This window comes from Procambarus clarkii, chromosome 64, assembly GCF_040958095.1.
Source record: "Procambarus clarkii isolate CNS0578487 chromosome 64, FALCON_Pclarkii_2.0, whole genome shotgun sequence".
Lineage (NCBI taxonomy): Eukaryota > Metazoa > Arthropoda > Malacostraca > Decapoda > Cambaridae > Procambarus > Procambarus clarkii.
This window is the reverse complement of record NC_091213.1, coordinates 16390926-16463014: the sequence shown is the minus strand read 5'-3', so window position 1 is coordinate 16463014 and position 72089 is coordinate 16390926. Positions and strand designations below refer to the sequence as shown.

Here is a 72089-nt window from a genome sequence, read left to right as displayed (position 1 = left end):
TGTGACCCGCAGAGGCTCAAGGAAGTAATAGAACAACAAATGGAAACTATCTCTAGACCCACAACGACTCACATCTTCACAGACGGATCAGTTGATCAAGAAAAAAGGTTCTGCTGGGGCAGCAGTTTACACTACCAACCATGAAGCTTACTGGAGCATGAATAGTGGGTGCTCAACACTGCAAACAAAATTATATGCCCTGAAGGAGGCAATAAACTATACAATTGAGAATAATTTACATGATGTCATCATTCATACAGACTCTAAATCTTCGCTCCAGGCATTGTTATCCAGTCAGCACAGAGATAATATAGAACTCCTCACAGAAATTCAACATATAGGAAAAGATGCCCATAAGCGAGGGCTGTCAATCACCCTAAATTGGATACCAAGTCACATTGGCATAGATGGTAATGAAAAGGCAGACTCACTAGCAAAAACTGCCACTGCTCTACCTGTTGTACAGGTTCAAATACCTCCAAGTTTCTCACAGATAAAGGAGCAAATCAAGAAGAAAATATTCTCAGCTATCAAAAGTCGCCACAGAGCCAAAGTAGCGGAAGGAAGATCCACTGCGATATGGTACGAACAAGCCACTGGTTACTCCTCTTTCAAGCCTGGCAAAAAGATATCCAGAGATATTGCAGTAGCCATACACAGACTCAGACTTGGTTACAAGTGCTGCTGGTAAGTAATGAACCCAATAGTTAAAGAGTGTCACATCTGTGAAACTGAAGCAGAGGCGCCACTATTACACTACTTACTGGAATGTGAAGCTACTGAAGCCCTGCGCATCAAACTCAACATTAATCCAACGACAGCAGCTGCATTAGATGCACATTCCACCGCGACTACAATGATTAGAAAATCATAGAAAGAGATTGTTGAGGAATGGGACTCATTAGTGAGCATTCTGCATCTACATCCTCCACCAAGATAATGTTAATAAAACAAGATTAAAACCAGTGTACTAAAACAGAAGCGATAAATAAGCAGGGAAAAAGAAGTCCTCTCCTCCATTTTTAACTTAGACCCAAATATCACAGGAAAAAGGTTATCATGTATAACCAAACTCAATTACGGGCTCACCATAGCCCGTGCTACATGGACACTTCGCCCTGAGTAGCTAAATCTTTAACAACAACAACAACTCAAAGATGCAGGGCTAACCATAGCCCGTGCTACTTGCCCCGCTCCTGTGCCAGGTAAGTTACGGGCTCGCCATAGCCCGTGCTGCTTGGAACTTGTTCCGAGTAGCTGAATCTATAACAACAACAACTCAAAGATGACGGGAGACATCTCCCGTCCAAGGTTCAAGCGTTCCTTGAGGCTGTTCGGAAGATCGACCCCACCATAATACCTCACGATAATATGCTGGGAACGATAGAGTCAAAAGAGAACCAGATTGTTACTGTTGTTGACCAAACAAATATTTTACTCGAAAATACTCGCCTTGGTTTATTTTGGGCTCTAACAATGGTCTCATTTATGTCGACGAAGTTGATAAGGTTGACGGGTCGCTGGGAGAGCGTTCTCTGTACCATAATTGATCTTGTCAGTCACAAGCGATAAGGATACTGCATGGATTTCTGCACATTAGTTCCTGAAGTATTTAAACCGTTTATTCTAAGGATATTCACTGATGATCAACTGTGTCCCAACTCGTTCCTTCGTCTGGAAATGATTCGCATTATTGCCATGTGGCCAAAGGAGTACCTGGAGGATGCCAATTCTCGCATGAAGGATGTTAACGGGCTGGGTTGTATTATAGATTGTTTGTTGGTTGGTGTTGTTGTCGTCGTTGATTCTTCTTTACGGACAACCCAACCCACAACTCGGTAGAATGCTTATACCTCTCTAGGAGATCACACTAGGCGCTTCTGGCCCTTGGAGAGGGGCTCAACGTCACACATTTAGGGGATGCGGCTCTAACACTTAGCCTCGTTGTCACGTGCACACACCCACTCGAGCTGCTGTGACTCCCCACTCTCTCTCCTTATGAGATATGATCTCCTCAATCCCATTTTGACTTATTAGTATTACCTTCTACCCTGTCCACAGCAGTGGTTCTTGGTTCTTTCTCTCTCTCTCTCCTTCTGTACTATTTCATGGGAAGCCTCACTAGGACAAGGTCAAATACCAGCAAATTTGAATACATTTACTGGACAGAGCACATACACAATACATACACACATATAATAATAATGAGTCCTATACTCTATACTATTACAATGCACTCCAACACAACCAGAACTCTATCATCAGCTTATCAAGTGGTATCCTATCTTCTGATTCCCCACCTGATACTATCTACCTCTTCAAGTAGATCAAGTCTTATACTACACTGTTGCATTATCAACATTATATATATATATATATATATATATATATATATATATATATATATATATATATATATATATATATATATATATATATATATATATATAACTGAAAACTCACACCCCAGAAGTGACTCGAACCCATACTCCCACAACTGGTATGTACAGGGACGCCTTAATCCGCTTGACCATCACGACCGGACATAAGGAAGTGATAGCCGAGGCTATTTGAACCACTTCCCCGCCGGCACTCGGATGGTAATCTTGGGCATAGCATTTTATCAAATCACCTCATTCTTTGGGGCACACGTGAGGAACACAAATGCAAACAAGCCTGAATGGTCCCCAGGACTATATACAACTGAAAACTCACACCCCAGAAGTGACTCGAACCCATACTCCCACAACTGGTATGTACAGGGACGCCTTAATCCGCTTGACCATCACGACCGGACATAAGGAAGTGATAGCCGAGGCTATTTGAACCACTTCCCCGCCGGCACTCGGATGGTAATCTTGGGCATAGCATTTTATCAAATCACCTCATTCTTTGGGGCACACGTGAGGAACACAAATGCAAACAAGCCTGAATGGTCCCCAGGACTATATACAACTGAAAACTCACACCCCAGAAGTGACTCGAACCCATACTCCCACAACTGGTATGTACAGGGACGCCTTAATCCGCTTGACCATCACGACCGGACATAAGGAAGTGATAGCCGAGGCTATTTGAACCACTTCCCCGCCGGCACTCGGATGGTAATCTTGGGCATAGCATTTTATCAAATCACCTCATTCTTTGGGGCACACGTGAGGAACACAAATGCAAACAAGCCTGAATGGTCCCCAGGACTATATACAACTGAAAACTCACACCCCAGAAGTGACTCGAACCCATACTCCCACAACTGGTATGTACAGGGACGCCTTAATCCGCTTGACCATCACGACCGGACATAAGGAAGTGATAGCCGAGGCTATTTGAACCACTTCCCCGCCGGCACTCGGATGGTAATCTTGGGCATAGCATTTTATCAAATCACCTCATTCTTTGGGGCACACGTGAGGAACACAAATGCAAACAAGCCTGAATGGTCCCCAGGACTATATACAACTGAAAACTCACACCCCAGAAGTGACTCGAACCCATACTCCCACAACTGGTATGTACAGGGACGCCTTAATCCGCTTGACCATCACGACCGGACATAAGGAAGTGATAGCCGAGGCTATTTGAACCACTTCCCCGCCGGCACTCGGATGGTAATCTTGGGCATAGCATTTTATCAAATCACCTCATTCTTTGGGGCACACGTGAGGAACACAAATGCAAACAAGCCTGAATGGTCCCCAGGACTATATACAACTGAAAACTCACACCCCAGAAGTGACTCGAACCCATACTCCCACAACTGGTATGTACAGGGACGCCTTAATCCGCTTGACCATCACGACCGGACATAAGGAAGTGATAGCCGAGGCTATTTGAACCACTTCCCCGCCGGCACTCGGATGGTAATCTTGGGCATAGCATTTTATCAAATCACCTCATTCTTTGGGGCACACGTGAGGAACACAAATGCAAACAAGCCTGAATGGTCCCCAGGACTATATACAACTGAAAACTCACACCCCAGAAGTGACTCGAACCCATACTCCCACAACTGGTATGTACAGGGACGCCTTAATCCGCTTGACCATCACGACCGGACATAAGGAAGTGATAGCCGAGGCTATTTGAACCACTTCCCCGCCGGCACTCGGATGGTAATCTTGGGCATAGCATTTTATCAAATCACCTCATTCTTTGGGGCACACGTGAGGAACACAAATGCAAACAAGCCTGAATGGTCCCCAGGACTATATACAACTGAAAACTCACACCCCAGAAGTGACTCGAACCCATACTCCCACAACTGGTATGTACAGGGACGCCTTAATCCGCTTGACCATCACGACCGGACATAAGGAAGTGATAGCCGAGGCTATTTGAACCACTTCCCCGCCGGCACTCGGATGGTAATCTTGGGCATAGCATTTTATCAAATCACCTCATTCTTTGGGGCACACGTGAGGAACACAAATGCAAACAAGCCTGAATGGTCCCCAGGACTATATACAACTGAAAACTCACACCCCAGAAGTGACTCGAACCCATACTCCCACAACTGGTATGTACAGGGACGCCTTAATCCGCTTGACCATCACGACCGGACATAAGGAAGTGATAGCCGAGGCTATTTGAACCACTTCCCCGCCGGCACTCGGATGGTAATCTTGGGCATAGCATTTTATCAAATCACCTCATTCTTTGGGGCACACGTGAGGAACACAAATGCAAACAAGCCTGAATGGTCCCCAGGACTATATACAACTGAAAACTCACACCCCAGAAGTGACTCGAACCCATACTCCCACAACTGGTATGTACAGGGACGCCTTAATCCGCTTGACCATCACGACCGGACATAAGGAAGTGATAGCCGAGGCTATTTGAACCACTTCCCCGCCGGCACTCGGATGGTAATCTTGGGCATAGCATTTTATCAAATCACCTCATTCTTTGGGGCACACGTGAGGAACACAAATGCAAACAAGCCTGAATGGTCCCCAGGACTATATACAACTGAAAACTCACACCCCAGAAGTGACTCGAACCCATACTCCCACAACTGGTATGTACAGGGACGCCTTAATCCGCTTGACCATCACGACCGGACATAAGGAAGTGATAGCCGAGGCTATTTGAACCACTTCCCCGCCGGCACTCGGATGGTAATCTTGGGCATAGCATTTTATCAAATCACCTCATTCTTTGGGGCACACGTGAGGAACACAAATGCAAACAAGCCTGAATGGTCCCCAGGACTATATACAACTGAAAACTCACACCCCAGAAGTGACTCGAACCCATACTCCCACAACTGGTATGTACAGGGACGCCTTAATCCGCTTGACCATCACGACCGGACATAAGGAAGTGATAGCCGAGGCTATTTGAACCACTTCCCCGCCGGCACTCGGATGGTAATCTTGGGCATAGCATTTTATCAAATCACCTCATTCTTTGGGGCACACGTGAGGAACACAAATGCAAACAAGCCTGAATGGTCCCCAGGACTATATACAACTGAAAACTCACACCCCAGAAGTGACTCGAACCCATACTCCCACAACTGGTATGTACAGGGACGCCTTAATCCGCTTGACCATCACGACCGGACATAAGGAAGTGATAGCCGAGGCTATTTGAACCACTTCCCCGCCGGCACTCGGATGGTAATCTTGGGCATAGCATTTTATCAAATCACCTCATTCTTTGGGGCACACGTGAGGAACACAAATGCAAACAAGCCTGAATGGTCCCCAGGACTATATACAACTGAAAACTGGAGATGCCAGTTGTAGGAGATGCCTCGTATGGGCCAATAAGCCTTCTGCAGCCCCTATGTTTATCCCTTATGTATCCCCCCATGTTTTCACCTTCATTGTATTATCACCTGACCTAATGCGGGTATAAAATCAACTAGTATTGTAAGATCTGTTCACTTGAGAATGAACCATGGAGGTTCGAAACGTCGTGCAAATTATACAAATAAGTGTAATACACTCTATAGTAAATCACTTCTTTTCTTCACCTTAAAAGTACGAAAATGAGTTTTGGAGAACTCCTATTTCAATTAAGCCCTGATGCTAAGAAAATAGTTAGAGGGATAGAAGCCCTAAACCAGAAAATAATAAATACAGAATATGCGGTCATATTCAATGAAACATATATATATATATATATATATATATATATATATATATATATATATATATATATATATATATATATATATATATATATATATATATACAAAACGTGTACAAAGAAAATCAGCATGTGAATGCAATAACACGTATCAGTATAAATGTTCCTTGATACACAACAATGATCAATCGATCACTCTATCAGTCCTAGAACACATACATCCGTGGGTAATCCAGCCTACGACTGTAACTCTAAACTTCAGTATAAAACACTCCTTGACATAAGAATGCAAACAACCACTCACCTCTCACTGCGTCTTGCACGCTAATGACAACCAAACACTATCAACTCCCTACAAGTAATCTACCAGAACTTCCCTTCCACCTCTGGAAGTTCACTACCCTGATATCTTCAGGTTCTTCCGGGCTTCACTACCAGGATCCTCTGCAGCTCCTCCAGGCTGCTATCATGAAGTTTCCTTGAGCAACTACGGTGCTTCACCCTTCTGCTAGGGTCCTCCACAGCTCTCTTGGCTGCTACACCATGAAGTTCCCTCGAGCAACTATGGTGCTTCACCACCTCTACAGAAGCACGTGACACTCCTCTTCACTGCTTCTCCTCACAGCTCGAGGTCCTCTGTTCCACTACCTTGGAGTCTCATCAACTACTCCTTCTGTGCTGGCTTCGAAGTTCTCAGCAACTTCTTCCCCAAAGACAAACCACAGATTGTCTCGTCGAGGGCGCTCCTCCCTCTGACGGAGCTTGGTCAGAGCGCTGCCACGGCCCACGATAATGCCTCTGGGCGGTTTAATACTCTCCTCGTCGACCAGGACTTGAGACCACACATCCCCAGCTCGATTCCACAGCTGGTACGTCTGCACACTTCTCTTCTCTTCGAGATATATCACTAGGGGTTCCCTTCTGACGGGAGCTCAACGGAGCACGGCTTTCCCCCTGCGATGTCTGGCCTCAAGTGAGGTCAAAGCCCTCCAGAAGCGAGCCTCACGCCTCCAGCAAAATGTCCACATCTCCTAGCCAGTCATTTATCTGTTTTCTTCTTCACTGCCCTTAATCTCAAATTGTTATTTAAATCCTACCAACTATTTTACGTATGTGTTATCGCCTCTATATTTCCTATACCTTCTAGTTAGGTCAGGCCTGCTGAATAACTCTCAAGGGGGAGACTCGTTTCTCCTGTAGGCTGAGATCATAATAGTTGCCACAGGTTCATACTTGGAGTTGCATCACCTAATGACACTAAGTTGAGTTTAACTGTCTCTGTTGCCAAGTTGTTGCGCATCCTTGAGAAAAATGGCAAGCTAGACGCTGTTGCAGCTTCAGCGACGCGCGAAGTGAGGTGTCTGGAGACTGGATCAGAAGTAGTGTTTTTGAACCGTATTGTTCAGTTCCTGGGACAAAAGGCAGAGGCATCGCGGGAGATATATCTTCTTAATGATCACCAAATTTCTCGAACTATAACGTCGTTTTGTAATATCTGTTATATGTTTAAGGCGCTGGTGGCTGACCTTATACTCTTCGGCGTATCAGGTTCCTGGTCTTGCAGAATCCGCTGCATCTTCCCTAGTTACTGTCACCGATTCATTAGTTCGTCGTGAGACAGGTTAGTTTTACCCTACTGTTAAAATGTGTCGTAAAAATTGTTTGCCATATATCATTACTCCTGTCAGATTCAAGTTATTTATGGCTGTACACCTGTTCAGTCCAGTCAGAGATGTGAAGATTTGTATGAATATCCACCAATTAAGATTCTAATCTTTTCGTTAATGTTGGTAAGGCATATATATATATTAGTCAGGGATGGTCGTAGAAACATCAATGGCGACGATATTTACCGCGCGTTTCAGTATCCCTCAACGTCTGTGGTAGAAAGTAAACTAAAAAAGAAAACGTCCTCTTTTAAAGTGATATTAACACATAAAAGTTTCAGGTGTCGCCCACCTCCGTAATGAATACAGACATCAATTTAAAGGTGAGGGAGCGATTAATAACATACAATAATACAATATAATTAAACGTATTGACATGGATGAAAAAAATACAAGCTTTTCGAAAAGTTTAGGAAGTTACCGCACCAAGCTATAACAGTTCAGAGGCGGACCCAGGAGAAATAGCCTAAGCTACTCTATCCCTTTGAGATGTATTTTCTTGTCTCAATAAACATACTTGAACTTGAACAGGTGAACAAAGAGAGCCAGTCGGCACTCACCCCCAGCAGGCCAGCGGGACAGTCTCGCCTGGCTGTCTGGCAGGTGGCCCAGGGGAAGCCTTTCACCCTGAAGTCGGCCACGTCCTTCGTCACCTTCCCGCTCGTCGTGGTGAGGATCACGTCCACGAAGCACCTGGAGAAGGGGAGGTTATCTTGAGATGATTTCGGGGCTTTTAGTGTCCCCGCGGCCCGGTCCTCGACCAGGCCTCCACCCCCAGGACGCAGCCAGTGACAGCTGACTAACACCCAGGTACCTATTTACTGCTAGGTAACAGGGGCATAGGGCGAAAGAAACTCTGCCCATTGTTTCTCGCCGGCGCCTGGGATCGAACCCAGGACCACAGGATCACAAGTCCAGCGTGCTGTCCGCTCGGCCGACCGGTTCCCGGTTAGACCGGGGAGCGGGAAAGTGCTCGACAAATTAGCAGGTAGGCTTCAGTTTATATTCTTGCCCTCATGTTCCTTCTTAGCTGTTGTTGTTGTTTTAGATTCAGCTACTCAGAACTAAAAGTTCCAAGTAGCACGGGCTATGGTGAGCCCGTAGTGAACTTATCTGGCACAGGAGCGGGGTGTCCTTCTTAGCAGTTCTTATCTAACACTAGCAGGAAAGAGCATCGGCTCGTTGGATGAACCTTTACAGCTGTTGGTCATTTAATTATGATTCCTGTGGTTGGGGACAGGAAGCCTGTACTTAGGGTTATCGAGAACCCCTAAGCCAACTACTGACCATCACCAGGATGCAATACAACTATTGCCAAACTCCCGCCTATGCCTGCTTAACTGTTAGATAAACTTGTTTTATTTATTTATTTATTTATACAAGAGTTCTTACAATCTTGTAAAGACACTAGTACGCATAGCGTTTAATAGCGGCACGAGGTGAAAGGAAACATGCCCAACTGTTTCTGTCCTGTTCGGGGACTGAATCCCGGTCCCTCTGCTGCAGCCGAGGACGTAGACCACTGCGCAATAACTCCCATCCCCGTTGTTGTTTAAGATTCAGCTACTGGGAACAAAAAGTTGCAAGTAGCACGGGCTATGGTGAGCCCGAAGTGGACTTACCTGGCACAGGAGCGGGGCTGTAACTGTCATCAAGGGCCTGACAGCTGAGTGGACAACGCTTCGGATTCGTAGTCTTGAGGTTCCGGGTTCGATCTCCGGTAGAGGCGGAAACATATGGGCAGAGTTTCTTTCACCCTGATGTGCCTGTTCACCTAGCAGTAAATAGGTACCTGGGAGTTATAGAGAGCTGCTACGGGCGGCTTCCTGGGGGTGTGTAACAAAAGGGAGGCCTGGTCGAGGACCTCAGCCCAGAAATCATCTCAAGATCTCAAGACAGATCCCCATCGTTCCCTTCGTATTTGCTGTTATAACTGTGGATACCCCCCCCCCACCCCTGTAATTTATCCTCGTGATTCATTAACTAATTCATCTCTTATTCACATCTTCGCATCTAGCTTCCATGTTTGTTTTATTGCTGCTCAACCTAAACATTTTAACTGTCTTCCTATATTGAAATACTAGTCAATATTTAATATATCTGAATCATAACACCTTTGGTTACACACGTAAATCACATTATCGTGATATATCAATGAGAAAATCAGCAAGAGCAGTGATGAGGATCGAACCTATGTGCTGGGTATTCCCAGATTCACACTCTAAACGACTACGCCACGACATGGTCAAAATAATTACAACCTGGGGAACTACTGCACCTCGAGGATTCCTGAAGCTTCCACGCAATCCCCCCCCCCCTCCTTGCACTCTGGTTCTGTCGTCCTAGAGACAATATATATATATATATATATATATATATATATATATATATATATATATATATATATATATATATATATATATATATATATATATATATATATATATATATATATATATATATATATATATATATATATATATATATATATATATATATATATATATTAGTATATTAGTATATTTTGGTAGCAGTCTTTCCTGTAGACATATATTATTAAATATGACCGAAAAAGTAAGATTAATAATTCTAACACGAATTTTCTCAGTGTTTCTTATATTTTTCTTCACTGTTGATGGTAACTGAAAAATCAATTCTCCAAAATTCATTTTTATTTCTAGTCTGACGCGACACTTGAGCGCGTTTCGTAAAACTTATTACATTTTCAAAGACTTTAGTTTACACAGACACAACTATATATATATATATATATATATATATATATATATATATATATATATATATATATATATATATATATATATATATATATATATATATATATATATATATATATATATATATATATATATATATATGTCGTACCTAGTAGCCAGAACGCACTTATCGGCCTACTATGCAAGGCCCAATTTGCCTAATAAGCCAAGTTTTCCTGAAATAATATATTTTCTCTAATTTTTTTCTTATGAATTGATAAAGGTACCCATTTCAATATGTATGAGGTCATTTTTTTTTATTGGAGTTAAAATTAACGTAGATATATGACCGAACCTAACCAACCCTACCTAACCTAACCTAACCTATCTCTATAGGTTAGGTTAGGTTAGGTAGCCGAAAAAGTTAGGTTAGGTTAGGTTAGGTAGGTTAGGTAGTCTGAAAACAATTAATTCATGAAAACTTGGCTTATTAGGCAAATCGGGCCTTGCATAGTAGGCTGAGAAGTGCGTTCTGGCTACTAGGTACGACATATATATATATATATATATATATATATATATATATATATATATATATATATATATATATATATATATATATATGTCGTACCTAGTAGCCAGAACGCACTTCTCAGCCTACTATTCAAGGCCCGATTTGCCTAATAAGCCAAGTTTTCATGAATTAATGTTTTTTCGTCTACCTAACCTACCTAACCTAACCTAACCTAGCTTTTTTTGGCTACCTAACCTAACCTTACCTATAAATATAGGTTAGGTTAGGTTAGGTAGGGTTGGTTAGGTTCGGTCATATATCTACGTTAATTTTAACTCCAATAAAAAAAAATTGACCTCATACATAGAGAAAAGGGTTGCTTTATCATTTCATAAGAAAAAAATTATAGTAAATATATTATTTCAGGAAAACTTGGCTTATTAGGCAAATCGGGCCTTGAATAGTAGGCTGAGAAGTGCGTTCTGGCTACTAGGTACGACATATATATATATATATATATATATATATATATATATATATATATATATATATATATGTCGTACCTAGTAGCCAGAACGCACTTCTCAGCCTACTATGCAAGGCCCGATTTGCCTAATAAGCCAAGTTTTCCTGAATTAACATATTTTCTCTAATTTTTTTCTTATGAAATGATAAAGCTACCCATTTCATTATGTATGAGGTCAATTGTTTTTTATTGGAGTTAAAATTAACGTAGATATATGACCGAACCTAACCAACCCTACCTAACCTAACCTAACCTATCTTTACAGGTTAGGTTAGGTTAGGTAGCCGAAAAAGTTAGGTTAGGTAGGTTAGGTAGTCGAAAAACAATTAATTCATGAAAACTTGGCTTATTAGGCAAATTGGGCCTTGCATAGTAGGCTGAGAAGTGCGTTCTGGCTACTAGGTACGATATATATATATATATATATATATATATATATATATATATATATATATATATATATATATTATTAAATATGACCGAAAAAGTAAGATTAACAATTCTAACACGAATTTTCTCAATATTTCTTATGTTTCTTTTCACTGTTGATGATAATTGAAAAATCAATTCTCCAAAATTCATTTTTATATCTAGTCTGACGCGACACTTGAACGCGTTTCGTAATAACTTATTACATTTTCAAAGACTTTTAGTTGACACACACACATTATATTGTCACGTGGGGGGTGGGCCGGGGCTCTGCTAGCACTCAGCTGCTAGGGGCTCAAAAAGCCGAATATTCAGCCCCTCCGACTCCCTGGATTCACCGGAGTCTCCTTGGTCACACAGGAGAGGACCAACAATGCCCACCTCCGCAGGTCTTTGCTTCCACCACAAAAGGGGGGTGCCACTGATTCACCCTGGAAGCCCTTCAGTCAAACACGGGGAAACTGCTGTTAACAGTTCCGGCCTAGACCCGTGGAGGAGTGAAGGAAGACTCAGGCTTACCAGATAACAATAACCTCCCAGAGTCTTGCCTGCCAGACAAAAAGGTTGCAGGAACTCCTTTCCCGCCTGTCTTCTCTATCTTCTTCTTAACAAGGTCGCCAGCTGGGTTATTACATCTGCACCCCAGCAATGCAGTTCAGTGGGTGTATTATATATTGTTTGTAGCCAGAAGATTGCTACTCCAATAGATCTGTTACTAGACTGTTGGCCCAGGGTACTCTCCCAGGAAGGTCTGTGTGGCTTTGCCTCTCTATAGCCACTACGTTAATAGTTGCCACCATTCAGGCACTGATACTGATCGGATGGCTAAGGGTACACTTTTATGTAAGTCTGTGCTGTCTTTACCCTCTCCAGGCAATAAGAACTTCTATAGAGAACGTTGTGTTCCCTAGGTGGTACTATGATAACCTTCGTGTATGCTCATAGAGAAATGTTATAAATGGAGGCACACTTAAACACAATGATAAAATGTGTGAATTTACTGACGCAAATTACATGAACACACATACAGTCACAAGTAATACATGAATATGGAAATAAGGATAATAAGTCTGGAGATCGTCAGCCTCTTCTTCCATGACCTCCATCACTCCTTCAACTGGGCAGAAAGACAGGAGTCCCACACTCTCTCACAGGAGGGCCTCTTCACCACGTCGGCGCCTCTTCTTCACTGTCCTGCCAACCCATACACACTGTCCCCCCTGACAGTCCTGGACACAAGCTACCTTGCAGCCTATTCTACCACTAAAGTATTAATGTCCTATTGCCACATACATAAGTAAATATTGTGGCCTAACTAGCCTATTCACACAAGGGGTAATGGGAGGGAAAATGATCTACCTTACATTCCTGGCTCACGACGCCTGTCCCTCGATGGTGTGAGGTTCCCACACTTCCTGAGTCGATCCTCGACGATCCAAGAACGTTCCACAGGTCCTCAGGTGTCGTGGAGCCTTCGCGTCGTCGCCGTTCCAATCCCTGAGATTCAGCTACCTCAATCCTGGTTCATCGATAGGCGCTGAGCTAATCACTATTTTCCACACTCGCCCCTTCCACAAGGCGTTGCTCCTTGTCCTAGGCACGGTGTCGTCCTTACAAAACCCTCAGTGGATGTGACCCGGTCACAGCTAGGCTTGCCCGCCACACCTTTTCAGACCCTCAACGTCCAGCGTCGCCGCCCAGCGTCGTCGCCGAATATTTTCCAAGTTTGGCACTCTTTCGCTCAATAAACTTGGTTCTTTTTTTGCTTCCCAGAAGCGTGGGGTCTCCAATACAGCAGATGGGCTGCAATAGCCAGCACTAATCCACTAAGAAAGGCTTGTAGAGCCTCTAATCCTTGAGAGCAGACCGAGGTGCGTCCTGTCGCTTCCAAGGTCGGGTCAACTCTGACGTTGGCGCCGCCCGGGGCACTCGGTGACGTCACGGCGGGCCCTGATTGGTCGCCCGCGACCTAAGTCGGCCAATCCGCGATCGGCTAGTGTCCCTTCCAAAAGGTCCTATCTGCATTAGGGGATACTCTTTCATTTTATATCAGGGCGCCAATTTCCCCTTATTTACAACTTATAATGTAACTTCCTTCCTTTAACTGGCAGCCGGTCTGGTCGCCACATATGTCAATAGACTCCCTGAACCTCAGAGAATCAGGAGGGAGAGTTGATATGACTCTTTACGCCGGCAAACGAAAGAAATAGGAGAGGGCACCGTAACAATATATATATATATATATATATATATATATATATATATATATATATATATATATATATATATATATATATATATATATATATATATATATATTATTTTTTATTTTATTTTATTTTTTTTTTAAAGTTTGCGAGGGTACCACCTCTGGTGCCAATGTGGGGACCCATAGCCTCGGAGAAGAAAATAAAAAGTATTCAGAGGAAACCTTGTGGTTTCTCACTGAACACTAATATTATCTTCTCCTACCACCCCCCATTCTTTTGTATGTACACATATATATTTACTTTATTTGAACTTTGTTACAAAAAAGGAGTTACATATGGGTTACGAAGATGGTTATCATAGGTTGTCGAGTTCCTCCAGCTCCTCAGATGGCGGGCAGGAACCCTGGATGCAGTGCGCATTTCCCCTCTGTATCGCCACACTGAAATTGAAATTGAAATTGAAATAAGTTTATTGAGGTAAAATACACACAAAGGGATGAGGTAGCTCAAGCTATTCTGGGTAACAGACTCGATCGTCTTAATAGGAGAAGAAGAACGAGAGCAAACAACATGATCTCTGGGAGAGTGATGGACATCAGCCCGCACACACAGGCGGCGTGGAGAGCCAAAAGGCGGAGGAGAATGATGGGAAGGAGGATCAGAGGGAGAGGTGAAAGAAGACACAGGAGACATGACAGACTGGGTAGGAAGGGGGGAGACTTCAGATGTAGAATCAGGAGGGGTCCCTTCAAAACAGAGCGTAAATGAACAGTGGAAGAGGTGGTGGGCGTGTCCGGGACTAAGATCTGGAAACGGTTGTGAGACTGAGTAAGGTGGGAAGGACGAGGAGAGGTAGAATGCAATACGCGAGCGTAGGATACGCCAGCAAAAGGAGGTGCGAACTTGGCGTCTCGCTTCAGGAACAGGCAAGTTGAGGACGGCTTCCTCAGATTTGTAGTGTATACACGAGCGGAAGAAGAAAGGGTGGGCCTCACCGCAATTGAGGCAACGAGCCTGGGGAGAAGTGCACTCGGATTTAGTGTGATCATCGGCCCCACACATGGGGCATAGATACACAGTACTTGAGCATTTAAGGACACCATGCCCGAACTTTCAGCACTTATTGCAAAGTCCAGGAGAGGGAATGTACTCCTGAACGGAGCATCTGGCACCAGCAAGAATTATAGAGGGCGGAAGGGTCCTACTATCAAAGGTAATTTTCACAACTCGAAGGGGCTGACGGCGACGACCACGAGGGGGTCGAGTGAACGTGTCTACTTGGAGAACAGGATGGCCTTGGGCTTCGAGGATATGTTTAATATCCTCATGGCAGTCTTTTAGGTCCCTAACACCAGTTGCAACATGGTGTGGGAGGAGAACAGTGCCAACACTGGCATTTAACTAAGCGTTTTTGGAGACCCAAACAGGGGTCTCCCCAATGCAGGACAATGCAGCGAAGTGAGTAGTTTAAGGTTATGTTGAGTTTAACTGCTCCAGTTAAGGTCCAGTTTAAGGTTATGTTGAGTTTAACTGCTCCAGTTAAGGTCCAGTTTAAGGTTATGTTGAGTCCTTTGCTTATAGCGACTGCTCCAAGATCCAAAATGATCGTAATTATTTCCACGTTATCTTTCCACTGTGTTTGTCCAAATATTTGAAGTGCAGCTTTTGAGTCTGTGTGTATGATTGCATTTTGAGTGTTTTGTGCAATCACATATGCGAATGCATGTTTTATGGCAAACAGCTCAGGTTAGATTGATGATACTAGTCCTCCCAGTCTCCAATAAGCCTGTACGCTGGCCGTGCAAAGAGCAGCGCCAGCACTCTCATATTCTGTGTCCACCGATCCGTCTGTGAAGATGTGGGTGGCTCCTGCTACTGCAATGCTAAACAATTGCTTTTCTATTATGCGCCTTAGGATTGTTGGAGCATAGGCAGCCTTTTTCATTGGGAGACTTTCTATTACTATTTTGAAAGTAGGCTCTTCCCACGGTGTGGAAGTAGTGTAATTTGAGGATGGTTGATCACCCTCTCTATCAAGAATCATGCTTTTTAAATGTAGTCTGTTTAGGACATTTCCTGCTCTTGCAACCCAAGAGTTTCCATTGTTTTGGCCTAGTCCAAACTGCCGTACTGGGATTGGATCAGGAGAAATAATTATCTTACTGATAATTGTAGCTGTTCTTTGTGATATTCTTTTTTGAAGAGAGGGCAAACCCGTTTCCAGTCTTAGAGTTTCAAGCCTGGTCCACATGGGGGCTCCCAGTGCAGCTCTCATAGCATTGTTTTTGGACAACTTCAAGTTTTTTCCACTGTTGGTGTGATAGACTTGTGAGTGCAGGTGCGGCATAGTCGATCACTGATCTGACTGCCTGTACATAGTATGTGCGAAGGACTTGCAGATTGGCTCCTCCAGAGAGGGAGGTTAGCGACCTGAGGATTGCCGTCCGGGCCGCAGTTCGCTCTCTCAAGTAAGTGACCTCAGCATTAAAATTCATGTGTGTGTCCAGGATTATTCCTAGATACTGATAGGTGTCCACCCAATCAATTGGTTGACCCTGTACTGTGAGTTGGATGTTGGGCTTCGCTATTTTTATGGGCATAGCTTTTGTCTTTGAGGGGTTGAGTTTGATACCAATCTGTTTTGCCTCTTTACTGATGCAGTCTAAGCATTTGGATGCAAGGCGCGCCGCATTCCTTCCTTTTATGATGATGACAAAGTTGTCCGCGTAGTTTAGAAGCCTGCAGTGATGTGGGAGTTTCAACCTCATTATTCTTTCCATTAAACAGTTGAAGAGAAGGGGGCTGAGAATACCTCCTTGCGGTGTATCTTTTCATGTCTTGTATTCATAGACTGTGCCATGAAGTTTTACTCTTGTTTCTCTGTTTATGAGATAGTGTTTGGTCCAGGAGAGCAGGTTGCCTCAGACCTGTTTGAAAATGAGGCAGCAGAGAATAGCTGGGGCTCTAGCCAGTTCAAAGGCTTTCTCGAGTCCCGGAATATCAGCATTCCTGGTCTGTCATTCAAGTGGGCTAACAGAGTTGTAATATATTCCACTGTGCCAACTGTCGGAAAATCCGACACCATTTAATAATAATATCAGACAGACAGATAATAATTGCTGCTGTATTGTATAAACAAGTTAACCCATAGAAAACGTAACTTGTAGTGGAATTACCGTCTATAGAAAACGGAATATCATTACCACATACTATTATAAATTCACCAGCTATTCTGCTGGGACTTATTCTTAAATACATTAGTCTTTGGACTTTACCATCATAAAAACATCTCATATAAATTAACTTAATTATCAGAATTAAAGTAGAGTAAATGTGACCCTTCTATCACTTACTGTCATCTGGACAATGTAGGCCAGTAGCGTCAGTGAGGAAGGAGGGGCAGCATTGCTTGTACTAGACCAGAGGCTCACGGGAGCAATTCGGCTCCTGTTAATTTTACTTGGACGAAGTGTTATGGAAACCAAAGGTGTACCATCATCAACACGCTGTCAACAAATTCAAGTTAAGTGTTCTACCGAAACCCATTTATCTATCATTAGTGGCCATTAATGTCATTGGATAGGGTGACCCTGTTAGAGCATAAGATCGCCTCATACTAAAGGTAATTAAGCCAGGTCTTCATTGTTCCATGTACAGTGTTTTCTCTGATATAGCTGTCATATATAGGATTCTGGCTTTACAGCTAGCGCCCTTTTGACAGGTCAAGACGAGGAAGCATGCTTTGTGCATCAGTTACCAGGGTGTTGGAGGCTACCTCACACGAGGAAAATGTGGTGTCTACATCCTGGTTATACCTGGTGGACTAAGGCCTGCTGTACAAATAAGATAAGGAACCTTTTCAATGTATGTAGTCTAATACTGTAGTTTGATTGGCTGCATATATATAAATTCAATTAATATAAACCCCCCTAATGTGTAGAGGATCGATTTGTGAGATTATGAGATTATTGCAGAAATACAGTCCACTTAACATTATACAAATTGCTATCGAAGCATATAAATTAACGTAAATATAAATTCTATATAAATTCATATAAATTAAATAAATATAAATCTCACAGGTCGGTTCCCACACCAACCCCTCTTCTATAGGCATACATATCATGGTGCAGTTTAGGCATTTCCCACTCCAGTCTGTTGAGTGCCATTCTGTCAGCCATCTTGGCTGCACAGCTTTGGAGAGAGATGGGCCTGGGATTAGCTGGATTTTTGGGTTTTGGGATCGGCACTATATCTGCTCTATTCAAAGCTGTAGGTCTAGTTTGAGAAGTCCAGGCTGAATGAATTAACCTTAGGTATGTAGCGTCTCCCTCTGGGCCGAGGTTTCTAATATTTTTATAGGTTATTTTGTCGTCTCCAGGGGATGGGATCGCCTTGGAGTTTTTCTTAGCCCGATTGAGCTCATCCAGTGTGAAAGGGGCATTAGTGTCAGAGACTTCTTCACATGCTGTAAGGATTCTGTGCCACCTTTCTTCCTCTAATCCTGTCTGCACTGCTAATACATCTGGTGGAGTCTGGTGGAAGCTGATTGCTGGCTGCTCTTTCTGCAAACGTGGTTGCCAGTACTTCGGCTTCCTGTTGAGGATCCTTGGGGTGTGGAGCTTTAGATGTTTTGTTTCCTTTGGCCCGGTGGATTTGCTGCCACATCTCTCCAAGATAGGTGTGTTCATTCAGATGTGAACACCATTCCAGCCACTTTTGTTCTTTTATTTGTCTGGTCTCTCGATGCACATGTTCCATGACCTCACAAAGTAAGGTCCTGCTGTGGTCACTTGGCTGCTTTTTGTATAGCTTTCTTGTTCTGTTGAGTCTATGGTTGAGTTCTTTGATACGTTCGCAATAGTACCAATGATCTTTATGGTGTCTGGTGGACTGTTTTTTTCAGTGGTATTGAGTGGTTGGCTGCACTTTGAATCGCTTTGACAAAATCTTGTTCTGCCTGATTAATGTCTTCGGGAACATCATAGTTTCTATGCCACTCTGAAATGAGGTTTTGAAATTAGTCCCAGTTTGCTTAAACAAAATTCCAGGCTTCAGATGGAGGCGGAGGTGGGGTGGGTAGATCTAACTTAAGATCAATTTGGACCCCATAGTGGTCGCTTGTGAGTGTGGGCTCAACTGACCATGTTGCTGCATCTCTTAGGGAGGCTGAAACGATGGTAAGGTCTAACCTACCTCCTTGGATGTGGGTGGGTTCATTCTTGTTTAGGATTTGGATTTCTGGTAGCTGGTCTAGTAGATGTGCAATGTGAATGCCGGCCTCATTTGTTGTGTTCGAGCCCAGTGCCAATCGATTAGGGGCATTAAAATCTCCACATATGATTGCGTTTGATGTAGTCGTGTGTCCAAATAACACAGAGAGATCCATTTCAGCATGTGGAGACCTGTACACATTAAACACTTCAAGTTTGTCATGTCTTAACTCAATGGATACTCCCATTAGCTCTGTCCCTGCTCCACAATCGGGTGGCTTGGTTATGGACTTGGAGATCAGGTCACATTTTACATAGATTACACATCCCCTGGATTGCCTGTTGATCCATGGAAGGAAGAAGCCTCGACAGCCTGAGATTTTAGGTTCTAATCCGGCTCGAAGCAGGCTCTCCTGCAGTATCAGGATGTCTATGCCTTTGGTTGTTGCTATGCACTGTAAGTGTTGCAATTTTGTGCGCAGCCCTTGCTCATTCCATTGCAGGATCTTTAGACCTCTAGGTTCTTGGAATTTGCTGATAATACCGTGGTATCCATGGAGTCTGAGGAACACGCTATAGAAGTTGCAATTGGTGTAGAAGATCTTAGTGGACCTGAAATTGATTCATCAAGGTCGCTTTCAGACGAGCTGGACTGTTTTTTAGGGGAGTGTCTCCTGCCCTGCGTTCTTGAAGGTGAGGATATTATATTTTCAAAGTTCTTGAGCTTGTGCTCAATTGTCTTCCGAGTCGCTGTGGTTTGCTTGATACCGTGTATTGACAACAGACTTTCAACAAATTCCGTGACCAAAGTTTTGAACATTGGGCAGAGATCGTCCAGTTGTGCAGGAGCACTATTTACTGTTGTGCAGGTTTGAGGCCAGGCTACTTTTTGACCCTTCACAGTGGACACTTTGACACTGGAATTGTTACTCATACCCTTATTGCCCTCAGTGGGCTTACTGGATGCAATGGGCAGGCGACTGCTTTGAACATGTTTCTTGTGGCCCCCAGCTATCCCTTTGTCTTAGACGGAGGCCTTCTCACCCTTTACCATGGCCGATGGTGAAGGGCCGTGTGCCCCCTCTACCTGAATAGGTAGACCCCACGCGGTTTTAGTGGGCAGAGGAGCTAGTATAAGTTTTGGTGGGGGATTCGGCTCCGTTGTAGACGTGGGGTTCGTTTGAATTTTTTTGAGCCTTTCAGGGCATTTTAAGTTCCAGGCGTGATGTGCCTTGGAGCAATTTGGGCACTTTGCTTGGACAGGGTGGTTTGCTTTGTGTTTGTCAATGCATATTTTTATGTCGTGGGGCTGGCTGCAGACTCCACACCTCACTGGGCGTTGGCAGCCATCTTTTGTGATGCCCAAATCTCTGACATCTGAAGCATCTTAGTGGCTCTGGGGTGTAAGGCCTGTGTTGGAACACGCCCCAGATTCCAAGGACAAGTTTCTCCGGGATCCGTCCTCTTACTGTGAGAAGGACTTGTCGGGTTTCCTGCTTTGTGGTTTTTACCCAGCATCTCTCTACTGACACCACATAGTTCAGCTTTTCGAGATGGTCAAGGGCCATATGCAAGGGATAGTGGAGGACAATGATTTTTCTTATTTTATCCGCTGGCTTCAGTTCCTCACATTTTGTGTAATTTTTCAGAATCGTTGCGGCTAACTCGTCTTTGAGCCTCAGAATATATTCTCCTCTGAGATTTGGTTTTGCTCTGATCTGGAGCTGGGGTACTCTTTTTTGTTCCCCCGGCTTGGGGAACTGGACAAGTTCACCCAGTGGGAGTTCTTCTACTCCCAAAGCCCGGCCCGAGGCCAGGCTTGACTTGTGAGAACCTCTGTTATTCAAAATATATGTATGATTAGATTAAGGTTTGAGCAGCAATATTTGCCGATGATACATAAATCGGGAGGGAGATAAACTATCACAATCACTTCAAGATGATCTAAATAGGGTTTTGAAATGGTCAAAAGAATGGCAGACGCAGTTTAATGTTGACAAATGTAAAGTTTTAGTAATGATAGTTACAAGATATGAGTAAGATGCTGTTGAGATTGCGAAGTCCGTGAGTAGCCATATAAGTTAGGGAAAATTTAAAATAAGAACATAAGAACAAAGGTAACTGCAGAAGGCCTATTTACCCATACGAGGCAGCTCCTATTTATAACCACCCAATCCCACTCATATGCATGTCCAACCCACGTTTGAAACAATCGAGGGACCCTACCTCCACCACATTATGGAGATACGGAGTTAAGTTTAATGCAAATGTAAAGTTTTGAGGTTAGTTAATGATGATATAGTTACAAGACACGAGCTAGATGGTGTTGAGATTGCGAAGTCGGATTGCGAAAGGGATCTGGGAGTTATGATTAGTAAGAATTTAAAACCAAAAGATCAATGCATGAATGTTCGTAATAAAGCAAATACTACATTGAGATTTATTAATCGAAGCGTTAGTAACAACACACCTGGTGTTGTTCTACAGCTATATCTTGCTCTGGTTAGGCCCCATTTAGATTATGCAATTCAGTTTTGGTCGCCGTACTATAGAATGGATATAAATTCACTTGAACGTGTCCAGCTTAGGTTGACAAAGTTAATTCCGCAAATTAGAAACCTGTCATATGAAGAGAGATTAACAAAGCTTAAATTGAAAGAAAGTATAAATATTGGAAAGGCGAAGAGTTAGGATTGACATGACAGAGGTTTACAAGTGGATGAATGGACATAGCAAAGGGGATATTAATAGGGTATTAAAACTATCAACACAAGACAGAACAAATAAATTGGATAAGTTTAGATTTAGGAAGGACTTGGGTAAATACTGGTTCGGTAACAGGGTTATTGATTTGTGGAACCAATTACCGCGTAACGTGGTGGAGGTGGGGTCCCTTAATTGTTTCTAACGTGGGTTGGATATGTGGAATTGAGTTTTTATATATAGGAGCTGCCTCGAATGGGGCAATAGGCCTCTGCAGATACCTTTGTTCTTATGTTCTTAATAACCCTGTTACGTGAATGAAATATAGAGAACAATTTATAAATTAAATTATTAAAGACGTAAATAGAGAACTATTTACTCAGGTCTTTCGTAAATCTGAACTTATTCAATTTAAACCTATTGTTTCGTTTTCTATTTTGTGTTTATTCATTTAATACCATATCCCTTTTGTTATGCCCTTTCACCCACTTGTATACCTCTATCATGTCACCCCTAATTTATCACCTCACTAAGGTAATATAACCTTTTGTTCCCACACTCAAAGATGTGCATCTCTACCAGTACTCAAAATGTACTACGTTTAAGCAGTTAGGTCACTCATCGACTATGCTGCTCCTGCTCTTACATCCCTCAGTGATAACCAATGGGAGAAACTGGAAGTGTCTCAAAATGATGCTCTGAGAATAATGCTGGGAGCACCTATATGGACGCGTAGAGAGAACCTTAGAATGGAAACAAATTTACCAGCATTAGAAAACAGGATGAAACAAAGGATAGCCATCATAATAGGAAAATTTACTGGAACAACCGCCAGGCTGTCAATCAAAGACAGCATACAGAGATCCTTTCAGAAAAACCTACAGTATAGAACAAGCTCATGGATGGATAATGTGGTCAAGATTTTAGAGAAAATGGACCTGAAATGGACCATTAAAAACAAAGGGGAAGATAGACCATATCAACACTTTCGACAGCCTCCTCCATGGGAAGAATCGAATCTAAAGATAATCATTGAAAGATTACCAGTTAAAAAATCAGCATGTGACCCGCAGAGGCTCAAGGAAGTAATAGAACAACAAATGGAAACTATCTCTAGACCCACAACGACTCACATCTTCACAGACGGATCAGTTGATCAAGAAAAAAGGTTCTGCTGGGGCAGCAGTTTACACTACCAACCATGAAGCTTACTGGAGCATGAATAGTGGGTGCTCAACACTGCAAACAAAATTATATGCCCTGAAGGAGGCAATAAACTATACAATTGAGAATAATTTACATGATGTCATCATTCATACAGACTCTAAATCTTCGCTCCAGGCATTGTTATCCAGTCAGCACAGAGATAATATAGAACTCCTCACAGAAATTCAACATATAGGAAAAGATGCCCATAAGCGAGGGCTGTCAATCACCCTAAATTGGATACCAAGTCACATTGGCATAGATGGTAATGAAAAGGCAGACTCATTAGCAAAAACTGCCACTGCTCTACCTGTTGTACAGGTTCAAATACCTCCAAGTTTCTCACAGATAAAGGAGCAAATCAAGAAGAAAATATTCTCAGCTATCAAAAGTCGCCACAGAGCCAAAGTAGCGGAAGGAAGATCCACTGCGATATGGTACGAACAAGCCACTGGTTACTCCTCTTTCAAGCCTGGCAAAAAGATATCCAGAGATATTGCAGTAGCCATACACAGACTCAGACTTGGTTACAAGTGCTGCTGGGAGGTAATGAACCCAATAGTTAAAGAGTGTCACATCTGTGAAACTGAAGCAGAGGCGCCACTATTACACTACTTACTGGAATGTGAAGCTACTGAACCCCTGCGCATCAAACTCAACATTAATCCAACGACACCAGCTGCATTAGATGCACATTCCACCGCGACTACAATGATTAGAAAATCATAGAAAGAGATTGTTGAGGAATGGGACTCATTAGTGAGCATTCTGCATCTACATCCGTCACCAAGATAATGTTAATAAAACAAGATTAAAACCAGTGCACTAAAACAGAAGCGATAAATAAGCAGGGAAAAAGAAGTCCTCTCCTCCATTTTAAACTTAGACCCAAATATCACAGGAAAAAGGTTATCATGTATAACCAAACTCAATTACGGGCTCACCATAGCCCGTGCTACATGGACACTTCGTCCTGAGTAGCTAAATCTTTAACAACAACAACAACAACAACTCAAAGATGCAGGGCTAACCATAGCCCATGCTACTTGCCCCGCTCCTGTGCCAGGTAAGTTACGGGCTCGCCATAGCCCGTGCTGCTTGGAACTTGTTCCGAGTAGCTGAATCTATAACAACAACAACTCAAAGATGACGGGAGACATCTCCCGTCCAAGGTTCAAGCGTTCCTTGAGGCTGTTCGGAAGATCGACCCCACCATAATACCTCACGACAATATGCTGGGAACGATATAGTCAAAAGAGAACCAGATTGTTACTGTTGTTGACCAAACAAATATTTTACTCGAAAATACTCGCCTTGGTTTATTTTGGGCGCTAACAATGGCCTCATTTATGTCGACGAAGTTGATAAGGTTGACGGGTCGCTGGGAGAGCGTTCTCTGTACCATAATTGATCTTGTCAGTCACAAGCGATAAGGATACTGCATGGATTTCTGCACATTAGTTCCTGAAGTATTTAAACCGTTTATTCTAAGGATATTCACTGATAATCAACTGTGTCCCAACCCGTTCCTTCGTTTGGAAATGATTCGCATTATTGCCATGTGTCCAAAGGAGTACCTGGAGGATGCAAATTCTCGCATGAAGGATGTAAACGGGCTGGGTTGTATTATAGATTGTTTGTTGGTTGGTGTTGTTGTCGTCGTTGATCCTTCTTTACGGACAACCCAACCCACAACTCGGTAGAATGCTTATACCTCTCTAGGAGATCACACTAGGCGCTTCTGGCCCTTGGAGAGGGGCTCAACGTCACACATTTAGGGGATGCGGCTCCAACACTTAGCCTCGTTGTCACGTGCACACACCCACTCGAGCTGCTGTGACTCCCCCTCTCTCCTTAGGTGATATGATCTCCTCAATCCCCTTTTGACTTATTAGTATTACCTTCTACCCTGTCCACAGCAGTGGTTCTTGGTTCTTTCTCTCTCTCTCTCCTTCTGTACTATTTCATGGGAAGCCTCACTAGGACAAGGTCAAATACCAGCAAATTTGAATACATTTACTGGACAGAGCACATACACAATACATACACACATATAATAATAATGAGTCCTATACTCTATACTATTACAATGCACTCCAACACAACCAGAACTCTATCATCAGCTTATCAAGTGGTATCCTATCTTCTGATTCCCCACCTGATACTATCTACCTCTTCAAGTAGATCAAGTCTTATACTACACTGTTGCATTATCAACATTATATATATATATATATATATATATATATATATATATATATATATATATATATATATATATATATATATATATATATATATATATATATATATATATATATATATATATATATATATATATATATATATATATATATATATTTGTACACGTACAAAACGTGTACAAAGAAAATCAGCATGTGAATGCAATAACACGTATCAGTATAAATGTTCCTTGATACACAACAATGATCAATCGATCACCCTATCAGTCCTAGAACACATACATCCGTGGGTAATCCAGCCTACGACTGTAACTCTAAACTTCAGTATAAAACACTCCTTGACATAAGAATGCAAACAACCACTCACCTCTCACTGCGTCTTGCACGCTAATGACAACCAAACACTATCAACTCCCTACAAGTAATCTACCAGAACTTCCCTTCCACCTCTGGAAGTTCACTACCCTGATATCTTCAGGTTCTTCCGGGCTTCACTACCAGGATCCTCTGCAGCTCCTCCAGGCTGCTATCATGAAGTTTCCTTGAGCAACTACGGTGCTTCACCCTTCTGCTAGGGTCCTCCACAGCTCTCTTGGCTGCTACACCATGAAGTTCCCTCGAGCAACTATGGTGCTTCACCACCTCTACAGAAGCACGTGACACTCCTCTTCACTGCTTCTCCTCACAGCTCGAGGTCCTCTGTTCCACTACCTTGGAGTCTCATCAACTACTCCTTCTGTGCTGGCTTCGAAGTTCTCAGCAACTTCTTCCCCAAAGACAAACCACAGATTGTCTCGTCGAGGGCGCTCCTCCATCTGACGGAGCTTGGTCAGAGCGCTGCCACGGCCCACGATAATGCCTCTGGGCGGTTTAATACTCTCCTCGTCGACCAGGACTTGAGACCACACATCCCCAGCTCGATTCCACAGCTGGTACGTCTGCACACTTCTCTTCTCTTCGAGATATATCACTAGGGGTTCCCTTCTGACGGGAGCTCAACGGAGCACGGCTTTCCCCCTGCGATGTCTGGCCTCAAGTGAGGTCAAAGCCCTCCAGAAGCGAGCCTCACGCCTCCAGCAAAATGTCCACATCTCCTAGCCAGTCATTTATCTGTTTTCTTCTTCACTGCCCATAATCTCAAATTGTTATTTAAATCCTACCAACTATTTTACGTATGTGTTATCGCCTCTATATTTCCTATACCTTCTAGTTAGGTCAGGCCTGCTGAATAACTCTCAAGGGGGAGACTCGTTTCTCCTGTAGGCTGAGATCATAATAGTTGCCACAGGTTCATACTTGGAGTTGCATCACCTAATGACACTAAGTTGAGTTTAACTGTCTCTGTTGCCAAGTTGTTGCGCATCCTTGAGAAAAATGGCAAGCTAGACGCTGTTGCAGCTTCAGCGACGCGCGAAGTGAGGTGTCTGGAGACTGGATCAGAAGTAGTGTTTTTGAACCGTATTGTTCAGTTCCTGGGACAAAAGGCAGAGGCATCGCGGGAGATATATCTTCTTAATGATCACCAAATTTCTCGAACTATAACGTCGTTTTGTAATATCTGTTATATGTTTAAGGCGCTGGTGGCTGACTTTATACTCTTCGACGTATAAAGTTCCTGGTCTTGCAGAATCTGCTGCATCTTCCCTCGTTACTGTCACCGATTCATTAGTTGCAATAAGCTCTAGGTTGCGACAACAGGATGCAAAAATACATGTAAAGATATTCACAAGTTTGGACAACATTTACAAAGCATTGCAAGAGAAATCGACGTCTGTTTCTCGGGTGTTGCGCCTTAACCACGCCCAGGTCCTGTCTTCACTCAACAAGCAGGGAGCAGAGTCTGGGTTCTGTTTCAACCACTTCCCAACTCCCATTGAGGAGTCGACGGAGAGAACTGGCCGGAGCGGATCGTGGACAGTGTGACAGGAGCAGTGATGAAGGCGCCGGTGCTGTTACACTCGTCCAAGATGGTGGTGGAGGAGTCGACGCTGGTCCAACTGCTGTTTACATCCCACCCATCCGACCCCTTCACGCGATTCCCTCTGGATCACGCCTCCTACACTCGCCTCCCTGACCTCCAGGCTGACATTGTTGCTTGGGAGAACTCTACCATTGGAGTAAGCAGTAGCGAGAGTGATGTTAATAACGACACCAGAAACGACTATGAGATGACGAGAGAGAACGACAGCGTCACCAGGAACATTGATAACTTTGAAAGAGACTATGTGTACAGTACACATGTAGACATCAACAGTTGTGAACTGCGTAAACTGCTTTCGTAGTTTGGGTAGCTCCTATAATTTTTTTTCGATGTTCAGTAAACATAGAACAAATCACGTTAATGTTATTTCTTTATGCACTGAAATCAATATATTATGTAGTTTGCAAAAAAATTATGTAGTTTGTACATTCGTATTTTAATAAATAAATATCTATAGAAAATTACAATTGCAGTGATCTATTAATCCTAATCATTTTTAACAAAATACCACTCGTCATCATCTTGAAAAACAGATTAATAAATTAGTTACAACATCGTTTTTCTAATGGCCTTCGATATATAACAAATTTGCTTTCATTTTATTCCATCATAGATGAGGCATTTGATAGTAAGGTAAGGTTTGTGATGTTGTGTACCTTGACTTTAGCAAATCTTTTGATTCAGTGCCAAATGAAAGACTGAATAAGATAGAGGCTCGTGGTATTGGGGATGCTATATTAAGTTGAATTAGGGCATGGCCAAAAGAGAGAAACAAACAAAGAGTTAGTATAAATGGAGTCAGCCAAGTCAGAGTGGGAAAATGTTGTAAGTAGAGTGCCTCGAGGCTCTGTCTACCTCTTGCTCGATGGGCTTCTGGGAGTTCTTCTACTCCCAAAGCCCGGTCATGCACAAACGAACATTTCCATTTTTATTTATATAGATGGTAGACAATGGCTCGCAAAGCTCCTCTTTACATTCCTTTAGCACCCTGGCAAACACTTCATCCTGGGGATTTGTTTGGTTTGAGTTTTACTATTTGTTTAATAATATCATCCCTGGTAACTGATAGACTAGTTAACCTGTCCTCGTCCCCACCCACATAAATTTGTTCGGCTGAAGGCATAATGTTAAGTGCCTCTCTAATAAATACAGAGATAAAATATTTATTAAAAATACCACTCATCTCGTTATCAGTTATCTGACCTGTCCCAGTTTTTAATGGACCAATCCTTTCCTTAATAACTACAACTTCCCTAATTCCCTAGACTACATTTCAAATTTTCCCTAACATATATTGCTACTTCCTTTCCACGTCTCATATATATATGTGTGTGTGAAATAGTTTAAATCCATGAATATGATATTCAGCTAATAGTTCTCTGTTTTCTACATTAATCCATGTTTCAATAAGTGCAATAATATCTTGTTTTTGTGCAGACAAGAGCATTTATATCGTTTAATTTGTGTCTTAGACTCTTACTGTTCGTGTAATTTACATTAATTAAGAGTGAACAAATCTACAAGGGCCGCAATGAGGGTTCGAACCTACGTCCGGGATGATCCCCAGGTGCGTCCGGGATCTGTGGCAAGATTCACGAAGGTACTTACGAATGTTTTTCTTCTTAGCGGTTATGTCGGTATTCAGGTAGCCACACTAAGAAGGAAAACCTTCGTAAATTTGCTCCGTCATCTAAGTGTGCTGTCGACGGCAATCGAGGGCAGTCAAGAAGGTGTTCCATTGTATCCACCCTCTCAATACGGGTAAGGGGCTCGATAATAAACCAATGAAACTCATATTAAATGCAATATTAATGTTTATTGTATACACTGTCTTTAATATGTTTACAAATTGTATTAGTAAAAGTAATAACTATAATTTTCATAAGTTGTCAAAATTAGCTCAATACTGATTTTTTATCAGTCTAAACAGAAACCGACGACAAGTTATTATTTAAATTAACTAACAGTGGAAATTTACACAACTCTAGTTTGCATTTTTAAGTGAAACTATATAAAAAAGAAGTAAATTTTACAAGAATAAGTTTTCACATAAATCAACCCTCAGTGATGTTATTAATATATGACCTATAAAATTAACAATATTGAATCTGCTTAATAAAGGTTGATCTTGTTAAATGTATTCAATATATTTACAAATATTTAGTAGTTGGCCTAATTAATTGGGCCAGTTGACCTAGTTAACATTGATTGATCCGGTCAACTAGCTGACCTATACTTGTCAATCACTTAACCCGTTTGCAATTAAGGGTGTACATTTTTATTTAGTCATCGGTTTATATATAGTTAACGTTAGTTGAATTATTTAACAATTATTAACTTTAAATAATTAGCAATCTTATATCCTGTTAGTAATAGCTAATCTAGTATTCTAGTTAATTTTGGATCTTGTTAGCAATAGTTGTCCTAATTCTCCATGGTTTTTTGTTAGCTACGAATGACCTAGTTAACAACTGGCTAATCAATTAACAGCGAATGGCATGATACACACACTGATTAATTTAGTTAATTCAAATTTAAGATTGGGCTAGATGAAGCAGGAAGAGGTTGCAGGGATTGGCGTCAAACGGGACTTGGAAGAGGTGGATAGGGCTGGGATGGGTAGTGGTAGAGAGGTTAGATACTGACTGGAAGGGGGTTGGGGCGGTGAGGTTCGACAGCACAAAGGAGTAGACTCAGGGGCACCAGGATGGCCTGGTTGAGGCGGCACAGTTGTCGTTAGGATGGAAGAATGTGTGGGGGCCAACGATGCACTTCCAGCAGCACAGTCTACCCAGATACTGCAAAAAACAATATCTCTCTTATTACAATATAATACAATATGCCGCCTAATGCTTATATTAATTAAAGAGAGAGAGAGAGCTCAGGCCTATACTCTATACTAACGATTACATATGGAAAAATAAGAATCACCAACTGCTACGTGACTCATTAATCAACAACTTTCAGCAATATCATCCTGGGGTTGGAGATATCAGGTCACAGTTGTGGCTGAGAATACAACGACGATGATGATAACATTATAGCATGATATTGCAACTAGGATATAGACGAATGGGTGGCAGAAACATTGTGTTCAGTGATGAACTTGACAGTTTGGAAGTGAAGTTTGAGTCCTCAATGACAATGAAGAACAACGTACGTAGCCTAGCAAGCATGGCAGCCAAGAAATGTACAGGCCTCGTGACAGCTGGAGGTGTACATCCTATATGAAACAAGTTTGCTATCATCTGAAGTATGCACCGCTCTCCTGGCCGGCCTGCTCCTCATCTATTCGAATAATTTAATAATAATAATAATTCATTGTGTCGGGGGACAGGCAGCCAATTTATACATAGAGTACATGTTTGGCTTATATCGAGGTTTCTCCCCCAGGGTCGAATTACTGATCCTCCCCAGAATGTAACCCCACAACAATTATGCTGACTATAAGTGGCTGCAGTCGAGCTAGGCTCCTGGTCCCGCCTTCCGATCGTTCTTAGATTAATGCAATGACTCATTTATATATAACTGCTGGGTACCTATTTACTGCTAGGTGGACAGGGGCATTAGGTGATAAGAAACGTGCCAAACTATTTCTGTCCTACCTGGGATACGAACCCGGAATTCTCGGTTAAGTCGAGAACGATCCCGACTGTACTACCGGGACCCTTAATTCTGGACAATGTGGAGAACCACGCGAGAAGGCTCATCTCTATAGTCTTAACCTGTATATGAAAGCCTTCAGTACCAGAGAATACTGGCTGGCGGACTTAATGTTATGCACAAGGCCGATATTCTCAAGGTTCCCCATATGGTCCAACTTCGTGGACAACACATAGACGGAACCACAACACAAGGCGCTCAGCAATCAACAGCCTCATGCTGGATATGCCTTTCTCAACATCACTCCGTCAGCAGTCATTCTTCAGAGGCTGACTCACGTTTGGAACATGTTCACTCAACATTTAGATATGCGGGAAGTCAAACCAAAAGATCATATGAAGACCTTGGTGCTTCGCTTCTATGCCCAAAGGGTTTGGAAAAGGCGGGAAAAAGGAAGACACAGTTGGTTCCTGGTTCATCCTGTAATTTACACGAAAGTAACTTAGCATTAAATTAATTTATTCCTATTGGAAACCTAATAATAACCGTAACACATACGTGAGTTTCTAGGGTCAAATGAGCTGTTGGAGGATAACAACTTGCAGTTTCATTAGGAACATAAACCCCACTCCTAGTGAACCCTAGTTTTAGTTAAGAAAAATGATAAAGGGAGACTTACACCCACTAAGGATCATTCCGTAAGCGATTATTCATGTGGTTGTCTAGTCCCCATAAATACAATATTTAATAAATTAAGCCAATTGGCCATCTACAATGGGAGGAGGGACCTTTGACAAGCCACCGGCTCCCTGTCCTCGTCGAGACCACTAGAGAGATGGTGGTCCTCAGGATAATTCAGGTAAAAACTTGTTAGTATCTTTGTAGCCTAATATTAAATAAAATATTCACATTGAAAATAAAACTTACTATAGATCTTTTTATACAGACTCTCAAGCCTTACCAAGAACACAAAGCGCGGTTGTGACTTTGCAAAGAACGTAATGTATTCATCACCATTGTTACAGCCGACTGGTTACAGGACCTACTGTACTTTCTCGTGTTTAAACAAATAAATTAAATGAGAATTTCCATTAAAACATTTTTGCCAATCCTAGTTTCAGTTTGAAAATTAAAGAGAGAGAGAAAGTGAGGGGTTAAAGAAGAGTGTGTGTGTGTAGTAGTGAGCTGACCGTAGAGCCTTCCTTGCCGCAGCCGCTGGCGACGTAGTGAGCGTGGACCTCTCCTGCGACACCTGGTGGCAGGTCCAACCCGAACAGTTCACAAAGCTTGACGGTGGTGTTGCCAGTGATGGGGATTAAATTATCTCCGAAGAGTTTCTTGACATGCTGAAAAAGCAAATTACAGAAATGAATTCAAATATAGGAATGCAAGTGTGAAGCAGCTTCCAGTATGCACCAATCATTATGCCGCCCGGGGAATTCTTCAAGTTACTTAATCCTCCTGGTCATATTTACTGAAAGTTTACTTTTAAACGTCATTGAGACTTTAAGCCTATCACGAAACTTAAGCAGAATTTAATACGTCTCGAACATTTCTCCTCCCAGGCCTCGTACCCTTTCTCCAGCTCCAACAGCAACGGAACAACCACCTATAAACTTAACAGGTACTCTGTTCCGGACAATGGTATACCTCATCATTTTACATGGAGGCAACGTCTTCTCTTGCCACATTTGGGCTAATTCTTAGTGTAGTCCATGATAGTACCGACGTCTGTCAGACGTTGGTCTTTAATATTTATGCTTCTCTTATATCTGCATAAGTAGGCCTATACAGTGTCAAAGTTATCATTCTAATACTTCAGCCCGTTCTCCTGTTTTGGTAAGAAGGTTTTCTCATCCTTATAGGAAGAATGAAGGCTATAGTATATATACCGAGGTACAACACAATTAGAAAGTAGAAATCGGTACTATTTAATTTGGACAAACTGGAAAAATATTTTCTACTTATGTTGCGAAGACAAAGTAAACTAACCTACCCTGATCTTGCTAGATCTAATACACGCTATCTGAGGCCTAGTATAGTACATATGTGTGCTATTCTAGGCCTAGGAAGAGCTAAGTTTGTTTTTATTCTCATTTTTTTTTTGGACTGTAAAGTGAATAGTACAAAGTTCTACTATCTAATTGTTTAGAAAGTCAATCTTTGTACTATGGTACACATAGTTACAAAAAACTAATATATAAACAGGAGAATGTGTTAAATATTTAGCTATATATTTTACAAATATATTTCACCACTAATTGTTTGCCATATATCATTACTCCTGTCAGATTCAAGTTATTTATGGCTGTACACCTGTTCAGTCCAGGCAGAGATGTGAAGATTTGTATGAATATTCACTAATTAAAATTCTAATGTTGTTGTTAATGTTGGTAATGCTTATATATATATTAGTCAGGGATGGTCGTAGAAACATCAATGGCGACGATATTTACCGCGCGTTTCAGTATCCCTCAACGTCTGTGGTAGAAAGTAAACTAAAAAAGAAAACGTCCTCTTTTAAAGTGATATTAACACATAAAAGTTTCAGGTGTCGCCCACCTCCGTAATGAATACAGACATCAATTTAAAGGTGAGGGAGCGATTAATAACATACAATAATACAATATAATTAAACGTATTGACATGGATGAAAAAAAATACAAGCTTTTCGAAAAGTTTAGGAAGTTACCGCACCAGGCTATAACAGTTCAGAGGCGGACCCAGGAGAAATAGCCTAAGCTACTCTATCCCTTTGAGATGTATTTTCTTGTCTCAATAAACATACTTGAACTTGAACAGGTGAACAAAGAGAGCCAGTCGGCACTCACCCCCAGCAGGCCAGCGGGACAGTCTCGCCTGGCTGTCTGGCAGGTGGCCCAGGGGAAGCCTTTCACCCTGAAGTCGGCCACGTCCTTCGTCACCTTCCCGCTCGTCGTGGTGAGGATCACGTCCACGAAGCACCTGGAGAAGGGGAGGTTATCTTGAGATGATTTCGGGGCTTTTAGTGTCCCCGCGGCCCGGTCCTCGACCAGGCCTCCACCCCCAGGACGCAGCCAGTGACAGCTGACTAACACCCAGGTACCTATTTACTGCTAGGTAACAGGGGCATAGGGTGAAAGAAACTCTGCCCATTGTTTCTCGCCGACGCCTGGGATCGAACCCAGGACCACAAGTCCAGCGTGCTGTCCGCTCGGCCGACCGGTTCCCGGTTAGACCGGGGAGCGGGAAAGTGCTCGACAAATTAGCAGGTAGGCTTCAGTTTATATTCTTGCCCTCATGCTCCTTCTTAGCTGTTGTTGTTGTTTTAGATTCAGCTACTCAGAACTAAAAGTTCCAAGTAGCACGGGCTATGGTGAGCCCGTAGTGAACTTATCTGGCACAGGAGCGGGGTGTCCTTCTTAGCAGTTCTTATCTAACACTAGCAGGAAAGAGCATCGGCTCGTTGGATGAACCTTTACAGTTGTTGGTCATTTAATTATGATTCCTGTGGTTGGGGACAGGAAGTCTGTACTTAGGCTTATCGAGAACCCCTAAGCCAACTACTGACCATCACCAGGATGCAACACAACTATTGCCAAACTCCCGCCTATGCCTGCTTAACTGTTAGATAAACTTGTTTTATTTATTTATTTATTTATACAAGAGTTCTTACAATCTTGTAAAGACACTAGTACGCATAGCGTTTAATAGAGGCACGAGGTGAAAGGAAACATGCCCAACTGTTTCTGTCCTGTCCGGGGATTGAATCCCGGTCCCTCTGCTGCAGCCGAGGACGTAGACCACTGCGCAATAACTCCCATCCCCGTTGTTGTTTAAGATTCAGCTACTGGGAACAAAAAGTTGCAAGTAGCACGGGCTATGGTGAGCCCGAAGTGGACTTACCTGGCACAGGAGCGGGGCTGTAACTGTCATCAAGGGCCTGACAGCTGAGTGGACAACGCTTCGGATTCGTAGTCTTGAGGTTCCGGGTTCGATCTCCGGTAGAGGCGGAAACATATGGGCAGAGTTTCTTTCACCCTGATGTGCCTGTTCACCTAGCAGTAAATAGGTACCTGGGAGTTATAGAGAGCTGCTACGGGCGGCTTCCTGGGGGTGTGTAACAAAAGGGAGGCCTGGTCGAGGACCTCAGCCCAGAAATCATCTCAAGATCTCAAGACAGATCCCCATCGTTCCCTTCGTATTTGCTGTTATAACTGTGGATACCCCCCCCCCCCACCCCCCTGTAATTTATCCTCGTGATTCATTAACTAATTCATCTCTTATTCACATCTTCGCATCTAGCTTCCATGCTTGTTTTATTGCTGCTCAACCTAAACATTTTAACTGTCTTCCTATATTGAAATACTAGTCAATATTTAATATATCTGAATCATAACACCTTTGGTTACACACGTAAATCACATTATCGTGATATATCAATGAGAAAATCAGCAAGAGCAGTGATGAGGATCGAACCTATGTGCTGGGTATTCCCAGATTCACACTCTAAACGACTACGCCACGACATGGTCAAAATAATTACAACCTGGGGAACTACTGCACCTCGAGGATTCCTGAAGCTTCCACGCAATCCCCCCCTCCTTGCACTCTGGTTCTGTCGTCCTAGAGACAATATATATATATATATATATATATATATATATATATATATATATATATATATATATATATATATATATATATATATATATATATTAGTATATTAGTATATTTTGGTAGCAGTCTTTCCTGTAGACATATATTATTAAATATGACCGAAAAAGTAAGATTAATAATTCTAACACGAATTTTCTCAGTGTTTCTTATATTTTTCTTCACTGTTGATGGTAACTGAAAAATCAATTCTCCAAAATTCATTTTTATTTCTAGTCTGACGCGACACTTGAGCGCGTTTCGTAAAACTTATTACATTTTCAAAGACTTTAGTTTACACAGACGAACAACTATATATATATATATATATATATATATATATATATATATATATATATATATGAGTGCTGGGTCTGTCATGGCACCCCATTTCGTGTCACATTCCGTGTAGTGGGGGTCCTGTATCCCCGCTACATCACTCAGGGTGTCAGGTAGAATTTCCTTAAGCAGGTCATCTGATGCTGAGGAGGAAGACAGGAAGGCTGGGACTGCAATTTGGGTGGCGGTGCGGACACCCAAGCCACCGAGCCTGACAGGAAGAGTGGCTTGTTTCCACTGGCATTCGTTGAGAGAGAGGTTAACAACTTTTTCCAGCATGGTCTTCAGTAGGAGGTCATACTCGTCAAGCTTTGGGTTGTTGTAAGATGGGGCGCACCTCAGAAAGTAGGTTAGCCTCGGAAGGGATAGGCATTTGGTGAGGAGATAAAAAGCATCGTGGGCATCGATGTCACCTATTCTGTCTTCCATCCTCCTAAGGTCTGCGATTTTCTTGTCGAGGATCTCCTCAATGGCGTTAGACCCGAGGGGAGCTCCAAGGAGAGTGCTGTTCTCGGCCCTAATGACATGGGCTCCAGGCAAGGCAGACCTTATTCTAGCTACGATGTCTGGGTTGGAGGAGACTACTTCACACTTGGAAGGGTTCAGGACGAGACCCAGGCTTACTTCTTGCTCCCTTATTTTCCTGATATCTGACAAGAGGTGGTCTACGGTGCCAGCTATAGTGCCATCATCCAAAAACCAGATGTTGAACTCGCTGGACAAGCTTTCGGTGATTTCTTTTAAGACTAAGCAGAAAAGAAGGGGAGCAAGAGGATCACCTTGCTGAACACCTATATATATATATATATATATATATATATATATATATATATATATATATATATATATATATATATATATATATATATATATATATATATTTTATTAAATATGACCGAAAAAGTAAGATTAATAATTCTAACACGAATTTTCTCAATCTTTCGTACATTATGCTTCACTGTTGGAGGTAAATCAAAAATCACTTCTCCAAAATTCATTTTTATTTCTAGTCTGACGCGACACGGGCGCGTTTCGTAAAACTTATTACATTTTCAAAGACTTCACAAATACACAACTGATTAGAACTTGCGTTTCCCTGATTTTATATCTACATTTGAGTGAGGTGGGAAGGGTGATGTGGCATTACATTTGAGTGAGGTGGGAAGGATGATGTGGCATTAGAGGATATTAATAGGGTATTAAAAGTATCAACACAAGACAGAACACGAAACAATGGATATTGAATAGAAGTGTTTGTAGAAAGCCTATTGGTCCATATTTCTTGATGCTTCTATATTGGAGCGGAGTCTTGAGGTGGGTAGAATATAGTTGTGCAATAATTGGCTGTTGATTGCTGGTGTTGACTTCTTGATGTGTAGTGCCTCGCAAACGTCAAGCCGCCTGCTATCGCTGTATCTATCGATGATTTCTGTGTTGTTTACTAGGATTTCTCTGGCGATGGTTTGGTTATGGGAAGAGATTATATGTTCCTTAATGGAGCCCTGTTGTTTATGCAAGACTTTTTGCTCGATGGTACCCATGTAGAAGTTTGCAAACAGGACACCTAGGGGAGAACCCATAGCGACCCCATCTACTTGCTTATACATATGCCCATCCGGGCTCAAGAAGGGTGCCTCTTTAGTACAAGCTTGGAGTAGTTTCCTCAGAATACTTTCTGGCATGTCAAGAGGAGTACAGGCTGGACCCCTAGGTGTCCTGTTTGCAAACTTCTACATGGGTACCATCGAGCAAAAAGTCTTAGTCGACATGAAATTGAAACCGGCCATATACTGCAGGTATGTTGACGACATTTTTACACAGGTACCTGATGTCAGACATCTGCAGGAGCTGAAGGAGGCATTTGAGCAGAGTTCCGTGCTGCGTTTCACTTACGAGACGGAAAAGGATGGGAAGCTGCCTTTTCTAGATGTAACAGTCATGGAAAAGGGCGGAGGTTTCCACACTGCAGTCTACACAAAGGAAACAAACATAGGAATGTGCCTAAATGCCAACAGCGACTGCCCTGACAGGTACAAGAGGAGTGTTGTTAACGCATACGTCGACCGTGCTCTCAGCCACAGCTCAGAATGGAAGCAAGTCGACGAAGAACTCTGTAGGGTAAGGCAGGTTCTAGTCAATAACGGCTTCTCCAATGGTTTCATCGAAGACATCATAAGAAGGAAAGTGAAAAGCCATGCAACCTCCGAAGAGACAACTAACACAACACCTATACCCCCTATTAGACTATTTTACAGGAACTTCTTTTCCACAGCTCATAAAACAGAGGAAAGGGTCCTGAAAGATATTGTTAATAGAAACGTTATCCCTACAGACAAAAATCAGAGGATACAACTGACGATTTACTATAAAACCAGAAAAACGGCCAGCCTACTCATGAGAAACTCTCCAGACACGAAACAGAACGCTTTAAAAGAGACTAACGTCGTCTATGCCTTCAAATGCCCACTTGGGGACTGTAAGCTCCAAAAAACCCAGTATATAGGCAAGACAACAACATCTCTTTCTAGGCGTTTAACGATGCATAAACAACAGGGCTCCATTAAGGAACATATAATCTCTTCCCATAACCAAACCATCGCCAGAGAAATCCTAGTAAACAACACAGAAATCATCGATAGATACAGCGATAGCAGGCGGCTTGACGTTTGCGAGGCACTACACATCAAGAAGTCAACACCAGCAATCAACAGCCAATTATTGCACAACTATATTCTACCCACCTCAAGACTCCGCTCCAATATAGAAGCATCAAGAAATATGGACCAATAGGCTTTCTACAAACACTTCTATTCAATATCCATTGTTTCGTGTTCTGTCTTGTGTTGATACTTTTAATACCCTATTAATATCCTCTAATGCCACATCATCCTTCCCACCTCACTCAAATGTAATGCCACATCACCCTTCCCACCTCACTCAAATGTAGATATAAAATCAGGGAAACGCAAGTTCTAATCAGTTGTGTATTTGTGAAGTCTTTGAAAATGTAATAAGTTTTACGAAACGCGCCCGTGTCGCGTCAGACTAGAAATAAAAATGAATTTTGGAGAAGTGATTTTTGATTTACCTCCAACAGTGAAGCATAATGTACGAAAGATTGAGAAAATTCGTGTTAGAATTATTAATCTTACTTTTTCGGTCATATTTAATAAAATATGTCTACAGGAAAGACTGCTACCAAAATATACTAATATATATATATATATATATATATATAATATATATATATATATATATATATATATATATATATATATATATATATATATATATATATATATATATATATATATATATATATATATATATATATATATATATGTCGTACCTAGTAGCCAGAACGCACTTATCGGCCTACTATGCAAGGCCCGATTTGCCTAATAAGCCATGTTTTCCTGAATTAATATATTTTCTCTAATTTTTTTCTTATGAAATGATAAATCTACCCATTTCATTATGTATGAGGTCAATTTTATTTTATTGGAGTTAAAATTAACGTAGATATATGACCGAACCTAACCAACCCTACCTAACCTAACCTAACCTATCTCTATAGGTTAGGTTAGGTAGCCGAAAAAGTTAGGTTAGGTTAGGTAGGTTAGGTAGTCGAAAAACAATTAATTCATGAAAACTTGGCTTATTAGGCAAATTGGGCCTTGCATAGTAGGCTGAGAAGTGAGTTCTGGTTACTAGGTACGACATATATATATATATATATATATATATATATATATATATATATATATATATATATATATATATATATATATATATATATATATATATATATATATATTAGTATATTTTTGTAGCAGTCTTTCCTGTAGACATATTTTATTAAATATGACCGAAAAAGTAAGATTAATAATTCTAACACGAATTTTCTCAATCTTTCGTACATTATGCTTCACTGTTGGAGGTAAATCAAAAATCACTTCTCCAAAATTCATTTTTATTTCTAGTCTGACGCGACACGGGCGCGTCAGACTAGAAATAAACTTAGAAATAAATAAAAAAAATAGAAATAAACCATTAAAACTAAAATAATTGTCTTTTATACACAATTTAATAAGTTCCAATACTTTATTGGTCTGCAAGCTCAAATTATATTTAGGCAGTTCCTCACGTAGAAATTCTAACAGATCATCAACAGGAACTTTAGTGAATAAAGAGGTCACATCGAAACTTATAAGTTTAAAATCAAAATTTAAATTCAGTGTGGATAGCTTATTAACTAAGTCCACATTGTTTGTCAAGTGTGAGTTGGAAATAGTACCAACTATAGGGGACAAAACTTTGACTAACCACTTAGAGAGTTTATAAGCCGCCGAACCAATTGAACTAATAATCGGCCTTGCCGGATTATATGGCTTATGAGTTTTTATAAACTTTCTTATTAAATTGTGTATAAAAGGCTTGTTTGCATTTGTATATAGTCCTGGGGACCATTCAGGCTTGTTTGCATTTGTGTTCCTCACGTGTGCCCCAAAGAATGAGGTGATTTGATAAAATGCTATGCCCAAGATTACCATCCGAGTGCCGGCGGGGAAGTGGTTCAAATAGCTTCGGCTATCACTTCCTTATGTCCGGTCGTGATGGTCAAGTGGATTAAGGCGTCCCTGTACATACCAGTTGCGTTGCTCCTGGCAGTATGGGTTCGAGTCACTTCTGGGGTGTGAGTTTTCAGTTGTATATAGTCCTGGGGACCATTCAGGCTTGTTGCATTTGTGTTCCTCACGTGTGCCCCAAAGAATGAGGTGATTTGATAAAATGCTATGCCCAAGATTACCATCCGAGTGCCGGCGGAGAAGTGGTTCAAATAGCTTCGGCTATCACTTCCTTATGTCCGGTCGTGATGGTCAAGCGGATTAAGGCGTCCCTGTACATACCAGTTGCGTTGCTCCTGGCAGTATGGGTTCGAGTCACTTCTGGGGTGTGAGTTTTCAGTTGTATATAGTCCTGGGGACCATTCAGGCCTGTTTGCATTTCTGTTCCTCACGTGTGCCCCAAAGAATGAGGTGATTTGATAAAATGCTATGCCCAAGATTACTATCCGAGTGCCGGCGGGGAAGTGGTTCAAATAGCTTCGGCTATCACTTCCTTATGTCCGGTCGTGATGGTCAAGCGGATTAAGGCGTCCCTGTACATACCAGTTGCGTTGCTTCTGGCAGTATGGGTTCAAGTCACTTCTGGGGTGTGAGTTTTCAGTTGTATATAGTCCTGGGGACCATTCAGGCTTGTTTGCATTTGTGTTCCTCACGTGTGCCCCAAAGAATGAGGTGATTTGATAAAATGCTATGCCCAAGATTACCATCCGAGTGCCGGCAGGGAAGTGGTTCAAATAGCTTCGGCTATCACTTCCTTATGTCCGGTCGTGATGGTCAAGCGGATTAAGGCGTCCCTGTACATACCAGTTGCATTGCTCCTGGCAGTATGGGTTCGAGTCACTTCTGGGGTGTGAGTTTTCAGTTGTATATAGTCCTGGGGACCATTCAGGCTTGTTTGCATTTGTGTTCCTCACGTGTGCCCCAAAGAATGAGGTGATTTGATAAAATGCTATGCCCAAGATTACCATCCGAGTGCCGGCGGGGAAGTGGTTCAAATAGCTTCGGCTATCACTTCCTTATGTCCAGTCGTGATGGTCAAGCGGATTAAGGCGTCCCTGTACATACCAGTTGCGTTGCTCCTGGCAGTATGGGTTCGAGTCACTTCTGGGGGTGTGAGTTTTCAGTTGTATATAGTCCTATGGACCATTCAGGCTTGTTTGCATTTGTGTTCCTCACGTGTGCCCCAAAGAATGAGGTGATTTGATAAAATGCTATGCCCAAGATTACCATCCGAGTGCCGGCGGGGAAGTGGTTCAAATAGCTTCGCCTATCACTTCCTTATGTCCGGTCGTGATGGTCAAGCGGATTAAGGCGTCCCTGTACATACCAGTTGCGTTGCTCCTGGCAGTATGGGTTCGAGTCACTTCTGGGATGTGAGTTTTCAGTTGTATATATATAGTCCTGGGGACCATTCAGGCTTGTTTGCATTTGTGTTCCTCAAGTGTGCCCCAAAGAATGAGGCGATTTGATAAAATGCTATGCCCAAGATTACCATCCGAGTGCCGGCAGGGAAGTGGTTCAAATAGCTTCGGCTATCACTTCCTTATGTCCGGTCGTGATGGTCAAGCGGATTAAGGTGTCCCTGTACATACCAGTTGCGTTGCTCCTGGCAGTATGGGTTCGAGTCACTTCTGGGGTGTGAGTTTTCAGTTGTATATAGTCCTGGGGACCATTCAGGCTTGTTTGCATTTGTGTTCCTCACGTGTGCCCCAAAGAATGAGGTGATTTGATAAAATGCTATGCCCAAGATTACCATCCGAGTGCCGGCGGGGAAGTGGTTCAAATAGCTTCGGCTATCACTTCCTTATGTCCGGTCGTGATGGTCAAGTGGATTAAGGCGTCCCTGTACATACCAGTTGCGTTGCTCCTGGCAGTATGGGTTCGAGTCACTTCTGGGGTGTGAGTTTTCAGTTGTATATAGTCCTGGGGACCATTCAGGCTTGTTGCATTTGTGTTCCTCACGTGTGCCCCAAAGAATGAGGTGATTTGATAAAATGCTATGCCCAAGATTACCATCCGAGTGCCGGCGGAGAAGTGGTTCAAATAGCTTCGGCTATCACTTCCTTATGTCCGGTCGTGATGGTCAAGCGGATTAAGGCGTCCCTGTACATACCAGTTGCGTTGCTCCTGGCAGTATGGGTTCGAGTCACTTCTGGGGTGTGAGTTTTCAGTTGTATATAGTCCTGGGGACCATTCAGGCCTGTTTGCATTTCTGTTCCTCACGTGTGCCCCAAAGAATGAGGTGATTTGATAAAATGCTATGTCCAAGATTACTATCCGAGTGCCGGCAGGGAAGTGGTTCAAATAGCTTCGGCTATCACTTCCTTATGTCCGGTCGTGATGGTCAAGTGGATTAAGGCGTCCCTGTACATACCAGTTGCGTTGCTCCTGGCAGTATGGGTTCGAGTCACTTCTGGGGTGTGAGTTTTCAGTTGTATATAGTCCTGGGGACCATTCAGGCTTGTTGCATTTGTGTTCCTCACGTGTGCCCCAAAGAATGAGGTGATTTGATAAAATGCTATGCCCAAGATTACCATCCGAGTGCCGGCGGAGAAGTGGTTCAAATAGCTTCGGCTATCACTTCCTTATGTCCGGTCGTGATGGTCAAGCGGATTAAGGCGTCCCTGTACATACCAGTTGCGTTGCTCCTGGCAGTATGGGTTCGAGTCACTTCTGGGGTGTGAGTTTTCAGTTGTATATAGTCCTGGGGACCATTCAGGCCTGTTTGCATTTCTGTTCCTCACGTGTGCCCCAAAGAATGAGGTGATTTGATAAAATGCTATGTCCAAGATTACTATCCGAGTGCCGGCAGGGAAGTGGTTCAAATAGCTTCGGCTATCACTTCCTTATGTCCGGTCGTGATGGTCAAGCGGATTAAGGCGTCCCTGTACATACCAGTTGCGTTGCTCCTGGCAGTATTGGTTCGAGTCACTTCTGGGGTGTGAGTTTTCAGTTGTATATAGTCCTGGGGACCATTCAGGCTTGTTTGCATTTGTGTTCCTCACGTGTGCCCCAAAGAATGAGGTGATTTGATAAAATGCTATGCCCAAGATTACCATCCGAGTGCCGGCGGGGAAGTGGTTCAAATAGCTTCGGCTATCACTTCCTTATGTCCGGTCGTGATGGTCAAGCGGATTAAGGCGTCCCTGTACATACCAGTTGCATTGCTCCTGGCAGTATGGGTTCGAGTCACTTCTGGGGTGTGAGTTTTCAGTTGTATATAGTCCTGGGGACCATTCAGGCTTGTTTGCATTTGTGTTCCTCACGTGTGCCCCAAAGAATGAGGTGATTTGATAAAATGCTATGCCCAAGATTACCATCCGAGTGCCGGCGGGGAAGTGGTTCAAATAGCTTCGGCTATCACTTCCTTATGTCCAGTCGTGATGGTCAAGCGGATTAAGGCGTCCCTGTACATACCAGTTGCGTTGCTCCTGGCAGTATGGGTTCGAGTCACTTCTGGGGGTGTGAGTTTTCAGTTGTATATAGTCCTGGGGACCATTCAGGCTTGTTTGCATTTGTGTTCCTCACGTGTGCCCCAAAGAATGAGGTGATTTGATAAAATGCTATGCCCAAGATTACCATCCGAGTGCCGGCGGGGAAGTGGTTCAAATAGCTTCGGCTATCACTTCCTTATGTCCGGTCGTGATGGTCAAGCGGATTAAGGCGTCCCTGTACATACCAGTTGCGTTGCTCCTGGCAGTATGGGTTCGAGTCACTTCTGGGGTGTGAGTTTTCAGTTGTATATAGTCCTGGGGACCATTCAGGCTTGTTTGCATATATATATATATATATATATATATATATATATATATATATATATATATATATATATATATATATATATATATATATATATATATATATATATATAACTGAAAACTCACACCCCAGAAGTGACTCGAACCCATACTCCCAGAAGCAACGCAACTGGTATGTACAAGACGCCTTAATCCACTTGACCATCACGACCGGACAAAATGAAGTGATAGCCGAGGCTATTTGAACGCATTTGTGTTCCTCACGTGTGCCCCAAAGAATGAGGTGATTTGGTAAAATGCTATGCCCAAGATTACTATCCGAGTGCCGGCGGTGGGGTGGTTCAAATAGCCTCGGCTATCACCTCATTTTGTCCGGTCGTGATGGTCAAGTGGATTAAGGCGTCTTGTATATACCAGTTGCGTTGCTTCTGGGAGTATGGGTTCGAGTCACTTCTGGGGTGTGAGTTTTCAGTTGCATATTGTCCTGGGGACCATTCAGGCTTGTTCGCATATATGTATATATATATATATATTGTCACGTGGGGGTGGGCGGTCCGGGGCTCTGCTAACACTCGGCTGCTAGGGGCTCAAAGGGCCCAAATACTCAGCCCCTCCGACTCCCTGGATTCACCGGAGTCTCCTTGGTCACACAAGATAGGACCAACAATGCCCACCTCCGCAGGTCTTTGCTTCCACCACAAAGGGGTGCCACTGATTCACCCTGGAAGCCCTTCAGTCAACCACGGGGAAACTGCTGTTAACAGTTCCGGCCTAGACCCGTGGGGGAGTGAAGGAAGACTCAGGCTTACCTATAACCATAACCTCCCTGAGTCTTGCCTGCCAGACAAAAAAAAAAGGTTGCAGGAACTCCTTTCCCGCCTGTCTTCTCTATCTTCCTCTTAGCAAGGTCGCCAGCTGGGTTATTATATCTGCACCCCAGCAATGCAGTTCAGTGGGTGTATCATATCGTTTGTAGCCAGAAATGTATGCTCATAGAGAAAATCACAAATGGAGGCACACTCAAACACAGTAATAAAATGTGTGGATTTACTGACGCAAATTACATGAACACACACACACAATCACAAGTAATACATGAATATGGGAATATGGATAATAAGTCTGGAGATCGTCAGCCTCTTCTTCCACGACCTCCAACACTCCTTCAAATGGGCAGGAAGACCGGAGTCTCACACTCTCACAGGAGGGCCTCTTCACCACGTCGGCACCTCTTCTTCACTGTCCTGCCATCCATACACACTGTCCTCTCTGACAGTCCTGGACACAAGCTGCCTTGCAGCCTACTCTACTATTAAAGTAATAAAGTCTTGCTGCCACATACACGAGTAAATATTGTGGCCTAACTAGCCTACTCATACAAGGGGTAATGGGAGGGAAAAATGATCTACCTTACACTCCTGGCTCACGACGCCTGTCCCTCGATGGTGTGAGGTTCCCACGCTTCCTTGGGTCGATCCTCGACGATCCAGGGCGTTCCACAGGTCCTCAGGTGTCGCGGAGCCTTCGCGTCGTCGCCGTTCCAATCCCTGAGATTCAGCTGCCCCAATCCTGGTTCATCGATGGGCGCTGAGCTAATCACTATTTTTCCCCACACTCGCCTCTCCCACAGGGCGTCGCTCCTTGTCCTAGGCACGGTGTCGTCCTTCCAAGATTCTCAGTGGATGTGACCCCAGTCACAGCTAGCTTGCTCGCCCACCTCCCAGACCTCAACGTCCAGCCAGCGGCGCCGCCCAGCGTCGTCGCCGACTATTTTCCAAGTTTGGGCACTTCTCTGCTCACTGAACTTGGTTCCTCTTTTGCTTCCCAGAAGCGCAGGGTCTCCAATAACGGTGGTAGGCTGCGCAGGCCAGCTCAATCCACTGAACAAGGCTTGCAGAGCCTCCAATCTTTGAGAGCAGACCGAGGCGCGTCCTGTCGCTTCCACGGTCAGTACAACTCTGACGTTGGCGCCGCCCGGGGCACTCGGTGACGTCATGGCGGGCCCTGATTTGTCGCCCGCGACCTACGTCGGCCAATCCGCGATCGGCTTGTCTCCCTTCCAAAAGGTCATATCTGCCGTAGGGGATACTGTTTCATTTTATAACAGGGCGCCAATTTTCCTTTATTTACAACTTATAATATAACCTCCTTCCATTAAATGGCAGCCGGTCTGGTCGCCACATATGTCATTAGACTCCCTGAACCTCAGAGAATCAGTAGAGAGAGCTGATATGACTCTTTAAGCCGGCAAACGAAAGAAACAGGAGAGGGCACCGTAACATACCCCTCCCCTTAAAATAAGAGTCATATCGGAAGAGCAGCACTCAAGAGGGCCATCTATACTCTTGCTCCCTCCGTTCCTGAAGTGTCACTCCTCCAGTTGGTGACGTGGCTCGTACCACCTTGCCAGTCACTTGCCTCATTGTATCTCCACCTCGCATAGGAACGGGTGTGATGGGTGTTCCCTGAACACCTACAAGAAATCCTCTCGCCGTGGCTACGAGTGTAGCCCCACGGCTCGTTACCACTGTAAGAGTCAGTGCATGCGGCGCCTCCACCGCGTCGTGCACTCCGAGATAGTCTTGCATTTCCACTGCGTCCTACAGGTACTCCATGTTTCCTCTCATGATCTCCTCTTCGCCAATCTTCTCTCTTCTCGGTTCCTCTTCTCCCGTAGGTGCGTTGTCTCCTCACAGTGGCACTTGTAACCTGTACTCCATCCAGCAGCTTCCTCTCTTCCACACTAGGCTTTTGCGATGGCCCAATGCCCCTCTGGTTAGGCTGGCGCCTACCCTGGGTGTACCTATTCCCTGCTTTCTTCGTATTGCCTTTCCTATACCACTCGCTCCTTCGTTCCCGACGAACATCTTCACTCCTCCATGAGATTCTCTTCCCTGCAGACGTCTTCTTCGGTTCGTGGTTGGGCTCATCCACCTCCCTGTGGCTCACCTCACTACGGTGGTTCATCTTGCACCTACCACTATTCATCTGGCCGGCATAGGGTGCCTTGCGTCGTGACTCCTCCACTCTGCCCCTCACCGCCGTTCGCTCATCCACTGAGCTTACTCTATTCACGTTTCTGTATGGAGGGAGTGCGGTCTGCAGCCTCCTCACCGCCCCAGGCGTTTGTACAGCTGCTCCTCGCCACTCCTCCACACGCATCATCAGGCTTAGTCGGAGGTCCCCGTCGGGGTTTTCCACAACCTCCGACGACCTCTCTGCACTCTCGCCCTCGTTGTCGTCGTCTCTGGCGACGTTTTCCCTGTCGAAGTCGGCTTCCTCACTATCATCTGGAACGACCGATACCTCACCTGGCAGGGTTGTACCGCTGCTTGCAACATAGGCACTCCTGGCCCAATCGGGTTGTATCCCGCCTCCTCCGAGGTCATTACCCAGTACCATCTGTACATGCTCTAGGGGTAACTTAGGGGCTACAGCTACTATAGCTCTCTCGACTCCGTAGTCGGCAATCAGCTGTACTTCGTGAAGTGGCAACCTGTATTCCTCCCCCACACTGCGTATCCTCACCACTCCCACAGGTGAATCATTAAATTCCTTGGGGAGAATACTCCTGGTCACCATACTTATGTCAGCACCCGTATCTCGAAGAACGGCAACCTCCACTGGGTCTGACTTTCCAAACTTCACGCTGGCCCCGAAAACGAAGGGGTGTTCACCCAACTTCATTTCCCAACCATTCACGTTGGGTCCACTATAATATGGGGTGTGAACAAACACTCTCTCCTCTTCCAACATTAATCCTACATTCCTTTGGTGCTCCTCACACTCGCGGGCATAATGTCCTCTCACGCCACAGTTGTAGCATCGGCTGCCTCTCCTGGGCGGCCACTCGCCAGTCACTCTGGCGGTACCACTTGCAGACGTCCCCTGGGTCCTCCTTGGACTCCCTGTCGTCGTGTCCGGGACTGCAGCATTTGCTCCCGAGTTAGGTCCACTGCTCACAGCTTGGGGCTTCCTCCCCGCGTCTCTTGAGCTCTTGAATCACGTTACTTCATCGGGCACACTACTCTTGGGAGAGTCCCCACCCGTCCTCGCTCCTCCTGAACTCTTAAGGTTCCCTCCCGACCTGGGGTAAGGCGAGTGTCTGGGCGGCCCCTCCCTCCTGCTATGTAGTGCCTCCTCCAGCATGTCGGCTCGGTCCGCTGCAGCCTTCAGGTCCTTAATACCTGCTTCTCTCACCCTCACTCGCAACTCAGGATGGAGCACTGACATAAACTTCTCCATCACTATCAGTCGTTTGATATCATCCACCGACTATGCTTCCTCCGCCTTCAACCATCGTAGGAATTTCCGTTCCATATCCCTGGCGGTCTCGGCGTAAGTCTTTCCCGACGCTCTTGTACACTCTCTGAACCGCTTCCGGTACATCTCCGGAGTCAGCCGGAATGAGTGGAGAACCGCATTCTTAATCGCGTCATAACTAGTACACTCCTCTAGGTCCAGCATGTTATAGGCTTCCCGGGCCTCTCCAGTCAACCTGCCCTGGACCAGAGCAGCCCAATCATCTTCCGGCCACTCCGTCAGAGTCGCTATCCGTTCAAAGTGTTCGAAGAACGCCTCAGCTTCTTGTGGTTCGAACGTAGGTAAGTCACGTTCCCTTACCTTGAGGTCATCCCGCCGTGCAGGTAGTGAGGGCAGACCACGTTCAACGCGACGCAATTCGACTTCTTTCTTTGCCTTTATCTCCTCCAGTCGCAGTTGTCTCTCTCCTTCTTCTCGCTGCAGCCGAGCTTCTCGCTCCTCTCGCTGCAGCTGCAGCCGTGCTTCTCGCTCACCTCGCTGCAGCTCAGCTGCACGTTCCTCTCGCTGCAGCTCAGCTGCACGTTCCTCTCGCTGCAGCTCAGCTGCACGTTCCTCTCGCTGCAGCTCAGCTGCACGTTCCTCTCGCTGCAGCTCAGCTGCACGTTCCTCTCGCTGCAGCTCAGCTGCACGTTCCTCTCGCTGCATTTGCGCTTCTCTCTCCTCTCGTCGCAGCTGGGCTTCCAGTTGCATCTTCATTATTTCCAGTTGCAGGCTCCTCTTACTACAGCTGGACCTTCCACTGCTCCCATGTTCACTGTGAATTCTCTCCACACTGGTAGGCGCTTGGGGAGGCCCTAGTCGGGACGGTTCGCCTTGCGACGGCTCTCCTCGGGACAGCTCCTCTTGAGATGGCTCCTCTCCCGTCGCTTCCTCTCGAGCTGTGAGCTGTGCCATGATCTCTATCCTTCGCTCCGCTACCTTAGTCGTCCTCAACCTGATCCCAAAGTGGTTTGCCACTTGTTGGAGCTGGGCCTTGGTACACTCTTCCAAAATTCTCTCGTCCCTTGTATCAATAAATTTCCTTACTTTGTCCTCCTCCATCTCTATATCATTGAGCATACACGACAGCACAGACAAGTTAGTAGGCACTAATTTCACCGTTTCAGTCCCTTAGCTGGTTGAGTAACAGTACCACCGAATTCACTGGCCACACTGTATTAGTACCCTGGCAACACTTGTCTTGCAATTTGGTCCACACTGTAGCTTGATCCACGCTTCCTGGCGAAGTTCCCAGTTCTTGGCTACTGGGGTTCGAATCCTGGCGAGGTCGCCAGTTCTCTTGTCACGTGGGGGTGGGCGGTCCGGGGCTCTGCTAACACTCGGCTGCTAGGGGCTCAAAGGGCCCAAATACTCAGCCCCTCCGACTCCCTGGATTCACCGGAGTCTCCTTGGTCACACAAGATAGGACCAACAATGCCCACCTCCGCAGGTCTTTGCTTCCACCACAAAGGGGTGCCACTGATTCACCCTGGAAGCCCTTCAGTCAACCACGGGGAAACTGCTGTTAACAGTTCCGGCCTAGACCCGTGGGGGAGTGAAGGAAGACTCAGGCTTACCTATAACCATAACCTCCCTGAGTCTTGCCTGCCAGACAAAAAAAAAAGGTTGCAGGAACTCCTTTCCCGCCTGTCTTCTCTATCTTCCTCTTAGCAAGGTCGCCAGCTGGGTTATTATATCTGCACCCCAGCAATGCAGTTCAGTGGGTGTATCATATCGTTTGTAGCCAGAAATGTATGCTCATAGAGAAAATCACAAATGGAGGCACACTCAAACACAGTAATAAAATGTGTGGATTTACTGACGCAAATTACATGAACACACACACACAATCACAAGTAATACATGAATATGGGAATATGGATAATAAGTCTGGAGATCGTCAGCCTCTTCTTCCACGACCTCCAACACTCCTTCAAATGGGCAGGAAGACCGGAGTCTCACACTCTCACAGGAGGGCCTCTTCACCACGTCGGCACCTCTTCTTCACTGTCCTGCCATCCATACACACTGTCCTCTCTGACAGTCCTGGACACAAGCTGCCTTGCAGCCTACTCTACTATTAAAGTAATAAAGTCTTGCTGCCACATACACGAGTAAATATTGTGGCCTAACTAGCCTACTCATACAAGGGGTAATGGGAGGGAAAAATGATCTACCTTACACTCCTGGCTCACGACGCCTGTCCCTCGATGGTGTGAGGTTCCCACGCTTCCTTGGGTCGATCCTCGACGATCCAGGGCGTTCCACAGGTCCTCAGGTGTCGCGGAGCCTTCGCGTCGTCGCCGTTCCAATCCCTGAGATTCAGCTGCCCCAATCCTGGTTCATCGATGGGCGCTGAGCTAATCACTATTTTTCCCCACACTCGCCTCTCCCACAGGGCGTCGCTCCTTGTCCTAGGCACGGTGTCGTCCTTCCAAGATTCTCAGTGGATGTGACCCCAGTCACAGCTAGCTTGCTCGCCCACCTCCCAGACCTCAACGTCCAGCCAGCGGCGCCGCCCAGCGTCGTCGCCGACTATTTTCCAAGTTTGGGCACTTCTCTGCTCACTGAACTTGGTTCCTCTTTTGCTTCCCAGAAGCGCAGGGTCTCCAATAACGGTGGTAGGCTGCGCAGGCCAGCTCAATCCACTGAACAAGGCTTGCAGAGCCTCCAATCTTTGAGAGCAGACCGAGGCGCGTCCTGTCGCTTCCACGGTCAGTACAACTCTGACGTTGGCGCCGCCCGGGGCACTCGGTGACGTCATGGCGGGCCCTGATTTGTCGCCCGCGACCTACGTCGGCCAATCCGCGATCGGCTTGTCTCCCTTCCAAAAGGTCATATCTGCCGTAGGGGATACTGTTTCATTTTATAACAGGGCGCCAATTTTCCTTTATTTACAACTTATAATATAACCTCCTTCCATTAAATGGCAGCCGGTCTGGTCGCCACATATGTCATTAGACTCCCTGAACCTCAGAGAATCAGTAGGGAGAGCTGATATGACTCTTTAAGCCGGCAAACGAAAGAAACAGGAGAGGGCACCGTAACAATATATATATATATATATATATATATATATATATATATATATATATATATATATATATATATATATATATATATATATATATATATATATATATATATATATATATATATATATATATATATATATATATATATATATACCACCACCTCTGGTGAGGGTACCACCTCTGGTGCCAATGTGGGGACCCATAGCCTCGGAGAAGAAAATAAAAAGTATTCAGAGGAGACCTTGTGGTTTCTCACTAAACACTAATATTATCTTCTCCTACCACCCCCATTCTATATATATATATCATATATATATCATGGTTTAAATCATAGCGTAGTAAGAACTCTGTTTAGTGTTTACAGGTTATAGTTGTGTGTGTGTAAACTAAAAGTCTTTGAAAATGTAATAAGTTATTATGAAACGCGTTCAAGTGTCGCATCAGACTAGAAATAAAAATTAATTTTGGAGAATTGATTTTTCAATTACCATCAACAGTGAAAAGAAACATAAGAAATATTGAGAAAATTCGTGATAGAATTATTAATCTTACTTTTTCGGTCATATTTAATAATATATGTTTACAGAAAAGACTGCTACCAAAATATACTAATATTAAAACGCACGACCCAGCAGCAAGGAATCAAGCCTTCACGATAAAATATCGCCAAAATCTGATTCGTAATCAGATACACACGGCAGAAAATGAAATCAAAGACAACAAAATGCAACTACTTCATGCTACAAACCAATGGAGAAACAGCAACATCGACGAAAGTCTCCATACTCGCATCGAGCAACACTTCGACATCCTCACAGATCGACATCACCTCAGCACCGAAACCAGGATAATCAAGAAACTTACAACGTTATATGGAGGACCTATGGTAATTCCACTACCAAGAGACGGCTTCCTGAACCTTGCAGGGATCAACCTCACTGAGGACCAAGTCACTCTCCTAAATCTGGTTATAAACTGTCACGTTATGTCCAGACCAAGTGAGATGGCCTGGAAAGTGGAGTTGGAGATCCTGCTGGACGACATATTCGACCTCGAGACACAAAAGAAGGTCACCACCAAAGACACGTTACAAGCAGAACTTATTGCGGAAGATCAGAATCGAGGCAACTACAGAAGCACCATACTGTCCCCCGAGCTCAAAGCGGCAGCTAAGAGCCTTCGTGAGAACAAGGAGATAGTCGTCAGGAGAGGTGACAAGTCGCCAATATACGTATTCTTAAAAAAGACGAATATCTGGCGAAAATGAACCTAATACTCTCTGACCAAACTAAATTCCAAAGGGTAACGAAGGACACTACAGCCGAATTGAAAGCAAAAGTCAACAAATTGATCGAAACTGTGAACGCCAAGAAATCCGGACTCCACCTGCCAAAGATTATTGGGGAATATAAACCTGGATATGCGTATAGAAATGTCAAGACACATAAGCCTGGAAATCCACTTAAGCCAATCATCAGCCAGATACCCACACCCACGTACAGACTGGCGAAACGACTCAACGGCTTGCTAACTCCTTATGTCCCTTGCGCCTTCAGCCTGAAGTCTCCAAAAGAATTTGTTGACTTACTGCGGGGAACACGGGCCACAGGGATAAGAGCCTCGTTGGACATAGAATCACTGTTTACCAACGTACCTGTGGATGAAACAATCGGGATGATAGCGGACAGAGTGTATCGTGATCCGGCCTGTACTCCAATGACATACCAGAAAACATTCTAAGGAAACTACTCCAAGCTTATACTAAAGAGGCACCCTTCTTGAGCCCGGATAGGCACATGTATAAGCAAGTAGATGGGATCGCCATGAGTTCTCTCCTAGGTGTCCTGTTTGTAAACTTCTACATGGGTACCATTAAGCAAAAGGTCTTAGTCGACATGAACTTCAAATCGGCCATATACTGCAGGTATGTTGACGACATTTTTACACAGGTACCTGATGTCAGACATCTGCAGGAGCTGAAGGAGGCATTTGAGCAGAATTCTGTGTTGCGTTTCACTTACCAGATGGAGAAGGATGGGAAGCTGCCCTTTCTAGATGTAACAGTCATGGAAAGGAGCGGAGGTTTCCACACTGCAGTCTACACTAAGGAAACAAACATAGGAATGGGCCTAAATGCCAACAATGACTGCCCAGACAGGTACAAGAGGAGTGTTGTTAACGCTTATGTCGACCGTGCTCTCAGCCACAGCTCAGGATGGAAGCAAGTTGATGAAGAACTCTGTAGGGTAAGACAGGTCCTAGTCAACAAGGGCTTCTCCAATGGTTTCGTTGAAGACATCATCAGAAGGAAGTGTGAAACGCCATGCAACCTCTGAAGAGACAACTAACACAACACCTATACCCCCTATTAGAATATCTTACAGGAACTTCTTTTCCACAGCTCATAAAACGGAGGAAAGGGTCCTGAAAGATATTGTTAATAGAAACGTTATCCCTACAGACAAAAATCAGAAGATACAACTGACGATTTACTATAAAACTAAAAAAACGGCCAACCTACTCATGAGAAACTCTCCAGACACAAAGCAGAACGCTTTAAAAGAGACCAATGTCGTCTATGCCTTCAAATGCCCTCTTGGGGACTGTAAGCCTCAAAGAACTCAGTATATAGGCAAGACAACAGCATCTCTTTCCAGGCGATTAACGATGCATAACCAACAGGGCTCCATTAAGGAACATATAATCTCTTCCCACAACCAGACCATCACCAGAGAAATCTTAGCAAACAGCACAGAAATCATCGATAGATACAGCGATAGCAGGCGGCTTGACATCTGCGAGGCACTACACATCAAGAAGTCCACACCAGCAATCAACAGCCAATTAATGCACAACTATATTCTACCCACTTCAAGACTCCGCTCCAATATAGAAGCATCAGGAAATATGGGCCAATAGGCCCTTTGCAGTTACTTCCATCCTTACCTTCAATTTACCCAATTAATACCCATTGTTTCGTGTTCTGTCCTGTGTTGAAAGTTTTGTTCGCCTCATCCAAAACTGACTGTAACATATCACCTCACCCAAAATGTGGGTATAAAATGAAAGCTGTTTAAATCATAGCGTAGTAAGAACTCTGTTTAGTGTTTGCAGGTTATAGTTGTGTGTGTGTCAACTAAAAGTCTTTGAAAATGTAATAAGTTATTACGAAACGCGTTCAAGTGTCGCGTCAGACTAGATATAAAAATGAATTTTGGAGAATTGATTTTTCAATTATCATCAACAGTGAAAAGAAACATAAGAAATATTGAGAAAATTCGTGTTAGAATTGTTAATCTTACTTTTTCGGTCATATTTAATAATATATATATATATATATATATATATATATATATATATATATATATATATATATATATATATATGTCGTACCTAGTAGCCAGAACGCACTTCTCAGCCTACTATGCAAGGCCCGATTTGCCTAATAAGCCAAGTTTTCCTAAATTAATATATTTTCTATAATTTTTTTCTTATGAAATGATAAAGCTACCCATTTCATTATGTATGAGGTTAATTTTATTTTATTGGAGTTAAAATTAACATAGATATATGACCGAACCTAACCAACCCTACCTAACCTAACCTAACCTATCTTTATAGGTTAGGTTAGGTAGCAGAAAAAGTTAGGTTAGGTTAGGTTAGGTAGGTTAGGTAGTCGTAAAAACATTAATTCATGAAAACTTGGCTTATTAGGCAAATCGGGCCTTGCATAGTAGGCTGAGAAGTGAGTTCTGGCTACTAGGTACGACATATATATATATATATATATATTTATATATATATATATATATATTTATATATATATATATATATATATATATATATATATATATATATATATATATATATATATATATATATATATATATATATATATATATATATATATATATATATATGTCGTACCTAGTAGCCAGAACGCACTTCTCAGCCTACTATGCAAGGCCCAATTTGCCTAATATGAAACGTTTTCATGAATTAATTGTTTTTCGATGACCTAACCTACCTAACCTAACTTTTTCGGCTACCTAACCTAACCTAACCTATAAAGATAGGTTCGGTTAGGTTAGGTCATATATGTACCTTAATTTTAACTCCAATAAAAAAAAATTGACCTCATACATAATGAAATGGGTAGCTTTATCATTTCATAAGAAAACAATTAGAGAAAATATATTAATTCAGGAAAACTTGGCTTATTAGGCAAATCGGGCTTTGCATAGTAGGCTGAGAAGTGCGTTCTGGCTACTAGGTACGACATATATATATATATATATATATATATATGTCGTACCTAATAGCCAGAACGCACTTCTCAGCCTACTATTCAAGGCCCGATTTGCCTAATAAGCCAAGTTTTCATGAATTAATGTTTTTTCGTCTACCTAACCTACCTAACCTAACCTAACCTAGCTTTTTTTGGCTACCTAACCTAACCTTACCGATAAATATAGGTTAGGTTAGGTTAGGTAGGGTTGGTTAGGTTCGGTCATATATCTACGTTAATTTTAACTCCAATAAAAAAAAAATGACCTCATACATAGAGAAAAGGGTTGCTTTATCATTTCATAAGAAAAAAAATATAGTAAATATATTAATTCAGGAAAACTTGGCTTATTAGGCAAATCGGGCATTGAATAGTAGGCTGAGAAGTGAGTTCTGGCTACTAGGTACGACATATATATATATATATATATATATATATATATATATATATATATATATATATATATATATATATATATATATATATATATATATATATATATGCAGAATAACCACATATGAAAAATAGAAAATGCTTAACGCGTTTTCGGCTAATTCGCCTTCATCAGAGCAAAGTAGAATGAGGATAAGATTGCTGATCAGACCTTTATATCCGCCTGGGCAGATCACCTGACCACCAAAAATAAGTGGAGGAAAGGAATTATAAGAAAGAAGGTAATTGCAGAAGGCCTATTGGCCCATACAAGGCAGCTCCTATTAATATCTCCAAGTGCCATACGTGTTTAAATGATTGCTATATTGTTTTGACGTGCTATATTGAGGCTTAAATAGGGATCCAACTTGTACATACCGGGGCTCACATTAAGGCTGTTGTTACAATGTTTGATCAGGGCAGACTCGATCACGTTTCGTTCAACAAAATCCTTACTTTGTTGAATTTCCTTACTTTGTTAATTTCCTTTCCTCCACTTATTTTTGGTGGTCAGGTGATCTGCCCAGGCGGATATAAAGGTCTGATCAGCAATCTTATCCTCATTCTACTTTGCTCTGATGAAGGCGAATTAGCCGAAAACGCGTTAAGCATTTTCTATTTTTCATATGTGGTTATTCTGCATACTTGGATCAGTGTTTTTGTGATCATTGTTGCATATATATATATATATATATATATATATATATATATATATATATATATATATATATATATATATATATATATATATATATATATATATATATTTCATTTAGAGTATTTTATTAATCAAATAGATATAAGTATGAACAATACCCAAAATACAGAGCAGAGCTGAAAGAAAATTTTGAGGTATAGTTCCTGAGCCCATTATATCAACCTCTGTTACTCTCTTCCACTACTACTGACACCATAGGTAATTGGGTATAGGTTGTGTAATAAATTAACTAAACTGCAACAAAATACTAACTAGCCTTGTGTATACTCACGTGGATATTATTTTTGTTATCCTGTACTTGAAAAGTTCAGCAGTATTGTTAGTTTTACTTTAACTATTCAACTGCCAATTTATTTAATAGGAATTAATGTGTTAAGAGGTAGCCAATCCTTACGAACAGGAATTGGCCTGTGTTTATCATTGTTACAGTGCCAGTTTGAAAGTAATTTCTCAACTGCTTCGTCTTATTACAGTTGAGTAAATAGTGTTTGAGGGAATGTTCATTTGGTCGTTTACAATATTTGGAGCTCTTTCTGCAGTGTTGCGCCTAATCTCCCAAGCGTATAGATGATCTAATCACAGTCTAGTGTGACGTAGAACATCCTTGGTGGTGTTTATACTGAAGGTGCTTGTGCCTTGTACCCGGTAACCTCTCTGGCAGTTGATGGCCGGGGTAGTGTTTCAGAGGGTTGTGTGTTGTTCTAGCAGGCATCGTTGTTTCCAAACTAGTTTAGATATCTAGTGCTGGCTGGTATATTGGCATCTACATTATCTGGACGTGTTCCCTCTCAAACTAATTTATTCGTAATTTCGATTTCAGAGCTCATTACATGATTTGTGACCCAGGTACAATTACAACTTTCGTTCCTTGTATATAAAGATTCTGGAGGAGGAGGAGGACTGTATAGTTATTAAGTTTACACTGTCTGTACCATTACGGTTCCTTAGGGCTGGAATTGCTGTTTTCGAGTCAGTGTTTATCATTACATTGTTACGATGGTTGTCATACGCATGCCCAAGGGACAGTTTGTTATTGAACATTTCCACCTGCAATGTGTAAACACTGTTTATCACTCTGGCTATTAGAAGATGAAGACAGGCAGAAAGCTGCTGGTGCGTGAGTGGTCTGTTGATCTACCATGTTGTGGTTTATATCACGTGCGGTGTACTCGCCTAGTTGTGCTTGCGGGGGTTGAGCTGCGGCTCTATGGTCCCGCCTCTCAACTGGTGTACAGATTCTTTAGCCTATTGGGCTCTTATCATATCTACATTTGAAACTGAATAGTCAGTCTCCACCACATCACTGCCTAATGCATTCCATTTGTTAACTACTCTGACACTGAAAAAAATCTTTGTCTCTGTGGCTAATTTGGGTACTAAGTTTTCACCTATTACACATAGAGATCACACTAACGTGATGCATCAAATGAACAAATCCACAAGGGCCGTGACGAGGATTCGAACCTGCGTCCGGGAGCATCCCAGACACTGCCTTAATCGACTGAGCTACGACAGGGTTAAGAGTTGAAACCGAAGTTCTACTGAACTTACTGGATCCCGTAGCCTCTCCGAGGCACAAACCAGTATTTTACACAACTCCCCCCCTGCACCCGAGCTATGTCAATAGGCCGTTCTCCCTCTTCGCCCTTACATCATTACACACAGAGATGACACTAATGTGGTGCATCAAATGAACAAATTCTAACGTGATGCATCAAAATGAACAAATTTTCACCTATGTCCCGTTGTTCGTGTTCCACCAATTCTAAATAGTTTGTCTTTCTCCACCCTGTCAATTTCACTAAGAAATTGACAGGGTGGAGAGTCAATCACCACCATCAAGAGTAGGTGGTGATCATGTCTCCCATACTCTTCTGTCTTCCAGGGACGTGAGGTTCAGCTCCCGCAGCCTTTCCTCGTAGCTCATTCCTCTCAGTTCTGGGGCTAGTCTGTTGGCATACCTCTGAATCTTCTCTAACTTTGTCTTGTACACCCTCCGTCACTATGTGATGGAGTGAGAAAAGATACGTGAATTCAGAGACAATTTTATAACCAATGTTCCATAGATGTGTAAATATTTCATTCAAAATGTTCTGCTACCAGAAATTTTAGTCAAATATCCCCAGTTTGCTAACTGTAGGTAGTAACTAAGTGATTGTAACCTATCCATCGCTGCCCACTGGATGGGGGGGGGGGTGTGCAGGACAAACATATCAATTGTGACACTAGCTCTCCACATATGTCAGTTGCTTAATTTAGAAACTAAACTTGTGGTCGATCTCGAACCCATTGTTGATGTGACGACTTATACTGAATTTTGTAACTAACTCATCAAGATTGTAACTTGCTTAGCTAAATGAATTGTGGGGTTCAGTCCCTGAGCCCATTATGTGCCTCTGTAACCCTTTCCACTACCACCCACAAGATGGGTATGGGGTGCATAATAAATGAACTAAACTAAAAAAAACTTTAACTATAACTGGGTATGGATTCCAGGCTGGAGCTGCATACTCCAGGATTGGTCTGACATAAGTGGTGTACAAGGTTCTGAATGATTCCTTACGCAAGTTTCTAAAGGCAGTTATTATGTCGGCCAATCTAGCATATGTCGCTGAAATATCCTTTTGATGTGGGCCTCTGGGGACAAGTTCGGTGTGATATCAACCCCCAGATCTTTCTCGCTATTAGACTCTTGCAGGATTTCCCCCCCCCCCATGGTACTTTGTACTTACCTAATTGTGCTTGCGGGGGTTGAGCTCTGGCTCTTTGGTCCCACCTCTCAACCGTCAGTCAACAGGTGTACAGGTTCCTGAGCCTATTGGGCTCTATCATATCTACACTTGAAGCTGTGTATGGAGTCAGCCTCCACCACATCACTTCCTAATGCATTCCATATGTCTACTACTCTGACACTGAAAAAATTCTTTCTAACGTCTCTATGGCTTATTTGGGCACTCAATTTCCACCTGTGTCCCCTAGTGCGTGGGCCCCTTGTAATAAAAAGTCTGTCTTTATCTACCCTATCAATTCCTCTGAGAATTTTGTATGTGGTGATCATGTCCCCTCTAACTCTTCTGTCTCCCAGTGACGTGAGGTTTAATTCTCGTAGTCTCTCCTCGTAGCTCATACCTCTCAGCTCGGGTACTAGTCTGGTGGCAAACCTTTGAACCTTTTCCAATTTAGTCTTATGCTCGACTAGATATGGACTCCATGCTGGAGCCGCATACTCCAGGATTGGTCTGACATATGTGGTATATAATGTTCTGAAAGATTCCTTACACAAGTTTCTAAAGGCCGTTCTTATGTTAGCCAACCTTGCATATGCCGCTGATGTTATCCTCCTGATATGAACTTCAGGGGACAGGTCTGGCGTGATGTCAACCCCCAGGTCTTTCTCTCTCTCTGACTCTTGCAGGATTTCATCTCCCAAATGATACCTTGTATCTGGCCTCCTGCTCCCGTCACCTAATTTCTTTACTTTACACTTTCCCGAGTTAAACTTTAGTAGCCATTTAGAGTACTGGAACACGTAGTACTGGAACATTTAGAGTACTGGAACACCTTTATGTAATTTACGCGCAGTGCGTTGTGTTGAGTCTGAATTATGCGCAGTGCATAGTGTTGTGTTTGTGTACTAACGCGCAGTGCGTGGTGTTGAGTATGTGTACTCACGTGCGGGGGCATAGTGTTGAGTATGTGTACTCACACCCAGGGTATAGTGTTGAGTATGTGTACTCACGCCCAGGACATAATGTTGAGTATGTGTACTCACACCCAGGACATAGTGTTGAGTATGTGTACTCACACCCAGGGCATAATGTTGAGTATGTGTACTCACACCCAGGACATAATGTTGAGTATGTGTACTCACACCCAGGGCATAATGTTGAGTATGTGTACTCACACCCAGGACATAATGTTGAGTATGTGTACTCACACCCAGGACATAATGTTGAGTATGTGTACTCACACCCAGGGCATAATGTTGAGTATGTGTACTCACACCCAGGGCATAATGTTGAGTATGTGTACTCACACCCAGGACATAATGTTGAGTATGTGTACTCACACCCAGGGCATAATGTTGAGTATGTGTACTCACACCCAGGGCATAATGTTGAGTATGTGTACTCACACCCAGGACATAATGTTGAGTATGTGTACTCACGCCCAGGGCATAATGTTGAGTATGTGTACTCACGCCCAGGGCATAATGTTGAGTATGTGTACTCACACCCAGGACATAATGTTGAGTATGTGTACTCACGCCCAGGGCATAATGTTGAGTATGTGTACTCACGCCCAGGGCATAATGTTGAGTATGTGTACTCACACCCAGGGCATAATGTTGAGTATGTGTACTCACGCCCAGGGCATAATGTTGAGTATGTGTACTCACGCCCAGGGCATAATGTTGAGTATGTGTACTCACGCCCAGGACATAATGTTGAGTATGTGTACTCACACCCAGGGCATAGTGTTGAGTATGTGTACTCACACCCAGGGCATAGTGTTGAGTATGTGTACTCACACCCAGGGCATAGTGTTGAGTATGTGTACAACACCCAGAGCATAGTGTTGAGTATGTGTACTCACACCCAGGACATAATGTTGAGTATGTGTACTCACGCCCAGGGCATAGTGTTGAGTATGTGTACTCACGCCCAGGGCATAGTGTTGAGTATGTGTACTCACACCCAGGGCATAGTGTTGAGTATGTGTACTCACACCCAGGGCATAGTGTTGAGTATGTGTACTCACACCCAGGACATAATGTTGAGTATGTGTACTCACACCCAGGGCATAATGTTGAGTATGTGTACTCACACCCAGGGCATAATGTTGAGTATGTGTACTCACACCCAGGGCATAGTGTTGAGTATGTGTACTCACGTGCGGGGTTCCGCTGCAGCACGAGGCACCATCGTCATCAGAACTGGTAACAACAGCAACATTTTCCAACACCTTGGCCCTGCCTGTTGGTGTACAAGTAAGAGTTAAACAATACTGAGCCTTTGTGATGAGAGATGGAACTACACCTGAACTTTTCTCTATTTAGACGAAAATGAAATTTTATCTTTTTTGGAACTCTCTCCTAATCTCCTTCCCTCTACATCCTCTTTCCATCTTTCTTATAACTAATGAGTATTTGAGTATATAGTAACACGATTTATTATATTTATTAAGTAATATAATGTAACAACGAGATGTCCAATCTTAGTGATTATGGAGGGTAATGAGTAAAACCTAATGTCCTTAAATTAGTGTAATGAAAAATGTTATATTTAGAGATATTTTCCACTTCCTCAGTTCATGCCTAAGTGATGACCACGGTCAGGACTTAACAAGGATTTACGAAACCTGTACATCTTTCCTTAATCTTGGCGGCTTTGTTTACATTTATTTTAAACAGGTTTGCCAGCTTTCAAATTTGACAGCGCGAGGTTAGTATTGTTATAAACAACCTTGGAAGTTCTACGCAGCTCATAAAAGCATTTAATAATGTACCTTAATATACTTTCCATAACATACATAAAAATTCTGAGAATCGAGAATCCCAAGTTCGATTCCTGTGCGCTACTGAAATTTGGATTTTCGCTTCATTATGCGAGTAAAGTGATACCTGCCGTTAAAGCAATTATCACACAGTAGTATGCTAACCATTCCATAGTATAGTGTATACTATAGATAATTAGTTTTAGATAAAAAATCTTTTTAGATAATTATTAACATTCGTTAAAAATCTCTGTTGTAAATTAGTTTTGTTACTTATTTTCTACTTAAATGCTAATTTTTTTACCTTGATATTTTTCTTTTGGTGTGTGACACACTGAACATATACACACAAGACTGACTTACTGGAATCATGTTGTCAGAGTAAGAGGCGCGTGATGCTCCCCCGCTGGCAGCTGGACGTGTACTGAGCACTCTTGCTGGCCGCCGCCGGCTCCACTACTCGCCCTCTGCAACACCACATATAACACCCTCCGTACAAAAATTTTTTGTTGTTAAAGAAATAAAAGTGCAGTCTCCATGGTGTAGTGGTAAGACACTCGCCTGGCGTTCCGCGAGCGCTATGTCATGGGTTCGTATCCTGGCCGGGGAGGATTTACTGGGCGCAATTCCTTAACTGTAGCCTCTGTTTAACGCAACAGTAAAATGTGTACTTGGATGAAAAAACGATTCTTCGCGGCAGGGGATCGTATTCCAGGGACCATAGGATTAAGGACTTGCCCGAAACCCTACGCGTACTAGTGGCTGTACAAGAATGTAACAACTCTTGTATATATCTCAAAAAAAAAAAAAAAAAAAAAAAAAAAAAAGATCACAATTTATGATACTTGGGAAATTTATAAAAAATAACAAATAAGTAATACAAAGCATGGGAAGGAAAACGACAATGACTAAACAAGAAGGTTTTGATTTATGTTTGTTTTTGTTACAAAAATTAACTTGGGTCTAGTAAAATTATATTACATTAATTACTAATTTATTTAGGTCTAGTTTTGCCTATGTAGAGAAGAGTTAAGGAACATTAAGCATCTTTAGACTATGTCAGTCACCAAAATTATGCTCATAAACGAGCCTTTAATTATTTAGTTAGTTTAGTTCATTTATTATGCACCCCATACCCATCTTGTGGGCGGTAGTGGAAAGGGTTACAGAGGCACATAATGGGCTCAGGGACTGAACCCCACAATTCATTTAGCTAAGCAAGTTACAATCTTGATGAGCTAGTTACGAAATTCAATATAAGTCATCACATCAACAATGGGTTCGAGATCGACCTCAAGTACAGGTTCTAAATTAAGCAACTGACATATGTGGAGAGCTAGTGTCAAAATTTATATGTTTGTCCTGCACACCGCCCCCCATCCAGTGGGCAGCGGTGGATAGGTTACAATCACTTAGTTACTACCTACAGTTAGCAAACTGGGGATATTTGGCTAAAATTTCTGGTAGCAGATCATTTTGAATGAAATATTGACACATCGCTGGAACATTGGTTATAGAATTGTCTCTAAATTCACGTATCTTTTCGCACTCCATCACATAGTGACGGAGGGTGTGCGAATAATTTTGTTGACACAGTTTACATTTGGTCAGGTCTACATCAGCAGATAATGAGAATTCCCAGAGATACTTGTAACCGAGTCTAAGCCGAGCAGTAGTAACATCTAGAAGTCTGCTGATTTTATTGGATGATCCATAGATGTGTGGCTCCTCTTGCATGATAGTATGATGATAGATGGAATTACTGGTGTCAATTTCACTTTGCCTCAGATCTACAAGATCTTGTTGAAGTTCTCGGTGTACTGCTGCTCTCAGATTGCTCATTGACAATCCAAGGTTACACTCAACGGCTCCTTTAAAGGCAGATTCTTTGGCTAACTTATCAGCTCTATTATGCATTCGGAGGCCAACATGAGATGGAGACCACATGAAATGGACTCTGTTACCATCCTTAATAATTTTGTTGTATTTGTGTCTAGCTTCGGACACGAGCATGTTACAGTTATGTCTTAAAGAGTTGAGAGCATTTAAGGATGATAAGGAGTCACTTACAATTAATGTATCAAGTTTTGAGACTTGTACACATTTCAGTGCAAGGATCAAGGCAAATAGTTCAGTCTGAAGGAGGCCCAGTTGTTTATACGGAATCCCCACTCAAAGTATAGGCCATCGCCCATTGTCAGGACAACTGCACTTCCAGCTGCACCCGTGGTGCGGTGTAGGGAACCATCAGTGTATATAATTTGAGAGAGAGAATGCTCTGTGGACAGAGCATCAATATTCGGGATACATACATTATCGGGATACAGATAATACATTCGGGACCTGCCCGAAATGCTGCACGTACTAGTGGCTTTACAAGAATGTAAATACTGTACTATCCAATGTATTCGCACAAACCCAATGTACCTTCTTGTATATATATAAATAAATAAAAAATAAATAAATAAATAAATATGGCTTAAATAAATAAATAAATAAATAAATGTTTATTTAGGTAAGGTACATACATACAAGAAATTTTTACAAAGATTGGTTGACTTATAGGTAGAGCTAGTACATACAATGCCTAAAGCCACTATTACGCAAAGCGTTTCGGGCATGAAAAACTTAAATGACAAGCTTAATGTTGGATATTTCCAACACCGAATACAACACTGTTGTATTCTCATTACTTATTACTAACTCTACTAATTATTGTAGCAAGTAAAATTAACACCACGTAGAATTCTCATGTACTAATAATTTCATCTGCGCAGTAGGCTAGAATTCTCACATCATCCGACGCCAGTATTGCGTCAGATTTCATTACAATAAACACATTATATCCAATGTATTTGAGAATTAAATTCGATTCTCTATAACTAAGGCATTCTGTATGGTAACTAATTACTGATGATTTAACCTCCGACTAAAAGCCAAATAGAGCGTTGGAGTCATAGCGATTATCTAGTAATAAAAGTTAACGTCACCAGTGAATGCCATGGGGAGACATTAATTCCTCTCCCTTATATATTTACTATTCTTAAATTGGCAAATAATAATATTTCCCTCCTCTAAATAATAAACCCATCCAGTCTTCAACATTTCAAGCGTAAATGCGAGAAATATTAATGTTTGTGACAATAATTTGTTTGATGAACGCGGGACGCGGCGTGGGTTGAGGAAGCTTGCCAGTACACGTGGAGAGCCGCTCTGAGGCAGACCTGCTCGTACCGTACTCACAAGGAGACGCCATTACCCAGCCATTAGGGTAGACGTTATCCATCCTCAGATGAAAGTCGCCACTGTGAGGCGTGAATAACCTTGCAGATAATATCTTCAGCTGGTGTCATATAAGGAACCTCTCTAACCTGGTTCTTGACTACACGTGACCGGCCAGTGAAGCGCGCCACTATCCAGGTTAGGCTTAGCCAGAGCCTGGGGACGCGAATTTCGGCACTCTTAAAACTTATACAGTGCCCTTTTAGCTAAGTATATTCCCTTTATTTGATGCATCTTGTAAAGTGTTTTGTAGTAGCTGGGTGATTGACCGTTACGACGCATGATAACATCTAACAACAGGTTATTAATTTTATCACCTGTAATTCTTAAATTCTTGAATATAGAGATTCAGTAGTTAATTAGTTGCTACTGTAAATATTTGTCTTGTAGCACGTGAGAAGAATTCTCCCTGCCGCCTTCTCCCATGTTGATCCATCCCATTCGTCAGCCAGCCGAGTCCAGAGAATTAGAGGAAACGACGTGGCTTACATAAAGGAATCGTCTTTAAGCTAAGATTCTTTATATTCATTCATGAACTTATTGCAATTACTTACATGCAGAATTTCTTAGGATTAACATGTGTTTATTGTGACTCTCATTACTATACTTATAATCTATGTTCCCATTCATGGTAATGACATTAGTTTCACTATAATTCATAGGATTAGATTATTATTATTTGGATTAGTGAACGATCCACACTAGTTCCTGGACGTACTTACTTCCAGTAATAACCCCCCAATGTAGGTGTTTGAGGGTTTGATTCATTTAATTATACAGCCCATTAATTGTTTCTATGATCATATTCTCTAGTATTTTATCCATAGTTACTGGTTCATCTAGGAATTATCTAATGATCAGAAATTCTCAGTTTCCCTCTTTACTATAAAAGCGGGTGGTCCTTCGTAATTTAATTTACTACATTAATATTTAAATAATCAGATTCAAGCCCCAAATGTCCCACATTATGGTCCTTATCGAACCGGATAGGCATTAAATTTATAATTAAAATATTAATCATTAATAACTAATCCTTGTGTGACATAAGCTAGACTAACTATTTAATTAATTTTGTCAACTAACAGTGTAACACATTACTTAGTCTAGATCACACTAACATATTGCTACTTTCACCTCATGTATAAGGTAGCTTTAGTGGGTCATAACCAATTACCCACAACATTTAGACCTACAATTCATACTGAAGTAGAATCTTTAGGTCACCAAGAGCAACAGCTCATAACCTTATATTAATCACTAACACCAATTAAGTGTTAACCATTTAGGCTATACCAATGTTTCAATGTATGGCTGTCAGCAGACTGACCATTATAGCCTGAATCCATGTTATAATTACTGATTCACTCAAGTCAGTGGATCATTAACATTTAGGGATCCAGTATACTAATATAAATTACTGATCTCATACTAGTTAATCATTACTAACCCTGATAATATTTTATTCCACCATTAGGAGTACATTCAGGAGTTAGATAATATTTACGGCAGTAGAATACTTGCCAAACACAATTAATTCTCTTGTGTTCATTTAATTTCTTATACACATAATTACACAAGTGTATATTATATAAAATACAAAAAAAAAAAAAATACAGCACAATTATTTGCACATTATTGCACCATAATATAATCTTTGCCAACCTTCATTAGGTAGCAATTTAGGCTGTGATTGTGTTGAATCTGGCACAAGCACAGACTAAATATAGTTGTAGTTTCTCAAGTAGAAATTCTCACGACTAGGCTTGAGCTAGTTAGTGACACATATTATTCATTTTGTGCTGACCCTATCAAGGGTGGGATTAACCATTTATTGTGTAATTATTTTATTGCATATTTCTATGTATGTCTTTGAGTGTTACTGTAAGTCTACTACCCATCCGAGGCTGATTTAGATGAGCTAAGCTGAGGAACACCTGTAGTGAGACCAAGGTACCACTCAAATCTTAGTTGCTTATTATTAGGTAGGTAGCTAACCTCTAAATGAGGTAAATTACAACCAGCCTCAAGAAATATCAGGCTGTCAATACTTATACCTGCTCTACATCAAGGAGCAGACTATAGCTATACCACTAGCTACATAAGCCCTATCAGGCTCAATTTACCTCAAGAATGAATCCTTTAGAAAGGAATGCAAGATTCTTGACAGCTCTTCAACGTCCCTTAGAAAAACTGCTTATGAAATGTCATCTCTGTGTCGAAACTGACCCAGGTGACGTCTATAGACTAGCAAGTTACATAAGGAACGCCATCCAAAAATATGATCATGTCAAGACTGTAATCGAGTCTCATAGGAACTTACTCCAGGTCAGTAATACTGACCCAGACGAATTAAGTCAGATCGAATATGATCTTGATGAATATGAAGATACCATTCAAGACCAGTTAGATCACTATAAAGGAGTGCTTGCGAAACAAAATGATCCTGATTGGACAGAACGTTTTTGTAGAAAAACTACAACCGAGCAAACACTCAGCTCAGATGAAATACATGAGCTACCTCAAGATGAGGAGAATCCTCTAATCAATACTGATCACTATACAGGATCTACAACTGAAGTTCAACCTTCATTTTCTAACCTCTCATCTAAGACAGCTTCATGTGATGATTTGTTTACAGAGTCTGATCAAATTTCAGACCACTCTTCTCAATGTTCCCTGGATTCTATAAGTTCAATACATAAGGCTACTGAATTAACTAGCTTATCACCAGAACCCAGAGAAACAAGTGAAGCTGCAGATGAAATAAGTGAAACTGCAATAATCAGTGAATCTGAACCAGAAAATGATAAAGCTAATGCTGCAGCAGCAGTCGAAGCTGTAATCAAAGCTGAGGCTAAACAAGAAGCCTTAAGCAACACAAGTAATGGTCACAATTGCTCACAACAGCCTTCTAAAGTAAGTGCTAACAATGAGAAGACTATTATAAACCTTGTGCACCAATTATTAAATTTATCTTCACCAGAACAATCAGTTGACTCTTTACAAGCCTTTAGTTTCCAGCTTGAGTCACTGATAAATTCTTTCAGTAAAGAGGTGGATCACCCAACTACTGAGTGGATGACTAAAATTATCATCCAGAGAAAATTGTCTGGTGACACACTTAATAAATTATATGTATACCAGAATGGTAATACCCTGTCAATGCAGGATATCTTTACAGGTTTGCGCAATATGAGCAATCATACAGCAGACCAAGCAATTAATGCTAAATCTGAATGCACCAAAACTGTACCTACATCAGTTTCCTTACCTGAAACTCCTAAAGTGACACTGTCACTAGGTAACCAAGGTGCTAATAATCAATGTAACAACAATCAGTCAAATACTGATTCATCAGTGAGGCCTAAGAGTCCCACAGGTGCTCCTAAGAGACCTAATAGTCCAAAGAGCACTCCCAAGAGCCTATTAATGGTTCCCCAGAGTACACCAAGTACTCCCAAGAGAATAAATAACAAGAAAATGCAAGCAGCAAAACCATCACAACCTACAAATACTGTTTTACCTAAACCGGTAACCCCTAAACGATCTGTAGGATGGGGAATGTGCTTGTTTTGCAATCAAAAACATTCTCTGTACAAATGTACTAATTATCCTAATAGAGACACAAGAGTCAGACGACTCAAACAGTTACACAAATGTACTAGGTGTCTCAAACCACATGATGTTAACAGCTGTGAAACCCCGCTGAACACCTGCAATAGGTGTAGAAGGGGCAAGCATCATGCTGCACTGTGCAAATTAGTTAGGACTAATTATGTCAATCCTAGAATAGGACGTAGAGAATCTACACAAGTACAGTGCTGCAAGGTGCGAGATGTGTACAGCGTAACTTCCCAAGCATCTCAAGTGGATGCTGCCTTGCCTACTGCCCAACTTCAAGTGAAGAACAGAAGAGCCAAGATCACCATCCGTGGACTATTTGATCAAGGTTCCGAGAGAACTTTCATTACTCAAAGGGCAGCAGAGGCACTTAATTTACAACCAATAGGACAGGTAAAATTAAACTTGTCAGGGTCCATGATAAATCGAGGAACCCATGAATACTCAGTAGTTCAACCGCTTGTACGACTAGGTAGTCATGCCAAGGCTGTCCAAGCCATTGTTGTAGATCAAATACCTTTAGACTTACATATTAAGGGTCTGGGGTACACAGCCCACTTCCTGCAGGAACGTGAAATTAATTTGGCTGACAACAAGTTAACGTCTGACCGCCTTAACAATGTAGATGTACTAGTAGGAGCCGACTACTATTACCAGTTCATAACTGGACATGTTAAACGATTGGGAATGAATATGCTCCAATCTGCAGGTGGCTACTTACTTACTGGTAAAGTTCTGAATGTGAACAAGCCTAAACCTGCCAACAATAATAAATTAGTCAGCAGTAAATCAATTCTCCAGCAGCAAGCTAAAGGGAGAAACGCAGCTGAGTAATAAACTCAGATTGAATGTAGTGCAATTGATACTCGCCGAGATGTTTCATAACTCTCAGTGAAAATCAATGATCCGTACTCAAACAAGTACAAGTCACAGCGACCAAACCATTGAATTCACTGCAGACCTAGAATTATTCTTGACAAGTAGTGATTGACCACACTCAGTCTTCCTAGGTAAATTGTAATGTAAGGCTAGAGAATCTAGTACTCCCTAGGTAATTAATAATGTTAGGCTAGAGAATCTAGCACTCAATGCCACTGGCATTTCCTGAATTTAATTACAAATTCACTAGGACCACTGGTCCACTATACTTGCGCTTAAAGGTTTGCCAAGAAAACCTTCTTAATACCATGTTTTCTGCACTAAGAGTTAGTGATAATACTTGCATTAATTTGTTTGAGTTGTTTTTCTTTCGTTTCTGCTTATTTAGTGTAGGAGCGTAGCACGAACAAACTTGCAAACTTACTAATACGTAAGCGAATTTACAGAGAACTAATATGTTTAACGCATTATCGTTAAACATCAGCATTGTTAATTAACATGCGCCATGAGCTTAATATAGCTCACCTTAGAATTAACGTAATAATATGAGTGCTTGTTCCCCATGCGTATACGAGCTTAATATTGCTCGCCATGACAATCGAACGCTTTAATGTTCCCCATGCCACGAGCACTGCTCGTCATGATAATTGAATGATGCAAAACTCCACCTCGTTAATTCGAGTTCACTGAACTCACCCTGTTAACACTGTTAACGAGCTCACTGCAGCTCACCCTGTCAACACTGTTGACGAGTTCACTGAACTCACCCTGTTAGCACTGCTAACGAGCTCACCCTGTCAACACTGTTGACGAGTTCACTGTAACTCACCCTGTTAGCACTGCTAACGAGTTCACTGAACTCACCCTGTTAGCACTGCTAACGAGCTCACTGTAGCTCACCCTGTCAACACTGTTGACGAGTTCAGTGCAACTCACCCTGTTAGCACTGCTAACGAGCTCACTGTAGCTCACCCTGTCAACACTGTTGACGAGTTCACTGTAACTCACCCTGTTAGCACTGCTAACGAGCTCACTGTAGCTCACCCTGTCAACACTGTTGACGAGTTCACTGTAACTCACCCTGTTAGCACTGCTAACGAGCTCACTGCAGCTCACCCTGTCAACACTGTTGACGAGTTCACTGTAACTCACCCTGTTAGCACTGCTAACGAGCTCACTGTAGCTCACCCTGTTGACGAGTTCACTGTAACTCACCCTGTTAGCACTGTTAACGAGCTCACTGCAGCTCACTCTGTCAACACTGTTGACGAATTCACTGTAACTCACCCTGTTAGCACTGCTAACGAGCTCAATATAGCTCACCATGCCCAAGAGTTCAATATAGCTCGACTTGTTAATGAGCTCAATACTGCTCACAATGTTAATTCGAGTACATTTTGCTCACAATTAGCTTAGTCCCTTACTTAGGTAGGTTAGAAATTCAAACCATTTATTTAGGTAGGTTTAGGGACTTTAGTTAGTGTCAACTGAGTACTAGCCTAATCTGTACTCACCATTAATTACAGTTGACTATACTTATAGAGACTGATTTAATAAACTCAAATTCATGTAAAGGTGATTTCGTACTAACCAGTTTACAGTGT

At 42.5% G+C, this 72089-nt stretch overlaps 1 protein-coding gene across 1 annotated transcript; it reads right to left on the bottom strand.

The window, feature by feature from the left end:
• Positions 1-29265: 29265 nt before the first annotated feature.
• On the bottom strand, positions 29266-63140 carry LOC123769084 (uncharacterized). Its single transcript, XM_045760040.2, has 5 exons — positions 63067-63140; positions 62101-62183; positions 33904-34036; positions 32263-32418; positions 29266-30267 (listed from the first exon to the last, which is right to left on the bottom strand). Exons 1-5 carry the CDS (start codon positions 63073-63075, stop codon positions 30163-30165), a joined length of 486 nt encoding a protein of 161 aa, XP_045615996.2. The 5' UTR covers positions 63076-63140; the 3' UTR covers positions 29266-30162.
• Between the last annotated feature and the right edge of the window lie 8949 nt (positions 63141-72089).

What these genes read in the sequence shown, in the direction of transcription:
- LOC123769084 (XM_045760040.2), bottom strand. An exon ending in GCTGCAGCGGAACCCCGCAC is followed by an intron (nt 34,037 to 62,100) that starts GTGAGTACACAT and finishes CCCCTTCTCCAG; the next exon opens with GTGCTTCGTGGACGTGATCC. An exon ending in GTCCCGCTGGCCTGCTGGGG is followed by an intron (nt 32,419 to 33,903) that starts GTGAGTGCCGAC and finishes TTGCTTTTTCAG; the next exon opens with CATGTCAAGAAACTCTTCGG.